The sequence below is a fragment of the Patella vulgata genome, chromosome 8 (genome assembly GCF_932274485.2).
Source record: "Patella vulgata chromosome 8, xgPatVulg1.2, whole genome shotgun sequence".
In the NCBI taxonomy this organism is placed as follows: domain Eukaryota; kingdom Metazoa; phylum Mollusca; class Gastropoda; family Patellidae; genus Patella; species Patella vulgata.
This window is the reverse complement of record NC_065886.2, coordinates 28,884,842-28,945,789: the sequence shown is the minus strand read 5'-3', so window position 1 is coordinate 28,945,789 and position 60,948 is coordinate 28,884,842. Positions and strand designations below refer to the sequence as shown.

General features: G+C 37.1%; 3 protein-coding genes and 1 long non-coding RNA gene across 4 annotated transcripts in view; 3 read left to right on the top strand and 1 right to left on the bottom strand.

Moving 5' to 3' along the window:
- Positions 1 to 5,247: 5,247 nt before the first annotated feature.
- LOC126829588 (uncharacterized) lies at positions 5,248 to 13,144 on the bottom strand. Its single transcript, XM_050559540.2, has 5 exons — positions 13,057 to 13,144; positions 11,824 to 12,249; positions 9,452 to 9,868; positions 8,150 to 8,317; positions 5,248 to 6,201 (listed from the first exon to the last, which is right to left on the bottom strand). Exons 1-5 carry the CDS (start codon positions 13,088 to 13,090, stop codon positions 5,960 to 5,962), a joined length of 1,287 nt encoding a protein of 428 aa, XP_050415497.2. The 5' UTR covers positions 13,091 to 13,144; the 3' UTR covers positions 5,248 to 5,959.
- An 8,881-nt stretch (positions 13,145 to 22,025) lies between these two features.
- Positions 22,026 to 28,525, top strand: LOC126829601 (uncharacterized). The gene is made up of 3 exons (XR_007683468.2): positions 22,026 to 22,129; positions 24,303 to 24,417; positions 28,428 to 28,525. It is a non-coding gene; the product is annotated as an uncharacterized LOC126829601 (long non-coding RNA).
- A 6,419-nt stretch (positions 28,526 to 34,944) lies between these two features.
- Positions 34,945 to 50,138, top strand: LOC126829589 (uncharacterized). Its single transcript, XM_050559542.2, has 6 exons — positions 34,945 to 35,635; positions 45,217 to 45,438; positions 46,038 to 46,253; positions 46,445 to 46,501; positions 48,639 to 48,857; positions 49,374 to 50,138. The coding sequence occupies exons 1-6, from the start codon at positions 35,305 to 35,307 to the stop codon at positions 49,592 to 49,594; spliced, it is 1,266 nt and encodes a 421-aa protein (XP_050415499.1). The 5' UTR covers positions 34,945 to 35,304; the 3' UTR covers positions 49,595 to 50,138.
- Positions 50,139 to 58,714: 8,576 nt separating this feature from the next.
- The window catches only part of LOC126829587 (U3 small nucleolar RNA-associated protein 18 homolog), a 13,361-nt gene continuing 11,127 nt past the window's right edge, over positions 58,715 to 60,948 (top strand). Inside the window, exon 1 of the mRNA XM_056102866.1 lies at positions 58,715 to 59,071. Within this exon, the coding sequence (XP_055958841.1) occupies positions 58,865 to 59,071 (207 nt within the window). The 5' untranslated portion in view covers positions 58,715 to 58,864. The remainder of the gene's footprint in view (positions 59,072 to 60,948) is intronic.

Sequence of the window (60,948 nt, the reverse complement as noted above, 5' to 3'; positions counted from 1 at the left end):
GGGCCATATTGTCTGGCATTTTGGATTTTACTATAATCTAATCATCCCAGTAGATAATGAACGATTTCATTGTATTCCTTGAGCCCCCAAAAACATACGGTTAGACTCCAAAATTATCATCCTAGACTGAATAAGAGTTATAGGGGATTATTTGAAATGGCGGCCGCCTTGGGCGCCATCTTGAATTTCTCAAAACGCTCAAGAGTAACCGAGGTTCACCCGGCAGATTCTGAAAGAGGACACTATAGGCTTCTAAAATCAATTATAAAAAGAACTTTGTATACAATTTCCAGGTTCACTCGACATATTGGGTTTGGCGACTGGACTAGTCGCTCACATAGACTTAAATGTCTTGAAAAATCTTGAAAGATGAATATCTATCGCAAGCTGGTAATCCTACTATTAGTAATACATATATGGAAAACAATTATCCCCGCTGTGGTATCTCTAGGTATCTATGATTTAAAGGAATTGGATAATTTGGGCATAATTATTCCCAATATGACAGAAAAATTATATGGCAGAGTGGCAGTTGTTTCTTGGGTTGTCAAGAAATTGGAGGGTTCACGGAAAGCTTTGGAAGTAATGTTCACAGAATAATATGTAGATCTTTTAGCGCAAGCCAAGAACAAATGCATACTAATCGTGATCCTAACCAGTTCAAATTGCGAGAAGAAATTAATTACACTACTGATGTCTTGACGCTTGTATTGCATTACTAGTACATTTTAAAGAATCGTGGTTTAAAGGAACTGTGGATGGGGCTGGGTAGTCCTTGTGTCTGCTCATCACCTAACAGACTGCAACTCCATTAACAAGTTTGGAACAAAAGCCGCTGGTTTGAAGGCAATTTGTTAGTATATAGGGATAACTTTTCATTCTTGGGTGAACACCACCACCCTTATTTCCGAAACCTTTGTTAACACGACAGAGCTTGCAGCTCCAACACCCACCTAAAAAGACCTTACTAATGCGATAGAGCCTATATAGTTAACGGATTTTATTAAATTTGGTGAGCAGCATTAGAACTGTGAGCGGATGAATCCTATTTTCAAATTTGTTGTGAAGCATTGGGATAGACCAGGATCAAATCTTTCAATTTTCAGCATTCTAGGACTTTATGTTTCAGTGATACATGTGTGCGGAAAACATGTCTGCAATCTTCGTTGACGTGGCCCACGGTGACTGAGAACCAGAACATTGGGGGGTTTTTGTGGCCTAAAAGCTATAAAATAACTAAGAACTGATTTCAAATTAATTATTAACTTATGGCATTCTCCTCATCTAAAGTTAAGTATAAATTATTCAAAACTTATTGTATGCCCCTGTATGGGAGCCAACTATGGGATTTCTCACAAAAGTCATTAGAGAGTTTTTATGTAGCCTGGAGAAAACAGGTTAGGGAAGTATTCAACATTTCCCCAAGAACCCACAATAGTTTATTGAATATTATATGTCAGGATCTGTCAATTGAAACTCAGCTTCATAAACGTTTTATTAAGTTTTGTCATAGTATTATACATAGTAGAAATTTATGTCTTCATATATGTGGACGGACTGCGTTGTTGGGAAGTCAGTCTACTATGTGCAATAATATCAATTACTTATCATATCATAATAATATTACAAAATACAATTTAGAACATAAGTCATTGTTAAATATTGTAGATATAATAGAATGTCACGATAAAAGTTCCTGGAAGGAAAATGATAAGAGAATAGGAAATGCTATACGAGAATACATAGATTTAAGAGACTGTTCACCGTCTGAATATATAAACTTAAATGAAATAATTAATCAACTCTGTATTAATTGAGAACTTGTATATATTTTTATGTATTTATTTATTTTTTTCATATTTATTGTACTTAGTGAACGAATAATAAAAAAAATTAAATTTATGTTTCAGTGATACATGTGTGCGGAAAATATGACTGCCGTGTGAACTCTGCAATCTTGGATGTCGTGGCGGTGTCTGCAGCTGAGAACCAGAATGTGTTTTGTGGCCTATAAAATATCTGAGAAATGTTTTCAAATTAATTATTAACCAAGCATTGTTTTGACACAATTAAAGCTTATGTTGTTTTATTCTGTAATGTTATAATCTTATAAAGTATTGGTGGTATATAGTATTATATAATGAAACCAGGGTCAATGGCCTTGTATCTTCGGGTTGCCAAGATGTTATTTATTTTCAAGGTCGACTTTGCGAAATTTCTGAAGAACAACTTGCAGCATAATCATTATTTAAGGTAGTTTTTATCACCTGGTTCTTCAAAATCTGAAAACAACTCATTTAAAACTATACAGCATTTATTGCGTTAACAAGATTTGACAAGAAATGGTGGATGAACAGACAGTGGTTATATACAGCCACAATTCTATTTGTTGCTTTCAAAATTTATATAAAAAAAAATATGTTTATAGATAGTAGGATTGCGGAACAAAAGTCCATCTTTCATTAAGTCTATTTTTAACCGAAGAGAAATAGTTGCTTAAAGAGCATATCAACTGACCAAACAAAATTTTCGTACTTGTAGTCAGCGGTTACTACATGCACCTTACGGCAAGTTCACATCAACCTGATTAAAATTAAATCAGCCATCTTCACGCAAAGTCCCAAATATAGACCTCCCGTATTTATCTATATACAGCTGGGCATGTAATTCTTTAAGGCCTGGCTGATTCCGGAATCCCCCAATTAAATAAAACAATTGGCTACGAAAAATTTTGTTCTTTAATTTATTTTATTTGTTTTATAATGCCATAACAAAGACAGTCGCTGTAGCCACATTCCCCACACCAATAAAAGATGGTTCTTATACTTCGAATCCAGAGATTGATGCTGTCATAGTGTTTTCTTTTCCAAGTGCCATCAATTTTGTCTTCAAACCTGGAAGAAACAGTAATAATTCTAATGTTATAATTAACATTTATTTGAAAAACTACTTCGTTCCAACGACCTTCCAATATATAGTCATTATAGTCTACTTTAATGTGTCAATGGTATGTTTTATGATGATCCAAACTCTTTATTAAGCTAGAAATAAAACACATTTAAACCGTTCGCTTCGTGCCAGACATCGAATAAGTGCTTCGTATTCACCTGATTTTCGCGGATCCATTTACCGAGTAGCCAACTGTATATAATATTCCCCCGTCTTCATTAGCCCAGGTTAGGAGCAGTACAGTAGGACGTTAAACTCCATTTCATTTCATTTCATATAATATTCCTGGAGCCATAGTACGGCGCGAATGAGACCGTCCTTCTCCAGGATGCTGGATTTGACTTCATTTCTCTAAAAACAGGCGGTTGGTGCTGACGTGCCATAAAACCACATTTCATTCATTCATTCTAAAAACAGGAAAGATATCTCACTATGTTTCTATTACCAGTGCAACTAAATTTGGGCTAATTAATTTTGTTGGTAACCATCTGAATTGAATAACAGATTGTTTGAGAAAAGGTATTTGACTATATTTGTGTATTAATGTGACAAGCGCTCACGGGAATAAGAACGCTCATTAGGTAATTATCTTTTGTACGCGGCCAGATCAAAGATATAGGTTTACACACAGCCTTGTACTATCCTTTATTTAATTATTTCAACGTGATACGAATACGAATTAACACTTACCTGGACTAATTGTATATCAAATACAACATATTTCTCCGCGCCCATCGTTGTGTCAAGGGTATCTGTCCTACCGGCTCGTCCTTCCGTTATATCTTTCTCATTTGATCTGACACCGGTAATGTACTCGGCGTGGAATTCTTTTCATTCTAAATTGATAGTTGGGTGTAATATAGATCGTTAGTGATTCATGTTGGTTGCCGCGTTTGTATGGGGTATGTTCATGAACGAGAATGTCGTTACTTTTGTCGGAAGAGAACCGACGGCACTTGCTGGAATTTCCACAACTCTCACAACACAAAGATAATGTTGCATTTTAAAATTTACTATAAAATATTCCAGCCACAAGTATGTAATCTATAACAATTCAAGTGATTTGTAGGTTGCGTGTAGATGATTATAATGTGGTAATGATTAGGTCAGTCACTATGTTAATTGAACTGTCAATACACACCAGTGATTGTGATAAGATCATAATTTTATTGTATGTGTGACGTCAACAGCCAATCAACCGGAATAAGGCTGTAATTGATAAACTGTAAAGTGTTTTTTATCTGTTCACTCAAATAAGAACCATGTTTTGTTTTGTTTTAAAAGCCGACCTTCATATGTCAGAGATATGACTGCTATGCATACAACAGAAATTGTTAATAAACTGATGTCAGCCCATGTAAACATTGACGTAGGCCTACTCATTAAAGAAGTCTTGACCGCTGAAAATCCAAGTAGATTAAAGATGCTTTATGCAAGAGCGAGAATAGAAAAGAGCTAAATCTGTCTATTGCAGGTCTTTCTTTAGGCCTTAAGTGTTAAATAAACTATTAGACATTTATTAACTTACCAAGACCGTAATCAACTTTCGATACCACCGGATGCATGCTATATTGAGTGGATTCAAATACGTTTTCTGGTGGATGCGGTTACCATAAAACTGGATAATCGAGATTTTGTTTATTATCGTGATAACGGTAGTAATGACGATCGAGGCTAGCCTATAATTTCATCGCTAATATCTAGGCCCAGAATGAAGTAATTTGAATAATGAAATTTTCGGCATATTCTCTTTTCATTATCTAGTTCTGAACTATTATAGCGGGAACTGTCAGTCCTGTGTCTAATCTTACCTAATACCGCTTTAAACGGAGTCGCAGCAGTACAAGCAAAATTATCCTACACCACATAACAGTAGGACGTTAAACCCAACTCTGGGGTTGTCTTTGGGATTAATCTGTATTTTCACATATAACTGAAATGCTCACAAAGTTAAAACCTGGGGTTGTTTTGGGGGTTCCTTTTGGGGTTGTGGTCCTAAAACGAAAGTATGAACATAAAAGTGCTAACTATGCGATATCGTCAAAAAGTGGTATTAGGTGTTCTAGAATGTGTTAACATACTCTATCGAGTGCACAACATCCATTACTAACAGCTGGATAAGATGCTAGTTTGTCCCGCTCAGTGGGTTAATTTAAGGCGGAACAAATGTTAACTTCTCAAAGTTCAGCTCAACTGGGAGATATTTTAAAGTAAAACCAGTTTCATTCAATCATCCACATAGGCATAAACATTTATAATAAAAAATAAAAAAGCTGAGGTTTCATATTTTTACTTGTTTAATGCATCAAATACTTCACGCGTATAAAGTTTTAACTTTGCAATTACAATGTCGGAAGTACTGGGGGCCACATTGCATAGACCACCCCTTCTGAATCAGTTCATTGGTAGCTTGAGCAGAGGTCATTGTACTCCTTAATTTCCCATTTCTACACACACAAAACGAACAATGACAAAAAGGTTCTAATATTTTAAGGTAGTTTAATAAAAAAAAAAATAATTCAATTTTGGTTTTCCCCTGACATAAATACGCCAAAACCAAAGCCGTATATACAGGGCTTTGGCGAAAACCAGTATCCTTAACGTTTAAGCGACCCAGAGGTTTGACGTCATAACGTCATAAATACCATGTCATAATGGTAATCCGTGATTAGAAGAACATTTTTGAATAGGCCTAGACAATATCACCGTTCTATTATAATTTTTCAAGAAGAAACAGTAAGATTTTTAACTGTCAAAATGTCAGACAGGAAGTAAACAAACGAGTGCAAGTCGTCTGTTTATAAGTGAAGTAACGCTAGGAACGTTGCATTCGACAAGCCGGTTTTGTCGATAAAAATCGTCGTGGATACTTAACGCTAACGTTATAGGTCGACCTGGGGCAGCTAAGAGAAAGCCCAGACATTCGTATAGTGTGAAGAAAAATAGTCGTCTATTAATAAAAACCATCAGTCAGATATTTCGGACGCATGTTAAACCATCATCACCAAGACTAATTCAAAATAACATAGGTTCTGAAGTTTTCGTTTTCTACAAAGTCATGTGTATCGAAATGTTGTACGTCATACAACCAACAGGCTGTATTTATCTTAGTGTACGAGAAAATAGAACAGCGGTCCCTCAAGCCACATGCCACACCACACCTTATTTTTGAAATGTTAGTGATGACATTTTTGGCCAAGGTGGTGGAGTAGATGTTTCCTGCATTTCGCCAAATATACCGTTTGATAGATTCTGAAAGGAAATAAAAATGTTACGAACAATGAGTGGTAGGCAACGAAACAGAAGCCGATCTGTTTTTTGTATGTACATGTTATGTCTCATACGCTAGATACATGTAGTTGTAGAAATTGGCAAGTGTTTCAATTACGTCTTGGCATAGTTTAAAAAACGATGTCCTATAGACGCGTTCATCAGGTCATTATGAGCCGAGCGTTCTGAAAAATTAATATAATCCCTATAAACTATTTTAACGACAGCAATTCAACTTAGGGGCAGATTTGAGATGGGTGTGGACGTTCCGGAAAAACGCGTCAATTGTTCCACAAATGCTACCTTAGCTTTTCACTTTTTTGATCGACACCACCTCCTCCAAATATGGCATGGCGACCATCTTGGCATTTCGCTATGCAACAACCCGTATTTGATCTTCTAAACCAATAAGGATCTCAGTGGCTGTCCTGACAAGGAATTCGTCCATGTTCAGGACTGGGATAAAGGTCTACAAAAGTCGTCTACTCGGAATTAACTCATTTGCTTCATTAAAAAGCGGTTGCCATGCAAGGTACGCCCACATTTTGCAAGAGCTGGACAGAAAACAATCTAAAAGAAAGACGTAATCCAGAAAGTTAGGGTCCGATTCGTGCAAGTATTGAAAGGAAATCAGACGTTTGGGATATAAACATAAGCTTCATTAAAATCGGATAAAAAAATTGTGACCTCTAAAACCCTTGTATTACATACCTTTAAACTATTTGGGTATGGGGAGCGGGCAGTTTCGGTCCGATTGTCCCGAAATTCGAACTCAACTGTCATTATGGTGTAACGGTGATATATTTAAACGTTTTCTTAAATCTAATAAACATTGTGACCGTTACAGTGTTCCCGCAAGCTTAAAATGCGAATTTTCGTACAGTCATAATCTATGATCCGATATGCGTGAATATCGACATGAACCGAGATCTAGTGAATATAAGCATATATTTGAAGTTTTATCAAAATTAGATCAAAATTGTGACCTCTAGCGGCCATTTTGTCAGGCAATTTCGGTCCGATATTCATGAAATTCGAAATCAACCATCGGCTGGCAGGCAAAATACACCCACATTTTGCAAGAGATGTACAGAGAACAAGCTAATACAAAATGCGATTTTTCGTACAATCAGGGGTCATAATCCAGGAAGATACGGTCAGATATGCGCGAATATTGAAAGGAACCAAGATCTTTGAGTTATAAACATACATTTCAAGTGTCATCAAAATCAGATGAAAATGGTGACCACAAGCTAAAAACGAGTTTTTTTCGTACAATCAGGGGCCATAATCCATGAAGTTACCCTCCGATACATGCCAATTTCATAGGGAACCGAGATCTGTGGAAGACCTGTAGAGTGTCCACAAAGAAATTGTGGACGGACAGGGGCGACGACAATACGTGCACATGAAAATGTGGACGTATAAAAGTTGTGACCTCCAGAGGGTCCTCAAGCTACATTTAATAACGCGATATTTCATACAGTCAGGGGCCATAATTAACGAAGTTATGGTCCGATGAACGCGAATATCGAAAGGCACCGATAACTTTGGGTTGTAAACTTGCATTTTAAGTTACATCAATATCGGATAAAAATTTGATCTCAAAATTGTCCACAAGTTAAAAACGTGATTTTTCACACAATCAGAGGCCGTAATCTAGGAAGTTACGGTCCGTTATGCGCGAATATCCGACAAAATGTGAACGGATGGACGAACAGGGGCGACGACAATATAAGTTCACATGAAAATGTGGGCGTATAAAAACAATACCCCGGGCAGTTCCGCCAAAAATTTAAAATGCTAAGATATACATGTACATGAACAGGAGCGACGACAATACAAGTTCATATGAAAATGTGGGCGTATAAAAACAATACCCCGGGCAGTTCCGCCAACATTTAAAATGTTAAGATATTCATGTACATACCTTCCAGTTTATCTTCCGATTCCCCATCACAGTGGAAGTCGCCATCAAATGATGTAGGATGAGAAGACGGGCGTTTACAGTGACAGATGCGTCTTCTGGTTTTGAAACGATTGGAAGTAACTTCATTCTTCCAGGCCTGCCAACTGTCGAATTCACAACCGTATACGTCTGGAACGAAAGCACAACACACACACATGATAAAGAATGGGTGAGCAACGTCCTCTGAACACTATCTAGTATCTTTACGGAATCAAATGATACAATGCCATTAAATAGCTTGTGTATAGGAGTCGTTAGCAGGTGGGGGTGACGGAGAAAACCGCTGGGGGGGGGGGGGGGCGAAACCGCGCCATTTGAACACATGATCGAAAGCAAGCGCGTGAGACTACGGGAGGATACCGGTACTACAATACTGTTAGTGGGGTAGTGACACCGGTCCCTCGATTAGAACGTCCTTGTTTCGTATCCTTTCATGAATCGAGAACCTTCGGGAATTGGTCAAGCTATATGCTCTTATCTGTCAGGCCAACAAGGAAATTGGTGTACTGAGATGTTTGATTGGACTGGAAACTGAACATTATCGTTTAGTGAAATGTTAATATCCACTCAACAGTAGTTTTCAAAAGGTCCCAACCGCTGAGTTGATATGAACATTGCAGGATCATGTATATTAGTAACACGGACTTGTGTTACATTTAGCACGACGAAGGCCTGAATCGCGTTTAAATATGCATTTCAGCGCAGAAAGTATTTATAGGTTAGATATTTCCAATAAAAGTAGGACAGTGGCCTACGAGTAACGACAAATATAATCTAAATTGGATCTTTTACGTGCATTCCGTGTATACATTGGAATGCACGTAAAAGATCCCTCGGCAATTGGAATTCGATATAAGAGTAGGCGATAGTGCCGCTGCCCGGGCAAAATTTCCCTCATAGCACACTGTATGGCGTATGTCCGTCTTCATTAGCCCAGGTTAGGGGCAGAACACTAGGACGTTAAACCCCATTTCATTTCATTTGGACACCTGACGAACAAGGCTGTTTAAGATTATTTCACGACTTGGGTAGTTATTTGCGATTAGAATGTTTTGAGAGTGATTTGAACCAAACTTTTGACAAAGTAGTTTAAATATGTCTTTAGACCAAATCACCTAGTTTGTACTTGGCAAGGCATCTTTAAACTGTTTCGTGGGTTTAAACAATGGGATAGTTTGCTTGAGACTAATTCGGATTTTCGATATTGTTCTTACATTGGCCAAAATGAACAATAGAGCCAAGCGAAGCTTGCTAAAAACTGACCTATTTTCCACTTAGCCGATAATGAGCTTTGTATCTGCATCCGTTCGACAATAGCATCATTCTGGATATTGTCCATAGAAATAAAGACATCTTGGTGAAGAACTCGTCCAGTTCCAACTACCAGTCTCTTAGTCTCCCAGCTTATCCATACATCTCCATAACGGGAACATTCTAGAGGATTCAAGTTGGCTTTGACAGTTGACACATTGTTGGATATGACTTTCTGGATAGTTGTGCATTGGTTAGAACAGTCCCCTAAAGCAACTTTATAATATACATTAGCCAAACTGGTGGTGAAGATAATATCAACACGTGCACACGCTTCTATTGAACATAGGGCCGATGAAACACCAGCCACATCCCAATAGATGGTTATATTCTGTAGATTTGACTTGGTAACAAATGTCAAGTAATCAGCTGAAATTATATCCAAAAGTAACATGTTTATCCAAGAATGTTCCTCAAAATCCAGAAAGAAAGAAAACGAGACCTCGAGGTGACATGTGAGTTTATCACTTTATAGTAGCCTCTAATGCCCCCGTCAGACCGGGGTGGCGTCCTTACTGCGCTGCTGCGACCGTACAGCGACTAGAAAATGCACAAGGTCGCCGGCAAACGAAACCACAACGCGAGAAATTGTCCCAAAAAATTTACAAATTTGATAAAAGTCTCGTTCTTTACCCCGTCAGACCGGGGTGGCGCCTTTACTACGCTGCTACGGCGACGGAAAATGGCCCAAGAGCGCGTCAAGATCGCCATAAGCGTGGTAAAAGCGTGGTGGAAACGCCAGATATCACGCTGTGGTCTCGATGGTCGCAAAAGATCGCCGAGTCACGGCGTTTGTTTTGAGCATGTTCAAAACAAACACCAAGGTTCTGCGATCTGCCCTTGAAAGATGTGAAAACGCAATATTTTTTTTCAAGTTTGTAATATTTTGGGACATTTTCGCATGTTGTGTTCACGTTTGCCGGCGACCTTGTGCATTTTCTGGTCGCTGTACGGTCGCTGCAGCGCAGTAAGGACGCCACCCCGGTCTGACTGGGCATTACAACTTTCAAGGTTAGATCGCAAAGCCTTGGCGTTTGTTTTGAACATGCTTAAAACAAGCGCGTTGACTAGGCGATCATTCACGACCATGGAGACCACAGCACGATATCTGGCGTTTCCACCACGCGTTTACCGCGCTTATGGCGATCTTGACGCGCTCTGCAATCATTTTCCGTCGCCGTAGCGTCGCAGTAACGACTCCACCCCGGTTTGACGGGGGTATAAGCTAAGTTAAAAGGTTTTTAAACCCAACGATTTGCAAAATACAACTATGTCCAGTTTTATTGGCAACAAATGCAGGTTATGAATTGTCAAATTTCCTCACTTTATGTTTACGATTACTACTTTGTGTTGCCTTGTGCAGTAAATACGGTACATGTTTGCTTCAAATCTACTTTAAAGGGACAATAACACTCTTGCTGGCTTGACAGCTCCAGAAAATAAAAAATAGCCTTATTCTAAGTACTAGATGTGTTAGTGTCTTACCTGTTGTGTAAATTATCCATTAAATCCTATTTTACTTGTCCAGAGGGTTCAAAAATATTTTTAAATTCAAGTCACATTTGAAAAGCTTTACGTCAGGCTTTTCAAACCATTTAGTTGAATTTTTCCAATTTTTTAAATTAGGTGTGTTAAGATGAAATTTGTATCATCAATTAATTGGAATATTGTAAAATAGTACAATTGTTGACAGAATAAAGATTGGAACATATTATTCAGTTACAACAAGAGTGGTATTGAGCCTTTAAAATGGTACATATTTCATAATTTTAGGTAGCGATCACAAAGTTAATAGTGATGTCTGATTAACTTTATTTCACCCCATTTGTGTCATCCAAACGCTAGCTCAATAACCAGGAGGTCTCGTGTTCGATCCCGGTGTTTGTCAAAAAATTACCAGTGATGTGGATGGGATGGCCCGGAAACTGTGTACAAGTTGGCATGCACGTTAAACCACAAATACAATGCATGATATATTTCCGTCTTTATGGGCCCAGATGGTGTGGGAAAGTAGAACGATAAACCCTAATTCATTTCCTTCTCAGTCATAGTAGCGACCACGCGACAAATTACTGTCAACCAGTTTGATGTATTTTTTATAAGACTTTCACCAAGAGACATATTGGTCACAACATGATGATTTAAGCGTTAATGCCAAATGGTATCACATGTAGAAGGAGTAATCGAACCAGCCCTCAACAGTGGTGAAGCAATAAATCGTACCGAGGAACTTTCTTTCCTAACAATAGCATTATCTTTTTATCGGAGAATGTGCCATCATAAATATCTTATATCGCTTTTTTTTTAGAAATGATTATACTTACGTATTTCCCATATACCCCTACTGCCAAACCAAGTGCTGATAAAGATGCGTTTGGTCCTTAATATTTTACTTGAATTGACATATCTATAAATTGCGTTTTCTCCAATGTTTAAACCAGTTCCATATGACAAAGAGGTCAAATTCCACAAAATCCAGAAGCATTTTTGCAGACCAATAGCCAGTGTACTGTGCCAGACAAAGGAACGGTCATAGCAAAGACAATCTTTACACATACGGATACAAGAATACGTATTTTCATTTCCCCCAAAAAGAATTTCATAGACATTAAAATCTGTATAATCGTCCATTAACAAGATGACATCTTTCTGGGCATTGGCTTTAAATTTAAAATTGTCTCTGTCTGAAACCTGCCAATGTACTTGGTATAATTTTTCTGCTGGTGTATCTATTACGACTCCAACAACACCTTTAACAGATAGAAAGAAATGGGAATTATCGTCCTGGATATTTAAGTAATATGGTACGTCATTAGTTCAACAAATCGCGTGAGAATAGGGATCTTTTACCTGTAGGAGAAAACCGGAGGTCACGACGAGGTTAGGTAGGCGACGCCTTATGTAACAAGGCAGTCGCTATCTTCATTTCCCGTGAACCATAATTGGTTGGCCAGCTTTTAATCACATTAGACGTCTACCCGGAGCAGCAGAATTAGAAAGACGCTGTTTTGGGTTAACCAATAATGGGGTCGATGGCTTCACCAAAATGACGTCATGCCGCCTCCACGTCATTAAAGCTATGCGCCGCGTTTGGTGCATGCGCCGGACGTCGTCCACCCCTGGTCTTGGGTCCCTCTTCATTTAAATCCGTAAAGTAAACTGGCCTACTTTCTATGTATTTCTTATGTCTGTAAGATGGTTGAATATGTGTGTGGAGTGATCAGTGAGGTAATTAAACTCCTGATACTTTCTAGGTTAACCTTTCAATATGCATGCTATCGTGAGTATAAAATACAATACGTCACAAATTACTAGAATCTATCAAGGGATGCCGATTGGCAAAAGTTAGGTACTATATGATCTCTATTCTGAATTTTTCGGACAGCATTTAATTTTTCATGACTTTATAATATTCTAAATTTCACACTGTCGCGTTATAATTGTCTTTGTTACATGTTTTCCGCAAGCAGTGAATATATCTTCCGCGACTATAAAAGTTTACTATAGATTTTTACTTGTCTAAATTATTCAAAACAAAACAAACTAGGCTATCTCACCTGATGTAAAGATTACCAATAATATAACATACATTATTTGTATCCAGTGTCCTGTGAAGTTTTAGAATGTTTGAAATATCTATTATAGAGAATCAAACTATATGTTACATGCCGTGGCTCTGCTACAGTTCCGCCAATCAGACGACGGATTAGAAAATAATAAATTTAAAGGAAGAATCCCAGGCCATATATATTTTCGTAAATTAATTGCGGGCTTTATTCACCTTCCTTCATATACTGAGATTGATTATTTAACATTTGATTAAAGAAACATAACCAAAATAAATACGCTATAGATATTCTTGGATTTAAACGAGGCCCATCAGGTTTATCCGCTACCAACAAAACATGGCGGCGTCTCGTTAGGCTCGAGTAGCGTTGTCCGATGAAATTTCAATTCATCATATCTTTGTAAATACGGGATGGAAGTGAACCACTTTTGGACTGATATTCATATTGGAGATAAATGTTCATAACAGTAAAGTTTTCAAGGGATTCATATGGAGCTAAATGGCGTTTCGAGCCTTTAAACTAAAATATTTTAATAATTCGACCATTTGCAACGAGCTACAATGAAATGAACGTATACTATCCAAGTGCAACTATCTAAATCTCTCGGTGAGTTAAGCTGGTTTATCGCGGAGAAGACACTTTAAACATGTATATCCTTGTCACAAACCTTCATTGCAGATGTTTAGGTGTCTGGATAGCTATGCACTTGTCAACGTCCCAGTGATAAGTATACCCGATTATCAAGTCACATTTAAAGAATGAAATTCCTTAAATCCCTTAAATGTGTAGCCCTATTTACAAATTATTGTGATCATTTCCTAATATTTTGATCTGTAATTCTCACTTTGTGGGATTTACTGTCTGATTATTTAAAGGGGGACCGCAGATATAAGTGAATAGCATGTGATAACCTGCGTGGATGGCTCTTAGACGGCTCCATGCCGTTATCGTAGGCCCTGTGATCTGGTGAACATTGGGACGCGCTCTTTGACTTGCAATCCTCATGCGCCAAATCTATAACCCTGACACGGGTTGGATTTAATCGCATATAAAACAAACCTATCATTACTTTACGTGGACAACAACAATTTAATGGCGGCAAGAAACATAGATCGATTAAATTTCAATTTGATTAATATTTATTTTGCAGTGCCCAGATGAAATGGGACTTCTTCTACAAACTGTACATTATGTAAAGGATAAAATGCTAGGTGCATTGTGGTATTATATTATAAATTTATTCATAATTAATTGAGATGTATTCACTCATAGTAACCAAAGAAAAACCTCTTGGCGTGATTTACAAAGGGTAAACCAACTTTTGTCATCGGAGACAGTTAAAAATATGACTGTTCCATTAAAGATGGGTTCCCAGAAAAGTATTTATCGGGTGGTTATTTCCAATAAACGTATGGTAATTTTGGTATATACGGAAAGTAGAGATATTCAATCTTACTAGAAAAATACTGGATTCCCCGAAAAACACTCATGGAGCGTATACAGGACAAAAATGTAAGGGTTCCCCTAATCAACAGCCCGACGATTAAGAATTTCTGCACGCGTAATGTCAAAGGTCACACGCGAACATTGAGCGCTTGATGTGCAAGTTGATAAACTTTATGAAGAGTTAGACGTACAATACCTTCTGAGATAAAAATGACAGAAAAAGACGCGGGTAGTGGATAATCCGAGAATTTAATTAGGATTCGATATTTGTAATAAATAGTAAGCGATTAAAGACAACATCGCCTTATGTATGCAATGAATTCTCCTCTGATTTACAAGACGTGGCGTAAACATGACCTGGTTTGATCGAATTTTAATAGCAGGGCATTCCTTCGCAATTACAATGTTTGAGAAGGATTTGAAGCATAATTATGACAAATTAATTAGTTTGAATATGTTTTTAGTCCATATATACCATTAAATCACCCAGTTTGTTCGCGGGAACCCATCTTTAATAGTAACGTGTGGACGTACTATTCGCAAAACAAATATGAAGGGTTCCTGGGCTAGCTGTAACCGAGAGAGAGAGAGTGAGAGAGATGGGGTTTAACGTCCACTCGACATAAACTAGGACATTTCGGGACTAACATATGGTTTAATTTTATTTCAATTATTCGCTTTCGCGTAGGGGTCTTTAGCAGTGGAAGAAAACGGAGAACCCGGAGAAAACCCACGAGGTTGGACGGGCGACCCTACTCCTTGTCACGTACAACCGGGGATTGGAAACCACGCAAGTTGACTCAATGACAGGCCTTATGATACAGCGCGCACGTGCTAACCATTCGGCCACCCCCCCCCCCCCCCGCAGCTGTAACCGTGCACTGCGCTGTAGTCCCGGGCCTGTAATAATACAGACTTTACTCAAAATTAATAATTTGTTTATTGATGTCCAGGAAACAATGCGATGGTGGTCGTGTTCTGAGTATCGATATTCTGACAGTTTATGTCATGAATGAGAACGTCAAACAATTAACAATAAGGGCGACACTCCGGTGTCAACTAGACTTCCCCTTCTTTAAATGCCAACTTGGGTCGAGACGAATCACTGCATTCTTCATGTCTGACCTTAACTTGTCTGTGTTTCTCATGTATGCACTCTTATCACCATACTTTCGTATCACTCCATTCCAGTCAAGTCATCCAAGGCGTAATTTTATCTTATAATGTTTTAGGAGTAAAGTACACTTTATCCTTCCACTAAATAAATATTTCAAACATTATGGACAAAAAGTATAAATTAATGGATTTTCACCCGTTAATTATTTCTAGCAATATGGCCTTTGCGCACTTTTTAAGTACACTATATCCTTCCACTAAATAAATATTTCAAACATTATGGACAAAAAATATAAATCAATGGAGTTTCACCCGTTAATTATTTCTAGCAATATGGCACTTGTTTACTTTTTTAAAGTAAGGTTTTTATGTTTTCATTTGTGCAATAAATACCAAGTACATCTTTTCTGATAATATGACTCCACACTTAACTTTATTCTGGAAAGTTGAATTTATTTTTTTTTTAAGCAATATTGTATTCAGAAATTGAAAACGATTGAGGAACAGTAATGACCTAAATGACCTCTCTTCAAAATACAAGAATGAATATGGATACTATATGAAGGAATTATATGAATAAACAACAAAATAATACAATGAATACTTTGATTAAAATCAACAACATTTGTATATACACATTGGCTACGCAGTTGCTCCTGTCAGATATTTGATTATAATGTTTATTGAAGTATGACTGTTGCAAACACCGTATAATAGATTATGTGTATTGAAAAAAATGGGTGCTAAAAAACCTATAGATATTTTGCGTGCATCAGAATGTAAGGAGCAATGTAAAATAAAATGAACTGTATCTTCGAAGAAATGAACACAATCCGAATGCCCATTTAGGTCGCTGCAAGAATGACGAAGACGACTATGTGATATTTAATTTTTGTGTTTGTCAAATTTGAAATAATGAGGTATAGTTTTATCCTTATCAGTTATTAAAATTTTGGTTTTAAATTTTCTTATAGAGGTCGATTTTTTAATACTTAGATCACGGCTATTCCACTCTTTTTTTTCGTAGAAGGGATAAAGGATTTTGAAAATAACGCTGTTCGACAAAAGTAATCAGTTAAAATTATTGCTGTAACGAAGATAATATATAAGGAGTTTGGAAACAAAACGAATCAAATTTTAACTGGGTATAGTTTTATCCTTATCGGCTATTACGAAGATTATAAGGAGTTTGGGAGAACCGAATTAAATTTTAACGGTATGGGCGGGGGGGGGGGGGTAATTGATTAATAATGGAAATTTTATGAGTATATCATTGACCTTTATCGCATATGTTATATTGCTGTCCTTCACCAGGGCAGAATTTAATATGCCACGTGTTGACGGGTAAATATAATTATAAATTTATAATAATCAAGCACCAGATAAGCTTAACATTCCTAGAGCTGACAACAGTGTAGCTGTAGCAATTGAATTTCAGAAGATAGTGACCGAATATGATTGAGAGATGCTGTGATACCCAGAGTTTATGAATTTACCTTCGTATTTGAAGCAAATAGCAGTAACAGGCTGAAAGAAAACGCTAACTTACAGAAATAAGGAGATGAGAGAGAAATGGGGTTTAACGTCCACTCGGCACAAACAAGGTAATTTCGGGACTAACATACAGTTCAATTTTCAAAGTCGAAACCACGGCACTCCAGTCAATGACAGACCTTATGACCTAACGCACACGCTTTAAATCATTCGCCCCCTCCCCCAACAAATAAAGGAGCAATGATCTGTTAACTACTAATAGTTTAAGTGACAAATTTCTACCCCCAAAAAACCCTGATAAACTTGTATCCGTTTCATATTCTCCACAATCAAGAAAAGTTTAACTTTGAATTACTATTCTCCCCAGGCTTACCGATATGTCCGTGAATCTATGTTACATGCCTTCCAAGAACTATTGCCAAATGGTATTAGTCTGTTGATAGTCAACATGGGTTTACTTCTTCGACATTAAAATAAAAAATACACTAAGTATTGGAAACATACATATGATATGTTATTTTTTGGTGGCTGAAATCGCATTAAGACAACACGTGGAATGGGATAGTCAAAAATATCATGTTTATATTGATATGGATACAGGGTTAGATGACGACAGTTGACCAATAGCTAAAGAATCATTAATGTGCATGGCTTTCGGTCGTTGTTTCGATCCATGGTGTGAAGGTATGTGGCTAGGGGCGTCTTCTCAATCTCCTGTGTTTACTACGGGTATTCTGGTTTCCTCCCACAGGAACGACACCTGCGCGTGCACTAAGCATAATTTAAAAACACGAGACAAATTGTCTGCTATATCACCAACGGTGGAAGCGGAAGTTAAACACTGATATAAGAAAAAGAAGCAATTAGTTATTTGATGGCGCTGCTTGGGATCTTGCTATTATCAAACATCTTGGATGCTATCTGGAGCATTTAAAACCAAGTTTCTTCATCCTTCGACTCAAAATAATGCCTGGTTTCCTATATCCGTGTCACATGTTAAAATTAGTTCGAAATACCTTTAGCCGATGCGGGTTCCTTGGTTTGATGGAGCTATCCAGATCGTTATGCTTGAACTATATTGAAGCTCTCCATAAATTACAAGAGAATGGAGGATTAAAGATTGGTAATAAGTTACGATCAGCGCATATACGGGGGCTGTGTGAAAAGTTCTAAGCCTGAAACGGATAGAGTAATTGGGTAGAAACAAACTTTTGTCACCAACAAGAATGATCATTGAATCGCAGACGTAAGAACTGCAACTGTAGTGTTATTATTGTCATCGTACAAGACCATCTTGTGAACCTACGGCAACCGCAGTCATTCAGGAAAACATAAGCCGCTTGCATGACATGGTGATGGCTGATCGATGATTGACCACTCGACATTTTCCAGTGTTGTGGGCATCTCTCATGAGAAGGTTGAGCACATTATCGCTAACGAGTTGGGAATGACAAAAGCTTCTGCAAGATGGCGGGTGGCAAAGCTCTTGAGTGCGGCTCAGAAACGCGACAGATTCCTGACGTCCCTTGACAGTCTGGGCCGCTATGAAGCAGATCCTTATGTTTTGGCCAGATTTGTACCCATGGATGCGAACTCTTTCCAAAAGTGATAAAAAAAAAGGCCTGTCGTCATTTTCCTAATAATGATGACGTCATGTCGGCTTTCAACGACTTTTGTAGGGTGGCTGAAGAAAAGTCCTTCCTGACCGACATCCAGGCCTTGTAACATCGTTAGAAAAAGCGTGTATAACTCGGAAGAGGCTATGTAGAAAAACAAATGTAAAGCATCGACTTTGTACAGGTCATTCACAGATAGACTTAGAACTTTTCAGCCAGCCCTCGTAGAATGGTAGGAATGGAAATGAATGCTAAGTTTGCAGCTCAACTATTGAGTAATTCAGTCGCATGTTCATTAGAATTTTGTCTTAAAGAGACCATTTGTGCGTTCCGAGGTTCCGAGAAGCTGCAATTAAATTGTTTTTTGTCGATATTCTAAATCCTAGAACTCCCAAAGCATATGGTTGGATGTGTTCATTTCAAGAAACAAAACTGTACAGAAGCTGGGTCATATGTAATGTCATAAAAAAATTAAAGATACATTTTGGGAGATTAGATAAAGAACCGGCACTATAATAGTTAATTTCAGTCAAATTGATTCACTCTGAACCGAGATTTCAGCGATTGAATTTTCGGCCTAAAGTCGGTAGGATAAAAAAAATCATATTCTCGATTATGAATGAAAGTTGAGCAGCAAAAGGGGTCCTAATCCAGTAAATATCGCAGGCTAGCGTTGACATCGAGAGTTAATTATGGTCTAGATAAGTTAATTAATGTCTAATTAATAATTTGGATGAAATTTCAGGCCTAAAACAAGAGACCTGTAATAGGCCAATTTAGCTCTTGCATAATGCATGTTTAAGTACTTGTAATTGCATTGCTATTTTGCAGAGAAATTAATGGAAAAACATGATTTATAGGTTTTATAATATATATAGATAACTTGTTAAGTCAAGATACAGTTCCATGTCAACAGGTTCGTTTAAAATATTTGCTTTCATTTGACATCAGTCAAGATAACTTCTCTTGAAGCATAAGGGTGGTGTCCAGACGATCCCTGTATTTCAGCATTTTGCTGTTCAGCAGTTAGTCCTCATTTTCCCCAAAACACTGTAAACGCTATGGAGGCTACAATTTTAACGGAATATTTTCAAACTTGGCATCATGACCCCTATTTCAACTTGAATATTAACCCTATTGATTTTCAAATTTGGTGTGAGGCATTTGGATTGGACAGCATTCGAGGGACGTCCATGTTTTGCGTGGCTACCTATTACAATCACATCCTCACCGGGGGGGGGGGGGTATGACCGCATGGTTAGCACGTGCGCGCTTTATCATAAGGTCTGTCATAGAGTCAACTGGTGAGGTTTCGATTCCCCGGTTGTACGTGACAAGGAGTAGGGTCGCCTGCCCTACCTCATGGGTTTTCTCCGGGTCCTCTGGTTTCTTCCCACAGCTAAATAACCATACGCGCAAGTGAATTATTGAAATGACCTAGTTTGTGTCGAGTGGACGTTAAACCCCACTTCTCTCTCTCTCTCTCACTCCCTCACCTGCCATAACATTTGCTTAGCAGTAGGCCTAGTAGTTAAGATTTTAATACAGTATTATTGCTCGTTTGAATACGAGTGTGTTTGCATAAACAGGGGAACGTGTACAATTCAATGCCTTGGTTTATAAATACACGCAGGGGGTCACACTAAGTAGGATGTAAACGTCATACTACCCTACATTACCCTACTCAAATTCCGAAGGAGGGGCTGTTATTCTTGCATGGGTTTGGTAGTCTAGTGGTCTACACGTTCTACTGTTCTGCTCTGACTAGGCTTGTGAAGACGGGCATTCGCCCCACAGTGTGCTATGAGTGACATTTTGCCCGGACAGCGGCACTTCATCCTACTCTTATTTCATATTCCAACTATCAAGGGTTCTTTTTTACACGCACACCAATGTGTACACGGGACCTCGTTTTTGCGTCCCATTCGAACGACTAGACAATTGTCCTTGTCAGGCCCTTCGTCCTGCACCACTGACAAGGGGAACACCCGATGAATTTTCTTGGTTAGCGAGCCAGCGTCTCGTGTCTGTAAGTAAAATAATGTAAAAATCTTAGGGATTTTCCCCGTTTCAAGATGGTGGCACTTCTGGGCTGTTTTTTTTTAAAACTTTGATCCTTAATTTCTCCAAGGGGATATAAGTTAGACAATTTCTAATGGCTCAGACTATAAATTGTTTGCCCATTGACTTCAATGTTAAATGGCTGTAACATCACAGGCTGTAGCTTTTTGTTCAACATTCCGTTGGTTCCAATTTTTATAGGCACAATTGGGACTACATTTGGCAATCTCCTCATGATTTTGTAGGGGGTTAACCGTTTTGATTTTTTGCTACGGGGATTTGGTGTTGACTGGGGTGAAAATCTCTTTTCCGATTGAATGATTGCTCTGCAGAAAGACACTTTACACCCCCTAGCCCTCCGCTGTAATATCATCAGTATTACCTAAAACTGCTATGGAATTGCAAATTTGATCACCTTTCTCCAATTCTTGACCAAAAAGTCAACGAAAAAATGCAGGGAGCGGGGAGAAAAAAAAAATTATGGGAAAAATTGTCTATTTATAACTCTCACTACATTCGTAGTCTTAGTCCTAATGACATCGTTCAAGTCGCATCAGTCAGATCGACTTACATTCTAAGTCTACTATTAAAGAAGTTGTCAAATTAGTAAAATAGGTTACTATTAAGCATTGTTAGTTTTATCGTTCGTACAATCCGGGGATTTCACATTTGTATAACGTTTTGAAAATGTTTTTAATCCACAGCCACCACCCATTCTTGGGGGAGGGAGGGGGGGGGGTAGGTCAAAGTTTGTGAAAAATTCCATGGTTAGATTCTGAGATATAAGATATGTTGGGAAATAACGAAAAATATACTAGAGACGGGGAAAGATCAAACGCTTTCAGGTGAATCTTAATAATAATTTATATAGGAGCGTTGGTAATACCGTACTCGTGCAACAATATCATAGAAATACGGGCAAGTGTGTCGGTATATTAAGCTTTTTAAAGCCATTGAGTAAGACATTACGTAATATATTGATACAGCCCTCGCCCTTGTGCAGTATCACGGTATTGCCCAATGCGTCGCTAACTAGCTTCAAAACACACATACACACATATTGCATAGTCATCATGATGATATCGCGTAACCCTATTGAATATCAATCATTATAGAAAAATCCAATTTGTTTGTTCAATCGAATTACATGTATGTTATTAGGTTGCGAAATATTTACAGGTATATTAAACAGGTAGTTGAAAGATAGGGGTCAGAAACAAATATTTACAGGTATATGAAACAGGCTCTTGCAAGATCCAGATCAAAGGGAATATTTACATAGATTAAGGGCAATATGCGTTACTTGCTAGTGTTAGCACTTTTGATGGGTAAGTTTACTCTGTGTTCAATCTCTTTATAATGGAAATTATATGAAGGATTTTCTAAAGTTAAATAGAAAGGTTTCTGGTAGGCCAGGTTTCGAAGAGAAGTATATTTAAATGAATTTAATTTCCATGGCGATGATTTACAAACTTGACAAGCTATCTGCGAAGTTTTGTGTTTTGGTAGGCCAGGTTCCAAGCGAAGTATATTTAAATGAATTTAATTTCCATGGCGATGATTTACAAGCTTGGCAAGCTATCTGCGAAGTTTTTTGTTTTGGTTTTTTCTTTCATCAGTTGTTTTGTTGTTTGGGTGTTTTTGTTGATTTTTTCTCTGTGTGTGTAGCGGGGCTGGGGGTTGTCTCACCATAATTTAGATTCTCGAAAACCCATTAATTCCACTTACATTATTCTTCATAAACCGGTCACTTTGGAATTTGGAAATCATCCCTTTTGAAAAATTTCCGCATTTGGTTGTGCTAGATACCAATGAAAATATTAAACTTGCTTCGCGTAATGTAGTTATTAAATAAAAAAGATATTTTATTTAAGAAAATATCAATTTATTTCTCTAATTGGTTTCTACCAATTACAAAAGTATCTCATAAACAAATTTTTAAGTGTGATTTATCGGTACAAGGTTGCAGTTGCGCAATGTTCATTGTGTAATGTTTTCTAAAACTGTTGAGTCACTTCGCTAGAACATGTTAGTACCGAAATGACCTGGCTTTTGTCGAGAGGATGGTAAACCCCATTTTCCTCTAATGTAAGAGTACCACAATATGTTATCAGAATTAATGATTATTTATTTTATATTATATTAGATGTCTACTTGAGCTGCCCATATACCCCAAATGTCATCTCGAGCTGTCCATAAACCTCTAATGGCACCCTGAACTGTTCATATACCCCAAATGGCAGCCTTGTGATAGCCTTGGGGAAGCAGCCAACCCCGGATGGTGTAGAACAATGGGACGTTTCATTTCGTTTTTGAAAATGTTAGATTCTGATTCTACATGTCCTGGTTTTAATATGTGCACAAAAGTGGAAAGTTGAAGGGGGGGGGGGTAGAGCGAGAAAAATAAAATTGAACATCCACTAGACATAAACTAGGTCATTTCGGGACTAACATACGGTTCAAGATTATTTCAATAATTCGCTTGCACGTAGGGGTCTTTAGACGTGGGGGGGGGGGGTGACCTGAGAACCCGAAGTAAACAGATGAGGATGGACACGGGATCATAATCCTTGGCACGTACAATCCGGGAATCGAAACCTCGCCACTTGACTCAATGACACGAGGGCTGGCTAAAAAAGTTCTAAGCATATCGGAGAAAGACATGTAGAAAGTCGATGGTTTCAACTTATAGTCCCATTCGAAGTGTACATACTTTTGCCTGGCGACTCTGGATACTTCCATTGGTTAGATTGGATTCTGGTTGAAAGTATTGAAACTAGATCTCATCGACGGGTCACAGGTCCGTTTCTGGTCCGCCACAGTCAAAAGCTTTAGCACATAACTTGCAGAGACTCTTTGTCATTCTAAACTCGTTAGCAATAATGTGCTGATGTCGACAACATTGGCAATATGTCGATCGATCAATCGTCTATCCGCCATTATGCACCCGGGTAAGGGTTTCTACCTTCCAGGTCATCAACAGGGCCCTCTCTGCCACGCTTAAATTCCACAGCCCACTTACTGCGGAAAAGGAAGGGACCTCATCGCCTAATGCGGAGACCATAACATTAATGTTCAGATTTGTTTCGCTTTCTGAAATCAAGTATGCCTTATGATGAGACGACTGAGACACAGGACCGCATGTATCAGGTCAGTGCAGAAGATGGGAAAATAGACGTAAACACATGCACACCTATGATGATTGTCATTCATAACTGTTCAAGGGCTTATGAGAAAATAGCCCCTAAAAGGTGCCATGAATTGACCCATAGCATTAACTGAGCTAATTCATTGGACGTTGATTTAAAAAATCTGATTAAGTAACACATGTCCGCCAGACATTACCGACCTTGTTTGGAAATTATCGAGAATAAGGAGGCGAAAGTGTAAAATGCTCACGAACGGACGGAGCACCGAGTATAAAATAAGCCACCTGGATACTCCGCCCGATTGATATAATGTACATATATATCATGAACCGACTTTAATTCCAATTTTCAGTTATCAACAAAGAGTCCATCACCGATGCAGAATGCACCGAAGATACTGTAACCGTGACCTGTTCTCCCCTGAAAGATATCAGTAGTTCCGGGCTCACGCTTGCCGAAGCATGCAGGTAAATATTCATATTTCATTGTCTATCTTTAAGCCTCTAATGTTTTACTTGTCAACACAAGACTTCTAAATGATAGCGGGTGTCTTGCAAGAAGCAGGGTATGTTTTTTAATAAAGTGTCCGAAATGTTGGCATCGTAGAGAAAAAATAATATGGTGTGACATCGACTTTAAGTAAACTTCGTTTGTCCTGTCTGATCTTTAGATGATCGTAGCGTATCATGGCTAAAATCGCGGTACATTGCTCAACCTTGCTGCACTACGCACAGACAATCTATTGGTTGCTATATATGCAATATTTGAATCTATCGGTTGCTATGTGCACTATTTGAATACAAGCTATCAGTTGCTAAATGTGGACTATTTGAAGACAATATATCGGTTGCTATAATAGTCCGGCAGCATAATGGGAATTTTCGGAAAGAGTTCTGTCGTTTAGTTTCGGCGATTTCATATCTCCCAAACACTCGTGTTAGGCAAGATAGGAATACAGCCCGTATTTTTCTTTTAATTTTTCAAGGTTCCTAAAATCATTATTGAATTGTCTAAGACAAGTTAGAAAATCATAAAATTGTTTTGAATTACCGAAAGCTTTTTAACACTTTATTTACACAGTACAGAGGCAATATTTGTTAGAAATCTGGACAGTCAGATTTATCACATTCAGAGCGAAATATTCACTTAAATATAAATCATTTCCTTTGCGGTCTTCATCTGTTTACTGGTCTGGCCGATATAAGTGCGTCTAAATTGAAGAAATTTGAGGAAATGTATTTTAAAACGTATTAGGCCAAAAGGTTTAAAAACGCTTCTTCATTTTTGCCAAACGAACCTGCAGTGTTCTATTGGTTTAGACCATCTGTAAAGCATTTAAACACGGTGGGGTCGAAAGATCAGGTTGTTATTTACCTTTTAAGTTGCATCTCAAGTCAAACCGATTTACCCAAAACATATTTTTAGATATTAAAATTCCGTTATTTAAAGATACATTATGGGAGATAAGATAAAGAGTTGGCAGTTCTCACTATGATAGTTAAAATTAGATAATGTAAAGGCAGTTTGCTGAAAATTTCAGTCAAATTGATCCACTATGAACCGAGAATTAAGCGATTGAAATTTCGGCCTAGTCTCGATCATCATTACTAAAGTATGTACGATAAAAAAAACATAGTCTCGATCATCCATTTCATGATTAAATTATGAATGGAAGTTGATCAGCAAATGGGATCATAATCCAGTAAATATCACACGCTAGCGATGCCATCGAGTGTTGATTATGGTTTGGATAAGTTAATTAATGTCTAATTAATAATTTAGATAACATTTCAGGCCCAAAATAACCTGCAATTGGCAGATTTAGTTCTTGCATAATGTATGTTTAATATTGAGTGCCAGGCTTTGGGCTTGACAGGTAAATTAATTACTGAAATGAAACGGGGTTTAACGTCCTACTGTTTTGCTCCGAACTGGGCTAATGAAGACGGGCATACGCCATACAGTGTGCTATGAGGGAAATTTTGCCCGGACAGCGGCACTACGGCCTACTCTTAATCGAATTCCAACTGTCAAGGGATCTTTTACGTGCACGCCATTGTGTATACGGGACCTCGGTTTTTCGTCTCATCCGAATGACTAGACAGCTGTCCTTATCAGGCCCTCCGTCCTGCATCACTGGATGAACTTTCTCGGCCAATGAAGGGATCGAACATCTTACCCACTGTGACCCATATTAATTACTCCTCCACTGTGGTCCAAATTAGAAAACGTCATTAATGCTCTTGACATGAAAACTATTTATCACAAATTACATGATTTTTTCGAAAAACCGAATATTCAAAAATTTGTTGGAGGTAAATCACACCCATTCGAAAAGGATTCGGTCCTTGCTAACCTGACGAAATTTAATTCTGATTTAAATCTTAATTCAACCCTCATCCATGTTCACAACCAATTACCGGAAACCGTGTTCAGTCATCTCGATAGATTAATGAGGATTGCGCCCCCTTCTAATATTTTTAGCAACGAAGCATCCATTTTATATAAAACTACATCTGGCGAATGGCTCAAAGCTCTTTTACCCGATAAACGTAATTGTGTCTTAATGGATGCTCAAACGATAACTAAAAATCGACTTTCTAAATTAAGGCAAAGACGGGCAGAAATCGAAATAAAAGGCAAGCGGTTTTTTTTTGGGGGGGGGGGGGGGTGGCGAAAAGAATGAATTAATAGAAAAGGGTTAACGTGAGATTAGGAAAAAAGAGCGCCTAACAACAGAAATTGGAAAAGTAAAGAGGGTATGGAAAATGGGCTTTTACAACTTTCAGATAGGGAAATGAAAGAGGCACTGGAAGCACAACTCAGGTTTCTTAGGTATGTTTTAAATCGGCAAATTTCTATTAAGTCTATATTTTATTTTTCTATCGCAGGTAAGTAACACTCGATTCCAGTTTTAAAAGAACATTTACAAAAATTAATTGACCTGGCTGATCCTACCTAACCGGAAGAAACTTTCAATGCCCCTTTTTTGCGGTTATAAAATACAATTTCTTCACTGTTCGTTTCAAAAACCATTTTATTTTGTCACTCCAAACGTATCAACAGACCGTCGTCCCGACACTTCTGAGAGTATTTTAGCAATTCATTATTTAATAACTGTTTTCTTTAAACCAATCGGTTAATTTTCGGATAGCAATTTTTTTTTAAAATCCTACTGAAGATCTGCTTTAATTGCCATTAACATATTCTACGTAAAACTAAACTTTTTATTTTGTACCAAGGAGACCAGTTGAGAATATGTTTATTACGTTCTAAATTATTTTTGTCCCAAGGAGACCAATTGAGAATATATATGTTTATTACGTTCTAAATTACATATCTGTGTTTGGTAAACAATGATTATGTATTATTTATTATCAATCGATTTGTGAAATATCTAACAGATCGTGTTTTCGGGTAAGATTTGAGATATGCTTTATTTGATAAAGTGAATACATCTTAATTACCTTAATTTTTAACTTATTTATCTTTGGGAAAAACTATATTTCTGTCGTAGTTGACATGGTAATATTGACTGTTTTTTAAAAATATATTCGGGGTGCGTTGGTCAGGATGAGATGTGTTTTTGTTATTGTTATCGATCGCTTTCAGCCCCTATATAAAGTTATATAAAGTTATACATATTAAAATAATCAGCATAATCATTGTGTAAATGCTGTCATACAAGAAGGAACGTGATCCTGAATTTAAATTTATTCTTAATTATGTATCTTCTAGTTTGTATTCATTTATTCAAACTTGATCAGCTATTGCATATTTTCAGATTGATTGAAATAGTCTGTCATTACTTACTTAATACTCTATTTGTTCCATGAAACCTTTCGTGGATAAACATATTTCGAATATTATTTCTTAAATGGGACATCAAATTTAAATTTACAAAGGCATGTTCTCACATAAAATACCAATATAAATAGACCTACATGTAAATAGACCTACATGTATTTATCTATGGGTATGCAGAAAATATAAATACGTTGGTCTAATATATCAACAAAACCTGAAATAAATTTAAATACATATATTTAAACCGAATTGGACTGTACACATTAAGCACACGAGAATGGCCGATCCAAAGTGAACTACGTTGAGCATGCTCGGAGACCTGAGATTCAATCGAATCATGGAGCAGATTTCGTCAGACAGCATATCCAGATTTAAACGAATAGTCCGGAATGGTGTTTTCCTTTTGCGTTCGTCACTTCCGTTTGTTGAAACCTTGATTACGCATCTATCGTAGCAATGATCTCTGTGTTAAAATTATATATGGAAGTGTTAAACCAGTTCTATCACATATGTGATAATGACTGACACCAATATTGTCCTTAAAATATGATGTTATTGGGAACTTTTAGTGCCAAGGCTGGGTATTAAATCTTTGTGTTCTACTCCACTAACCCCTGGGTTTATGGATCAAAGACAATAATGATAGTGATAGTATTCTTAATATAAACAGAATAATGGATACGTTCAAGACATGCCTACGAAATAATGGATGTGACGAAAAATTTATCAAAGTTGGGGAGCAGGCATTTGAAGAAAAAGTCGGTGCATCGTGTGGCAAGTATATACCAAGTCTTTACCACAATAATTCGATGTCGTAAAATACATCGTGTCAAATACTTTCTTGTACACTTCCATTCATTCCCACTAATACGGTAGCAACCTATATAATTCAGCTACGCTGGCTATTTCAAGACTGTGCTCTTCTAATATTTTGGTGTTAAATGTATACCAAAATTTCTGAGACATAAGAATTCAACTAGCTTCGAGCATACTACCAATAATGTTAGCAGATTTGAGGTCAATAAAACAGTTGTCAAAAAATATCTATAAATAATTATAGAGCAGAATTAGTCATTGAAAAACAATGAAATAACATTATAATGTATGACGTCAGTGAGAAAGTTGAATTTCTACGTCTAATTCTAACGTTCTCTTATTACAGATGGATGTACCTTGGGAGTGGTTGTCTGGCCGATGTTCATCTCAACTTTACTGATGTTTGTCAAACATTTCTTCTAAAATATCTCAACCCCACTCCAGACCAACCCTACTCAACCCAAACTAAAAAATTCAAAGCCCACCCTTTATATCTTACCTAAGCTAGTATCTGCTTTTAAAAAATGTCACATTCAAAACCAACCTTGTTATTTGTTAAAACCACCCTTTCTAAGAATTATATTCCCATCCCTTCTACCTTTCTCAAAATGTTATGTTATTTTGTTTGTTTTTTGGTTTTTATTTTTTTAATTGTGAATAATTGAATTTCTTGTGTTTATTGATAAGCTACACAGTTCATCCATATCAGATTAAACTCCGTCTGTTTTATCATGTTGTGGTTATTTATTTTTTTTTACATCACTTAAGATTTTCTTATTAGTTTTTTTTTTATATTAAGGACCATCCTTTATCCTATTCCATGGCTGTTTTATTATTTAAATAGGCTTTTAAAGAAGCATGTTTTATTTTGTATCACGTTGTCTCTATTTTGTATTAACGTGTCTCTATTTTTAACATATCGGGGATGTGTTCTTTACTTCTTTTTAATATTTTTATTCAACAAAAAAAAAATATTCAACAAGGACTGCGTATAGTTGTTCGGATGGGACGAAAAACCGAGACCCCGTGTAAATATTGGCGGGCATGTAAAAGAACCACTGAAAGTTGGAATTCGAAATAAGATACGCCATAGTGACGCTGTCCAGGCAAAATTTCTCTCATAGCACACTGCATGGCGAATACCCGGCATTAGCCGAGTGGGTGCTGAAAAGTAGGAAGCTAATCCCCAATTTCTTCATTAATATCCGTATAGTTCCCATAATGTCTGAGAACGATATGGTTTTATCTTGAACACAGACATGTACGCTCACCGCCTTTAAAGTAATATCCATCCAGAGGTGGCTAACTTACTGTCCTCGATGTACTCCTACCATGTTTGTCTACCACCGTATTTGCCCGCCGTCCTGTATCACTGACAAGGGGAAACAACACTGGAGCGTTCTAGGCCAACATGGGGATCAAACCTCGGACCTTACTCACTGAGCCCTACAGAAAAGGGTAAACCTCTCCGGACCACGATCAAACCCTGGACATCCCGATAAGTGAGAGCCAGTGCCTACTGAGTCACCGCTGCTTCCTTTCACTAATGACAGTTGCATTAAAAGCGGGAATAGTAGCTGTACATGTTCAATGACCAATTAGCTCTGGAACACTTTGTTGGTATAACTAAGTTTTTATATCTTGATAACATCCATAATACAAAGGTTATATGTGGGAAAGTACACACACAGCTATGACATTAAATATATACTAAATATAAGTTCCCTATACCTTAACATGTGTTTTGTGGCGTTGTGCTATTCTTTTTAGATCTACATGGTGATCCCCCTCGGTCTCTAAGCCGAGGCGACTAAAGGTATGTCCGTCTAGGAACACTGCATGTTGTCTCTATCCCAGCCTCTAAGCCGAGGAGGCTGTGGGTATGCCTTCGTCTAAGAACCCCGCATGATGTCTGTAACCCGGCCTGTATACGTCCCTCGAGGAACGCCATGATGTCTGATTCCTGACCTCTAAGCCGAGGAGGTTATAGGAATGCCAATGACGTCTATCCCTATGAACTCTAAATGATGTCTGTAACCCGTCGGCTACATGTTCCTCTAGGAACGCAAATGATGCCTAAAGTAAATTTGATGGTGCTGTTTAATTTATATCAAACGTTTAGATACGTCGGCTATAGGGTGGGGCTATTACCATTTTAGGGTAAGTATTTCATGTGAGCACCCGTTTTTATCAGCATTGTTTATTTAATTGGACTAATCTGTGCACGTGATGATTGGGCACTGCCAGAAATTGGTGGTGGCAGAAATTCTCGGTGGGTTAGTGTAAGAAAGTCGAATCTTGCAAAATAACTACTTAGCCCAGTTCTCATTGTCATCATTTGTTTTAACCACTCCAATGTATTAAATAGAGCACCTTTCTTGTAAAATAGCTTCCTAGCCCAATTTTTGTGCTCACCCATTTGTTTAACCACTTCAACCATCTGGTAGGAATTGCCCATTTCAAGAAAAAAAACTGTACAGAAGCCAAGTTATATGTAATGTCATAAAACAGTCATGTAATTGTATTACTATTTTACAGTGTAATTAATGGAAAAACATGATTTATAGGATTTATAATATGTATCGATAATTTGTTAAGTTTTAAGTCAGGACACAGTTGCATGTCAACAGGTTGGTTTAAAATATTTGCTTTTATTTGAAATCAGTCAAGAGGACTTATCTTGAAGCATTAGGGTGATGCCAGGACGAACCCTGTCGATTTTCAGCATTTTGCGATCATCGGTTCCGCCGTAATTTCTGATTTTCCTTGTGCGTCTTACCTTCAATAACAATATCCATAAAATAGAAATTTCCATATCGATACAAAATAGGACACAGCCAACCAAAAAATAAATTTCAGCTAAAATTACATTAGCATTTCACTAAATTCACAAACAAACGATCCTTATTGCGGAACTTTCAACTTATAATGTATCCATTTTCATGCAGGTTGGTTTCAATAACAGAATTGTCCTGTGATATAACAGATTAAATAACCCAACCAGGGCTTATTTTAACGTGCCTACAGGCATGAACGTGCCACTGGATAAAATATTCCGTGCTTTGAAAATTTGAAATCCGTGCTTGAAAAAATGCTATGTAGCCTTGTGAATCTGGCAAGATTGTATGGGAAAACGTAGTTGACATTATAATCATCGACCACTTTCGATTTCTGTTTCAAAAGTTTTGTATTGTTGACGTATTCCCACCACCACCTAAAGCACGAAAATTACATGGCAGAATCTGGCCAGGTGCGGGTAACAGAGAAGGTTCGTTTGCCTTTGGACGTTTCTTTGGACTGATACTGACACACGGTTATAAGTATAAATATGTTAATTCTGTTATACTTTGGTTATAAATGTGTTATCGTAAGTCAAATTCTGGAAATTTTCCCGGAACCCCAAAACACCGGAAACCATGTGCAGCAATATTGCCGATGCGACCATGTTATGTCATTGACAAATTATTGGTTTCAAATTCATAGACAAGGAATGCAGAAATATGATGGCTAAAACAATATTGTTATTTTTTACAAATTATTGATTCCAAGTTCATAACCAAAAATATAGAAAGTATGCTGGTTGTTTTGATACGTTAAGGGGGTTATGGTTTAGTAAACATGGTGGTAACTTACATTTGTCAAGGATAAGTTCGTATTGTTTGAAATACACGTGAGTGGAAAATTACTAATTACCCTACGCCATTTGGAACCTATATGAGAAAGATCAACGCTAGAATAATTTTAGACATCATGTAGATTTTTGAGGGTCCGGATACCCTGTGGATTCGTTGGGAGAGGCCGCTAGGATTTAAGAGACACCATCTGGATTCAGGATGCCCCGGTAGGCGAGCCATACGATGCAGCTGGTTCGTCAGTAAACTTGATCTGTGAGTTAGGGGTTGAGAAAAAGACATATAAATTTTAAGTATTGTACTGTAGACGTGTTTAACTGCTGTGACATAAAATGTAGAAACGGTCTGTTGCACTGCTGTACCTGTTAAAAAAACCGTCTTAGTTGCAAATAAAAATAAAGGCACAACATGAGTCCTAAGAGGAGAATTAGAATAAAATATGAGCCAGAGAATAAACGCAGAAAGTAATAAGGGGGATACAGGAATTTTTAAAGGGTGTGGGGTGAGAGCGAGGTTGTGGCCGAGCGAGTCATTTTTTTACCGTTTTCTTACGGGTTTTCCGAGCATAGATTCATGGAAAGTGAACTAAATGTGTTACACGTTACATTTAAACAGTTTGTGACATTCTAATTCCGACATTCCTTTCAAAGAGAAGAAAGAACCACAAACGAACCCAGACAAATGATGGCCTCGATTACGTGAAGATCTGGCCGGTTGTAGTAGGAGGTCGAGTCAGGGGTCATGACGTCAGACATTTCATTAACCAATCAGCGTTAATGTTTCTAGTGAGATACCCACAATTTCGTGCACCGCACGCTAAGAAATCGCCGTAACAGACCGTTTCACTGGCTAATCCCTCACATCAACTAGTCTCGGTCACCTAGAACCTCCTATCTTCAACGTACGACGGGTCAGGGACAGTTGCCAATCTTTGACGGAAAGTTCCATTGCCCATGCGTAACCGGGCGTTTGTTTGTTTGTTTTTATGTGGTTGAGTATCGTTGGCAAAGTCAATGAAGAGTTGCGCCCCTTTCCACAATAAATCACATCGTTCATGCATTATTGTACTCTTCAAAAAAAAGTAGGGGATATTGAAATGCAAATACCTATGCAGGTTGCGGTATGATAAATAGCCATGGACATTTGACATGCTATGCACGTGGGAGGGGTTCATTGTCAAATTTGACACTTCAAGGAAGGGTTGATGAAAACTGCCGCGTGCTGGTTTATCTATGTTTGCTTTCATATCGGTTCTTGCATACGATTTACTGTTTAGCGTATCTTTGCTTTAATGTGTTACGTTTAATTTGATCGGGAGATGTGTTCGTCGACGTCAACGTCAACCAACAACACTGCAAGAATTGGCAGTGGCACTGCAAGAGGAGTGGGTCAGATTGTCCCAAATCGTGATTCGACGGTTGATTAGGAGCATTTCAAGACGAATTGCTAAATGTCTGAGGATTGGTGGAGCAATTACTCATTATTAAGACAAAAATCAAAAACGTCCATTTTCACTTTTGACGTTGTATCTCTTTGCGAGTAAAATGGGACCGTCAGATAAGCCGCCCATATTAACTGTTTATGATCATGTGTAGGCAATTGGCCTGCTATTAACATACACTGGTTACCTCTAATAAAAACAGCAGTGCATTTCCACAGTTTTGTATTGTTTCTGAATATCCCCTACTTTTTTTGAAGTCGAATGAAATGAAGTGAAATGAAATGAAATGAGGTTTAACTGTCTTCTATTCTGCTCCGAACTGGGCTAATGAAGACGTTTTTTTAAGAGTATATAAACAAAAGTATATTAACAAATCGTGACTACGAATTGGGGTTAATTTAAGAAAAAACATAGATATGGCCCATGAAGGGTGAAATTTTACCAAAAAGAGTTGAATATTGAAATGACAATGCAATCAAATGGATTTTTTGAGAAATGGCATTCTTAAATTAATTTCATGGGTGTCGACATCTTTTAGGACTAGTTGCCTTCCTTAGACTTTGTTTATGATGGTTTAAAAGACCGGATAATCTAGCCAATGACCTATTATTCTCAAATGTTGATAGTGCATCCAGGCTAATATTCGTAAAATATTTTTCTGGGTGATAGAGACTACCCAATCCACGGCTAAGTTCAAATGTAGGCTGCCCCACCATAAATAAATATCTCCAAATATCTCGACAATTACACCACAATACTTATATATATACTAAGCTTTAAATCAGTTTCGCACAATTATAGTCACTAAATAAACGCTCATGTTGTACTTAATAAGATATGACCATTTAACCATCTATAAATAATACACTGAAAAATGGTTCGGAGTGTCGTCCATGACATCCAAACACCTTTGAGCAAAAAATAGGTTACGTGCCCTTGTTTTGAAATTAGTCTCACTTAACCAGTCTACCGACCATTCTCCGTCTGATTGATAGGCCGGGATAATCAAGACTATTTTTTTTACGAAACATGACAGAAAGCTAGAACAAGAAATTGAATTTACAAATAACGCCCGGTGGGCGACACAACAATTGTTTTAAGAACCTTGTAAAAGTAAAATGAAACTACTGCTAGTATCATTTTCCTGCCCAACCCGCGTTATTCAGAGATATTATTTGTACTAAATCAAAAGATGACACTCCTAACGGTCCAGTTAATAATAAAGCAATTTAAAAAATAAAATGAGCGTAATTTCTAAAGCTGCAGTAATAACCGAAAAGCTAAATATTACTGCTATTCAGAATCGTCAACAATAGATTTTTTACGTCTGTAATAGTTATTACAAGTGTTGAGAATTTCACGTGCTGTGGCTATTTATAGACACAAAGAGAGCCCGAGACTCGTCTGAAATCAATTAGAGTTACGTCACTGAAGCGTGCACATTCAACGTGTCGAGTACAACTTTTAGAAGGGAAAAGATTCGGCCACGGGGCACCCTACATTTGTCAAATGTTTATATGTGGCAATGTGTAGAATCCATGCACATGTGTTGTTCCCTTTAATGTTATACACAAATCAATTGGAAGACCTGTGATAGCTCGACACGGTTATGGGCTCGATACATTTACATGTAGTTAACTGAAGAATATCAAACAGGAATGAAGGTATTTAACATGTTCAAGAAGAATTGCTGGTATTTACTCTACGTTTTCGTGATTTCTACCTTGACTGAGGAACTAATCAGCGACGCAAACAGTGCTTGGCTAAAATTTAATTTAATTAACGCTGATAAATTCGTGTCATTATCTACACAATTATTTTATACTGATATGCAAGGAGTTTGTGGGAAAAATTGTAAAGACAGAACTTGGTGTGTTTCATTCACATTCAACAAAAACAGACGAGAATGTCATCTTTACAACACAAATTTAAACGAAACAGCGAACTGGATAAATGATACTGGTACCAAGGTTTTTTCTGTGAAAACTGGTAGGTAAAAGGTTTGATTCTTCTGTTGGCCGAGAGGTTCATCCATCTTTCCACTCCTGTGTAGACTTGTTAGGGCGGGGACTCTAGCAAGGTGGCGGACTTGTCAGAAGTGCAAGCCGGGGATTCTAGGAAGATGGCGAACTGGCCAGGGGTGCAGGGCGGGGGTTCTAGCAAGAAAGGACGCCAAGATGCTTAAGATTCTCTGGCAGTTGGAAAATGAAAATATAATAGGCCGTAGCACCGTCGTGAGGGCACACTTTCCAACTTAGCAATCTGAGTCAAGCTGCCACGAACTAAACAATAGACAAGTATTACCAGGTACGAATACTGATGTGGGATGCGAAAAAACTTAGTTTTTTCATTTTTCAATCCTCGCCTTCTTTTGTAATGATTGGCAACTGCTAGACTGATTGGTGTCGTCCATATGTTTGTCTCAAAATGAGCAGAACAATAGGACGTTAAACCTCATTTCATTTCATTTATGTCTCAAAATGACCAGGGAACCACAGTTGTCTAGTGAGTAAGACGTTGGTTAGCTAACCTGAAGGTCCCGATTATGATCACCGCGTTGGCCGAGAAAGTTCCTCCTTATCAGTCGTGCTGGACCGAGGCAGGGCTAGAAATTCACGCGAATCTCCGAATCTGATTCGCGCAAGGATTCTCGCAAGAGCTTACCGTGCGAATCTACAAGGCTTCGCGTAAAATTTTTCTAAAAAAAAAAAAAAAAATAATCTCGGAGAATTGTCGAGTCAGACTATTGAATGTCGGTCAGTATCGGCTGTATTTTGTCGGCTTTAACGACTGACATATAATCTAGCCGATTGGTAAACCAATGAATCCATCACTGTGGTATCGTTGGCTGAATTAAAACGCGGTAATTATTACTTGTTAATAAAAAAAAAAAGTCAATCAACTTGGATGCTATTCATTTACCCTAGGAATCTCGTTTTTTCTCATTCAAGCGCATACCGTCTTGAAAATGCATTATGTAATGCAAAAATACTAAATTATAATATAAAACATAAGTACTATGTCAAAAAAGTGTCCATTGATTTAGTCAAATATTTTTTTTCCGGATCACGGACCGCCATGACACATTCGACGCTGAAAGTGAAAGATAATCAGCCTACTGGAACCCTCAATACAGTTGGCATTATTTATATTACTGCTTTATTGAAATTTAATTCAATCTGAAAATCAATGATGCCTTTGGAAAATCAAAGCATCTGTATAAACATTTCGTCAATGAATACAAGCAGGGTTAATTCTAATGGTATTGGTCGGGTGGAAAAGTGAACGAGAAGTCACGTGACGTAAACAAAGCTCTCTATCGGCATTTGCTAACTTTGTGGAATGAAAACTCAGGAATTTATAACAGTATTTGTTGCTATTTATTTATCATAAAGCAATAAAATATCGTAAATTACATAATTAGGGAGACTTTTTTTCAATATTTATGTTAAATATCATCCAGAAAAATCGCGGTATGTTCGGTTTTTCAATATTGTTCTGAAGATGGTATTTTTGACGGTTTTTATTTCTGCTACGGTTTTATATCGAAAAACCGATATATCGCTCTATGGTGCCATATCAACTTATTTTGACTAAGGCATTTTCTGGATATTACTTTTGACACTATTTATGATTGTTCTATGTGTATCTTTGTTCTTGTATTTTGATGTTTTAGATTAACACAATAAACACAATCTTGTTTTTTAGACAGTATTATTAATTATGATTCGGAGGATTCGCGCAGATGCTATATATGAGAATCCTCTTAGATTCTCGCAAAAAATGACGAATTTCTAGCCCTGCGAGGGCCTGGCAAGGAACAACGTATAGTCATTCGGATGGGAAGAAAAACCGGGGTCCCGTGTACACATTGGCCGGCACGTAAAAGATCCCTTGGCAGTTGGAATGAATTTTGCGCCAAACATATGGTGAATTTATCGAGACAAACTAAAACAACATCACAGAAATGTATTTACGTATGTAAATAAAAACAAATATCACAGAGATTATAAATAAAAAAAAATATATCAAACCCTTTTCATACGTAATACATGATAAAATATATACAATTAAAATTTTGAACAAACGTTTATCGTTTTTAAAAATGCTAGCACTTTATTATACAGTTCCAGTTGAGAAAATAACTGTGGTATTGACTGACAACGGTAATGTTTTTATCTTATGTACTCTACCAAAATGTGCTTAAATGTCAAAGGGACATGACAGTGTTCACATTCGGGTTGAGGCTCTCGCTTCAAGATGCAATACGTGGGTTTAAAAAGTATGCCCAATGCGAGAGCGACACAAAACAGCTTCATCCCCCTGTTGTTTTTTAGGAGTTGGCCCAATCTCCAAGAAGAAGCTTGACATGACGAAGTTTATTTGTGCCTGTTATTTCACAAGACCGCTGTCAGCGGTCATATATAAATGTATTTATCGATGATTTAAAATCATGACATGGTAATACAAAATGAGATCTGGGAAGATCTCTTGGTCGTTCCATTTTATATCCACAAGACTAAGGAGCCAGCAAAGGCCAATGTTCAAGATGTTGATTATTTATTGATTGTTAACAGGACAAAGAATCAGAACAGATTATATGTTTTAATTTTGATTATGATTAAATGAAATCCAAAGCCAAAGTATGACCTGGAGCTCAGCTGTAAATACAGAAGCTGAAGGTGGAAGAGCAACAGATATGGTCTCAGATGGTGTCACTGTAGGCGAAGCTACCCGATCACCATCTTTCGAACCATCTGTGTACATCACAGAATAATCACCATATTTAGATCGTAGCTCTCGAAAGAGAGATTGGAACACCATGGAGCTTATGTTCTGTAACGTTAGGCTTCAGCTTATATAAATGTTCATGAAATGGTCTAAATGCAATTTTCTTGGCACACTGCGGTGTCAGTTTATCACGTCTGACGAACAATGAGGGCTCCTGTGCCTCGACGTATAAACTGTGCATGTGCATTGAAGACGTACAGAATGCTCCTAAACTGATTCTAGGGTCTTCGTTGTGTATGGTGAGATAAGACTCGCGGGCCGACCCATACACAATACACTCATAATTGAGTTTAGATATTATTAAATGAGCAAGACCTTATGGTCTGCTCCCTAATCAGTGTTTGATAAGATTCTCAATATGTTGAGGGCTAAGAACTTCGTTTATTGTACAAGTGGAATGGGACTACCATCCAGTGTAAGCTCCGGGTCAGGATATAAAACTCTTCTGTGACAAAACTGCACACCGTCTTGGATTTCGGAAGTCGAAATCCATTATCAGTTGCCCATCGTGGAATGGAATTTAAGTGGTGTTTCTGGATGAATGCGTTCCTGGTGAACGTTTCAAATCTAATGAGATGATCAAGAGTGCTCCTTTGGGGTGTTGATTAGTACTGGGGTCGTGAATCTCTACAATAACATACCTCATATTGCCCTGATTCCCGAACCTGTTATTGGTCTGGACAGGATCATCTTGAACCTTCCTGATACGGACGAATAATAATTTTGAACCGGCCTTCGAAGTTGACGGTCGGTCTTTAGTGTATTTTCGTGGTTTCCCACCCTTTGCAGGGGAAGTTGGTGGCTTCCATCATTTGAAGGGAAGGAGGAGAAGTTTCGGGCACAATCTCCTCTGTTGCCTCTGGCTCAACAGGCGAATAGTCTGAGTGTCGAGAGCAATTGATTTAGGTTTCATTAGAATGAGAGGTTTAGACGATTGTGTCAGTCCAGAAGCTGCCAAACGATGGTGTGGCAAACTCAACCAATTTCCGTGCCTCAGGGTAAGAAATCTTCTTATCGGTTGTTAACTGCTGCACTTGTTTCTCATTTTTCCATAAAGGGCAATCTCCAGAGTACGGAAAATGAGACCCTTTACAATTGGCACAGTGATGTTCACGTTGACAAGTTTCACTTTCGTGACCATCTTGGCCATATCGTGCACAAATTGGTTTACCCTTACATAGATTTTACTAAGTCCAAAGCGTTGACATTGGAAGCAACACAATGGGTTTGGCATATAAGGGGAAACTGGAATCGAGAGAAACCCTGCTTTAACAATTCTGGTTTGTTGAATGTCAGGATATAGGTATTGGTTTGGATGATGTTTCCATTACGCTTGATCGAAATATATTTATCCATGGTTTCACCTTGTGAGGAGGGAATCTCTTCCTGAGACGTAGAAAAATTTAGACTGTTATGTGGTGTCACCTTTACAGGAATGCCCGCTAAAGTCGTAGATTTTAATTAACACAATTATGTTGCTTTTTAGCACATTCAACCATTCCTCATTTTGTTAACGCTTTTGGGTCCACCTGATAAACCGGTGGGACCCTTGGCAATTAAGAATGGTGATTGTTTACTTAATGAAGTTTCATTGGTACTCTCAAGAACTAGAAACCTATAACAAATTCGGCGAGTTTTAACTGAAATATCAAATATTACATCCGTCGGTCCGCGCTGTGGCGGACGAAGTTGTTTAGTTCCATTTATCAATTTCTAAAATTCATCACTGGCTGCTCTCCAATCACCAAGTAATATACTCAGACAAAGTAAAGAGATAATCTTAGGCTTTAACCAATTGACCATAGCCGTCGCTTCAAAGACGATACTGCAAGGCAAAAAGGTTAAACTGCATTAAACAAATCAAACATCAAACAGTAAGGGAAAACAATTCATCTGGGCCACTCTGATCTCTCGTCTAGGTGAACCAGGGGCGAAATTAATGTGTTACAGAAAAGGGGTTCACAGGCTACCCCCCCCCCCACACACACACACACCAGGATTACACTCACCACCGACACGTTTCCACATTACATGGGTCCCTTTAGTCGCATTTTACGACACGCAGGACATACGAAGTAATTCTGATAACCCCATACATCCCAGGGAGGCTTTGCTGTTGGAATTCGATATAAGAGTAGGTCGTAGCGCCGCTGTCAGAGCAAAATTTTCCTCTAACACACTGTATGGTGTATGACCGTCTTCATTAGCCCAGCCGAAGTAGAAGTAGAACAATAAACTCCATTTCATTTTCTAAAAATGACCGACGTATTGTTTGATAAGATACTAAACCCGATTCCATTCTACAATGCATGCCGTATGCCCATCATTAGCCCAGTAGGTAATAGGTAAGACCGTACACGCCAGTTCATTTCGATTTGATATTTCGAGAACGGCCATGGAAACAATTTTTGCACCCACCTATGCAAATATATTCCCCCAATATGTTCGCTAAAACCGATATTCTATTAACGTTTCCTGAATGACAATTGTTTGGAGTATTTCGTAATATTACCCTTCAATGAAAGTAGCAGCGAGTGTAAGCGAAACCGAAACAACTGTTTTTAAGGCAAATGGTTTTAAAAACACCAGTATACTTGACATCAAAGTATTTTTTATTTTTTTTTAGAGAAATGGACGCCCACTAACTCTTTTTTTAAATTGCAATTATTATAAATACGTGTTCAACAACCAACCTGAATTATATTGTAGTAAACAGAAAATTGAAGCCGCTAGTATATCGGATTTATGGAAATTACGTATACAAATCATAATCCATAGTTAGTTTGGTCCTACTTTTGTAATCGCTGACCAAAGCCCTGAAAATCATGGAGTGTTCTATTTACTTTATTACTTATGGGAGAGGCTGTCGCTACCCCCGGAACTGATGTTGAAATGTCTGAAACTTGTGTTAATTCATACAAACTTGTGTATAACCACCAACAAACACTTGTTTTGTATTTTACCATTCATATCCAGTATAGCAACTTTTTTCCATGCAACCCCCTCCGTTTGTTCTGTTTAAACTGTAATGTTGGATAAATAACATAAAAATAATTGTTTGTTAATTAATATTTATTCAATAAATGAAATGAAAAATTAAATTAATGCCAAAGCAATACTAAACAAACATCTCGAGGGTTAATAAACAAAGTTAATTCCAATACTGATAAAATTGTGTTATACAATTTAATTTTTTTTACAATTAACCTTAAAAAGAACTGAGAATATAATAGATATGTACACAATATCCCTATATCCCATGCCCCCAAAACATACATTTTAACTATAGCAAAATTTAATAACAACCAAACCAAACACTAAATACATTAATTATGCACTAAATTGAAATAATCATAGATAGATAAAATAAATATAGCATATAAATCAATTAAAATGGATAATTTTAAAAATTTGTAAAGAAAATATTGATGAATAAAACCATTGCATATAAATGAGGAATCAACAATCGAAATGTTCACTAATTGTTTGAAAATAAAGGTTGATTTCATCATACAATAATACATTTTTATAATTATCGGCTGTTACTATTAATTATTGATAATTCCTCTTTAATATTTCAATTTTTAATACCAATTTTTTAATGTTAAGGATTGCACTGCAGTCTATATAATGAAACAATATTTAGAGATAGTTTGGTATTTGACATTAAAAACCAGAAAAAAAGCGATAAAAAGTAATGATGACAAATAACGTTTGGGTTTCCACAATAAGATCTATAAAAGAATTTGATGGCTTTATATTCAGAATTTGTTTTCTTTCTTTGGTATTGATTTACTAAATACATGTACTTCTCCAAGAATGTTCAAGTCTCTGAAAAATATAAAAGTGATGATTATAAATACACTTATAAACAAATTGGGTTTCGATTTGGTTTTTACTGGGCATACCAGTCATTGGTACAGAGTTATTTAGATGGCAGAATAATAAAATAAAAATAACTTATTGAGTCGTTGTTGGCGGGGGGGGGGTAAATTTTGAGACTCATATGTATGGCTACATGTCAATGCAAGGGGAAGTAGTCAGGCAGTATTATTGCTTACTCCTCTTTCAAACTCAAATTCCATGCATCACCAAGTTGCACAATGAACCAAATGGCCAGTTTGGTGGCATTATATCTAGAACCACACCAAGCAATTACCCAAATATCTAGGGTCATTTGAAGTTTACCTCTGTTTCTGATGATTACACACCTGCCTCTCTGAGGGCAAAATAACCTAACAGCAAGTGTATAAATGTGTTTTGTACAGTCTGTACACAGAAACATATCTGAGAACCATATTAAACATATTAAGTTTAATATAGGTATTTAAAAAGTCTTAACTTTTGTTATTATTTCTGCTCAAGGCTCCCGATGCCTTATAGTTTGCAGTGATACAAGGCAATTACCAATGTTCCATGTTATTGGCCCAAAGAAATAAAATAATAAAAGTCAAGTTTTTTATTATTATGCAATTAGATAAATATGATTTGAATAAATGCAGCATATCATGAATATAACTGATTTCAAGTCTGAATTATTATTTCCCTAAGACAACTAGGCATTTATAAATTGAAGTAGCTACTTTTCATAAAGAAAATACATGAATGATTTCCCTAATTCCCCTGGATTTTATTGTAGGTCTTTGTACATGATGATGGGTTAGTTGTATTTTACGTCCGCTTCCACCGAGGTGATATCGCAGACACAGATTTTCTTTTAAAGCAATTAGACTGCACTATCGTTGGATTGTGTTGCTAAATCTACTGCAATTTGAAAAATGGTACGCAATCAGTTTTAGTATATGTAGGTCAAATCTGTTTTCAAAATGGCGCCCATAACACAAAACAACCATTGCAATTCAGGATTGACTATAGTGTCGAAGATGTATCCTATGAATGATTTTTTGAATATCTAATCACACAGAAACACAATTATGCACATGCGGTTATGATTTAATATTGAATTAGCTCACCTCAAATACCTCGAAATATATATACTGTTTGTTCAGTTTGTCCGCCCGACTACACGTCCTTCGACCAATTAAAATATGCGTATAGTTTGGTTTAACCGAAACGAAAAATTTGCGTTATAAATACATTGTATTAGAAAATAAAAAATAATAAACCTGATATTCTTTTTTTCTGGACATACTTTTTCACAACAAATATCACTTTTTGAGGTGGTTCTAACATCGGATTATGTTATTAATCGATAATAATCCAGGAAGGAATAACACTGCTTAAGAATACTGCAATAAATATTTCTTCCCTTTTTAGAGTAATTCATTTTAATTGGTCATTTACAGGTAAGTAATAAATGTCAAATTTCGGTTAAAGAACCAATTAAATTAAATAAAAAGATTAACTCGGCTATTTCCACGCCCATTTAAACATTTTATACAACGTAGATATAACACCATTGTTGTAATTTCACATACCACGACCATTCTCTTTGATGTGTCAAGTTTATTGGGGCAATATCAATCAAACTCTTCCAAATGCAGACATTGTAATAACCTGTCTGTCTATTGTCTGAGACAACATGTGAAAATAAACAAAGAGTAGAATCAGAATGATCTTTTATTATGTTTAATCAAATAAATAGTTAATAATTAGACAATGATTGACTAAAACTTCGATCTCTTTATATCCGTATACTGTTATAAAATACGTTGTTTTAAAAGAGATATTAAATGTATCTTACTATACATACATATCGATTTCTACTTAATGTTTGTAATAATTTATATAAGGTTTTAGATTATTAGAGATATTAAAACAAAAAAGAAATCAAGTGAATACTTCGACATTCAAAAAAATTCAGGAAGAGTGGTTTTACATGTAGGCTAAGCCAGATCCCCAAGCCAGTTTCCCAATCGCATTCAGATTTTCTCAATAAATAAAAATAGTAATATGAAAAGTAACATAATAAATGTTATCTTAAAATTCGGCGTAATAAATAATATAGAAAGAAAACACACAAGATTTTATAAATGCACACAAGGTTTGTGTTAAGACACTAAAAAGAACACAAACTTGTGTTGACTACATTTAACACAAGTCCTTGTGTTGAGATCCAACACAAAAGTTTTTTTCAGTGATATCTAATTGGTGAGTATTTATATCACAGTTTAAAATAAAGTGTTCTTCGTCCTCAAATTCTCCTCTATCACAGTAAATATACGTTCAGATACATTTTCGGGTTTTTTTTATACCTACCAGTCTCTATTCTCAATTGTAATGATCCACATCTTAGCATGGACAGTGTTTTCCTATGTGAATTATTTTTAATTTTACACACATAATTTTCAGTGCCTATTTCGGTTTTATACAATCTATATGACCTTAATTTATTTCCATTTACTTTATTCTTATCATTCCATTTTACATAGGCAGGACGGAGGGCCTGACAAGGACAGCTGCCTAGTCCTTCGGATGAGACGAAAAACCGAGGTCCCGTGTATACATTGGGATGCACGTAAAAGATCCCTTGGCAGTTGGAATTCGATATAAGAGTAGGCGATAGTGCCGCTGCCCGGCAAAATTTCCATCATAGCACACTGTATGGCGTATGCCCGTCTTCATTAGCCCAGTATAGGAGCAGAACAGTAGGACGTTAAACCCCATTTCATTTCATTTTACATCGAAGTTGAAATTAACTAACTCTCTTGGACCACAATTCCTAGACTTAACATTCGGATTGTCGAGTGAGAATGAAATAATATTTGTACTCGAAACTTGACAAAAAAAACCGCATGAATTTAATTTTATTTTCACAGAAGGAATCAACGTGGCCCACCAGAAACCAACGTTTAGCAGTAGTCTTGTAAATGGTCGTTCTAGTGACCAGGCAGTAGACGGGGATATCACGCCACAAAATTATGATCTGACTACATTTTGTTATCAAACCGCCTCCACCGACTTCAATCCATGGTTTATGGTAGATCTAGGATATGTTTATATGATCAAGATAGTTGTGGTATATAATGCTGATGACTATCGTAAGTATGACTAGATACAAACAGCTTTCTCCACACCCTGTTTCACTCGTTATAAAAAAAACACATAGACAATCAGTTTACGTCAATATACGTCTGATATATTTAGGGGAGCTGCGGTGGATAAGTGGATAAGACGCTGGCTTGCTAGTATGGACGTGGCTCCCGCGTGTTGACCGAGAATGTTCATCGAGATTTTCCGGCGTGGTTTCGCCTTGTCAGGGGTGCAGGACGGAGTGCCTGACAATGACAGCTGTCTAGTCGTTCGGATGGTTCGAAAACCCGAGGTCCCATATACACATTGGAGTGCGCGTAAAAGATCCCTTGGCAATTGGAATTCGATATAAGAGTAGGCCGTTGCGCCGCTGCCCGGGTAAAATTTCCCTCATAGCACACTGTAAATCTGATTGAATCCAAGCCGTGTGATTATCGTTGATATCTTAATTTTTTAATTACATGTCAAATAATCAAATCGCGTACATTTTAGCTTGGGTTGGGTCATGAAGAATTAGATATTGTACTCCAATGCAAATGGAATTTCAGCGGCTTTTAAGACATTTAAAAGACAATTGCCAACATTTATAATGCAAACCTCATTACAGCTGAAAGACTTCACGATGTCAACTATGAATTATTCTCAACCGATCCATCCAACGATCCCTCAGCTGTTCCAAATTGTTGTGCGTCTGTTCCGAATTTCAACACAGGCAAGAATATCATCAGGTGTAACAAAGGGGTGTCAGGAAGATTTTTGAAAATTTCCATTCAGAATTCGAGATTTTTGACACTTTGTGAAGTAGAAGTTCTAGGAAAAATGTGTAAGTTATTCTACATTGATTTTAGAAAATGAATCACCACACACCACCATGAAGCTTTTGGTTAGCATTAATAGATTAAGTAAATGCGTATTACGTACATGTTCGTCGGTGCCTCTACCCTAAACGATATTAACCATTGTCGTTATTGGTAGTAATGCTTTCTTGATTTTGTTTATTTTCATATTTTACAGTGAACGACACGTCTTATTGTGGTGGACAGCAGTTATATTCATGTAAATTATTTCCTGGTAAGATATACAATTTTAATAAATAAATCTCTTATAATCAATAGAATCTACAACCATGTTAATATTTCACCTTATTGTATAGTGACTAATTGTGTGCCAGGTTGATTTCGGCTCACCTCCAGCGTTCTCTGTCATCGTAATGTTCAGGTTAGATGAATTGGAAGAAATGTTTTAAAATACGCAACAAATGAAGAAATAAGAATTAAGGAATATAAATTAAGAACTAAGAATTCAGAACACTGAATAAAGAACTGTTGGGTCTTCCATTTACATAATCAACTGTCGATTTGTCTTTTCCATTAATAATTGTATTATTTGCCTGTTCATGTTTAGTCTAGTTTCAATTTTAAGTTATATTTTAAGTTTATGTTTGATTTTGTTTTGTCCCCCAGCCCACCCCCACCAACAAGTGCTATCCTTTATGAAATCCAGACGTGATTATTGACATAGGTATTAACACGCACTGTAGTTGAATTGCTTAGAAAATCTATTTTAATATGTTAGTTTCCTGTGAACAGTGCTGGGGTTTTTTAAGTCTCAAGAAGATGCAACATTGGAGCAATTTAAAAATTGAAATCAATATTAGATCGAATATAGAACTTACAAAGCCATTTCAACAATATTGATATTCACGTATTGTAGCGTTGGTACATGATTTACTTTTTATAAGTTGACTGACTTTTTCATTATATATTTCAATACACTTAAAGATGCCTTCGCACTCACAGACTGTGGGATTTAATGATAATAAACACATTCAAACCACCTATCTATCACAGGTTTGCTTCAAGTAGTGTCGTCTTTCCAACCTCGTGGGGGGGGGGGGGGCGAATGGTTAGCACGTGCGTGCTGTATCATACGGCCTGTCATTGAGTCAACTGACGTGGTTTCGAATCCCCGGTTGTACGTGACAAGGAGTAGGGTCGCCTGTCCAACCTCGTGGGTTTTCTCCGGGTCCTCCGGTTTCCTCCCACTGCTAAAGACCCCAACGCACAAGCGAATTATTGAAATAAAATTAAACCATGTTAGTCCCGAAATGACCTAGTTTGTGTCGAGTGGACGTTAAACCCCATTTCTCTCTCTCTCTCTCTCCAAACTCGTGGATTTTCTCCGAGACATTTAGCAATGGAAGGAAACTAATGGCGGTGGGGGGGGGAACCGGTGAAGTTGGACATACGACCCCACCCCTTGCCATGTACAAGCGGGGAATTAAAACCACGCCACTTGACTTTCTTGTCAAAACATCTAACTCTATATTTACGCCACGCAATCAATATTCCTCTGTTCAGTCATTGTTTAGATATAATAATCTATAAAATAGAATAACTGTCAATATAATCGATTTGCTGGGGACGTTAGTTCAAGATGTTATTTTTAAATCCTAATTTGTCTCATACTCTTGTAAAAAGTGCGACAAATAGAAAAAATCAAGATAATACTGTCATATTATTTACAAGTTTAAGGTAATATTCTATAGCATACCAGTATACAAAAGGATTTTCTAATTAGTGCGTAGGGGGTTGGATGGCCAAATGGTTAGCGCGTTCACGCTATATCATAAGATCTGTCATTAACAACTGGCGCGTTTCGATTCCGCGGTTGTACGTGACAAGAGTAGGGTCGCCTGTCCAACCTCGTCGGTTTTCTCCGGGTGCTCTTGTTTCCTCCCACTGCTAAAGACCCATACGCGCAATCGAATTATTAAAATAAAATTGAACCATGTTAGTCCTGAAATGACCTAGTTTGTGTCGTGTGGGCATTAAATTCCATCTCTCTCTCCCCCCTCTCTCTCTCTCTCTCTCTCTGAAACCTTCAGCTCAAACTATATATGTTAAGAAAGAGTTACGCAAGTGTATTCCCTAAAACTAAAACATTAAGTGCGTTAGCTTTTACTTAAACTATGATCTTTGAGTTTTATTCTCTAGCGTATACTCTAAAAGTTAAATTTGCCTGGATGGTGATTCTGTTCAATCCATTTAAATCCATCATAGAATGTGACGGTTTCCATATAAATGCTTTATAAATAATCATATGATACTCACTGTGTCGGTGCAGAACGGTTGGACATTAAACCTCATTACATTTAGAAAATACATGCTGTCCACTATGTCTCATAATGCCTTTTTCCTATTTAAAGGGGGACCAAATATTGCTCTGGGCAAACCAACGTCGGAAAGTTCACTTCGGGAAGCTGCTCATCGTTCGTCTAGAGCTAACGACGGTCTCAAACCGTTAACCTACAAAACCTGTACACATTCGGCAGCTGGCGACTTTAACCCTTGGTGGCAGATAGATTTACAGGATCTTTATAATATAACCAGTGTAACCATAGCTAATAGAGTTGATGATAAACAAGGTAAGTTATTAAATACTACAATATAACTGAAGCTGGGTTGATGATCAACAAAGTACAAACTACAATATAACGATAGCTGAGTTGATGGTAAACAAGGTAAATTATACAAACTATACAATATAGCTGTAGCTTATAAATATACTACCACAAAACTATCACTATAACGTGTACTTCATTATAAACAGGGTTTTTAAAAACATTTCAATACAACAGTTGCCAACAGAGTTACTTATTCCCACAAAATAGGATACACGGTGTCCTTGTAAGTGCGACGTCTAGGTCAAAGTTTAAATCAAGGGTATAGTGTTTGCAGACAAAACAAGTAAATAGTACCTAACGTATTCAATTGTATGGGTTTTATCATTTCACGATGATCGAGAAATATTAGAGTAAATTCTACAACTATGCAAGGTGGGGGTGGGGGGGATTCGCCGATAGCCAATATGTAAAAATGGTAAAATTACCGTCGAGGGTGGTTTTAGCAATGAAAGTTAACCGTTGTACGATTTCTTTCAGTGATTGGAAATCGTTTATCAGACGTGAGTATCAGGGTTTATGAAACTACACCATCCATGGATTCTCCAAATAATTTATGTAAGTTTATACCAGGAGAATTTGGTTGTATAATCAGAACCATAGAGTGTGACAAGTCAACTATTGGCCGGTGGATTCGAATTTCAAAACCCACAGAATATTTAACCCTTTGTGAAGTTGAGGTCACCGGACATTTAATATGAACCACTAATATGAACGACGAACAGTTTATTACGGTTACATACACAAAACTTGTAATAAAATTTTTTATGGTAACAGCCTTGCCTAAAGCGTTCTCTTTTAGGCTACGTGTTTCGTTTTTTTTTAAAATACATTTTCTTTTTTTAAATTATGATTAAAACAGGATCTATTGCAGATGTACCTGGAGTTAAGGCCGGTTGTCGAACTATTTAATGTATTAAGTGTAGTTTTCAGTTGTTGTTTAAATAATCCATATTTGACTAATTCTTTTCGTCATTGGACATATTCATTTAATCATTTAATTAATACGAGATATCAGACGATATAAACTACAGACCAGAACTAGACCGGGCTTGGCAGACTCATGAGAATTCTTAGAAAGAGACGAGTAACGTTTCCAGCAGTTAGACTCTCTGGCTAGAGTGAGTTGAGTGGATTGAAAGAAACCGAACGACTTTTTATTTTTGAGTTACATCTAGACTTAATGCTAGTACTTATATTTGTAATATCATAGCTGTTGTAAACTTTGTATCCTGCTTCATTTAAACCTGTATTTTAGAAGAACAGTGTGGTAAATAAACAATAACAAACTTCTATAAGATATCCTGCACAAATAATGTTCAGTTCAATTACATATATTAATTGTAATTGATAATGGTACGACACATATTTTATATCTACTATAATGGTAACTGGGGTTTATTGCGATCACATAAGCAAAAGTGTCGTTCTGCTGTCAATCTGTGTAAACTTTTAGTAAATTGACAGTAAATGGACTGCTAATTAAGATATCTCTTATACATAACATTTATGTCTAAATGTAAAATTTTTTACTCGGGATAACATAGATGTTGCTAATACATCGCCCCAAAATCCAAATGATAGCGACTGTTTCGTAGCCATGGATGTTTGTGACATGTATGGCTATAGAATATTGTCTGGACAAATATCCTGAATGCAAACATGGGAGAATTTAAAAATACTTCATCCTCAAAGTTACATTAAGCGTAACAAATTACAAAAGAAATCTTAGCATAGCAATGGGTAGCTGCAATATTTGTAGCCGTGATAATTCTTTGTCACGGTTACAATTGATACACTGTTCGGGGCTTTGAGCAAGTAAATTTTCAACACATATCATCACAGTTTGCATGGAAATAAGTAATTATGTTACAAATAGTGAAGAGTGGAACACTGAAATCTCAATCTTATCATACCGAACAGTTTTTCAATCGCAAAGATACCTAATTCTGAAACGCCGCCTAACCAAAGCAAAATTAGATGTTATTCATCTGTCTCATGGATCGGGGTTTCTGTATGTAAATGCCTCGATCTTCATGTTATTGTTGCGGCCATTTAATGCCAAACAGAAAATATAATTAGCATAATTTAAATTTGACCTGTAGAATCAACGCCAATATGAATCGTGACACATAAAAACCTCTACGTGTAATGGGAGCAACAGATACACATCTGAGGGGTAGTAGAGATAACTATAAACTTATAAATCATATTTCAAATTTTCCCGTTTTATAAAACATATAATTATGTTGCAAAGGCTCAGACAGTAGAGATAACTACATGTGTCTGAATTATACAAAACAAATTAAACAACAGCAATGATATTTTTAATTCAAAAAAAAAGAAAGGAACCTAGTAAACCCCGTACAATACGCCTACATATGGAACAATAAAAGTCATAATCAATAGGCTTTCAAAAGAACAAGTTCGTGCAAGGTGTAACAATAGTATGGCCTCAATGTAATGCTACCGGTAACAAAATACAGAGACTGGTAATTACTGTCATTTCCTTTTCGTTTATCAAGAACCACCATTTCTTTTTCAAACTGAAATTTTCGCCTTCAATATATACAGCTGTCCAAATTAGGAAATAATCTCAGCGAATTTGCATGTTTCTCTATATACATACTGTATAAGGAAATTTGTACTTTGGTAGGTCAGTCACAAATTAGGTATGCATACAATGCATACTTCTAGCTTAATTTAACTTACCGAATAATTAAATAAATCGCTCATTCCAGAAATCAGGGATATAAAAGAGACAGGTAAGCGAGAGTCTAAGTGGGGTTGGGATATTATTATAACCATCGGTGTAAGGGGGCGTGAAACACTAATAGAAGAAAGGGGTCTAATCAGACACCATTCGTCGTTCCTAGAGGGACAATACGCACTGTAACCCAGGTATGATTTAATCTTGTGCATCTAGCACTAATTTCTTTCATATTCATTTGATATGAAATCTTTGTTTAAAAATTCATAAAAACCATTTAAAATCACTCAAAATCATCTAATTTGTACTTGTGTCCAGATAAAAGCTGACTGGTTTATTTTGATAATAAGTGTCCAATTTACAAGTATTTTTAAAATTAAAATTAAAATTTCCTGACCACTGTTTAAAAATTAATCATTATGTACATCAATAATCGATTGGGTTGTTTATTTTTTAACAGTGATCGAGAAATTAAATACTTGTAAATTGGACACTCATTATCAAAATTAAATGGTCAGCTTTAAACTTTACACCAGTACAAATTGGATGATTTTTGGTGATTTCAAATGATTTTTACGAATTTTTAAAGAAAGATTTGATATTAAACGAATGTGAAAGAAATTAGTGCTAAATACACCAGATTAAATAATACCAGGGTTACAGAGGTACATAGCGTTTTCGGGGATTAGCCGCTGTGGCTACAGCGGGGTTGAAGGAGACCGATAGATGTTTCATTCTTATGCTTATCTGTTATAAACTTTGCAGTTGAGATGTATCCTGTAGTGATATTGACGTCACATTGAGTCCATGGAGGAGATGTCTAATTTAAAATCCATTTCGAAATATAACGTGAAGCGAATAATTAACGGTCGTGACGAAGGACATTGCTACCCATTCTTATTGGTGCCGTTTAGCAGACAGTGTAACACAGGGTGTGTTACAAAGGTGTATAAGCAGTGTTAGTCCTGATACATACGTCCCTCATCCCCGCCTTTTATTTTTTCATCCCTTAATTTCTAACGGTGCTTCTTTGTAAACCAAGGACGCTTTAACTTTCGTCGGAAACAGTTACTAAATGGCCATAAACGTTCTATGGTCTTAGGAGGGTCAAGGGACCTGAGAAGGACCAAGGGACATTCTATGGCCTGAAAAGGACCAGTGGATGACAATAAACATTCTATGACCTGATAAGGAACAAGGGGTTTAAATTGTGTAATTCACTTTTTTATGACGAGGGTTAAAGATACACGATGCCACGGATGCTCAATGAGTAAGGCACTGGTGCTCCGGTTCGATCCCGGTATCTAACGAACAACCGAGGTCCCGTGTAGCCTACACGTTTGCGTGCACACAAAAGAACTCTTGGCAGTTGGAATTTGAAATGAGAGCAATTCATGTCCGCCAGATTTGTTCAACTCTTTTAATTGGGTTACCCTTGCACAGGTGTTACATTTTAAAAACACTAGCTGTAATGTAATGTTTACACGGCTTAACACTATTTATAGTTGTTAATTACACTCAGTGAACCCAGTATTCATGTAATAAAACTACGATACCAGCATATTCCTGAAGCAATGGCCCGAGAAATCCCACTCTGACGATTGCTGGATTAGCTTCTGATACTTGCACTTTTGAGGAAGTGTGTCTATTCTTTCCGTTCAATCAAATCTATCCAAAAGCACAGCAACATGACAGCCCTCCGTTTAATCAGGGGTCTTCCCTAAAACTTTGGACATTATATTGTTTACATTATATCCACAGAGTAAAAATCGTGTTGACAGGTGATAGCCTTGTTTGTCACACAATTAGTTTTTCTGCAATATTCTGCTATGCACTGGTTAATTGGGCATAATAAAATAGTGAGTCATGACGTAACGTTATCTAAACATATTTGGTCTAATTTGGTATTGTTACGTAGTAAGCTATTGGTTGTTAATCGGACTATTGACCAGTCATAATTTAGAACAAGAATTTGCTTTGTTTACAGCAGTGAGTATAAGTGGGATTAGCTCTAATCAAACGAAACACTGCGAGGAGTATGCGATACCAAATGCTTTCTAGACACAAATCTCATAAAAAAATTACCGGTAAAATTTATAAAACTCGGTGTGACATATATTTCGATAGAGTTTTATATAAGAAGATATGTAGCTCATCTATAGCATTATCTGATATTAAATTGGTGGCCTAATAAAAGAAAATACTGATTTCGAGTCCAGACTGACAGAACTTACCATCATTTGAGATAGACCTATCGAGTATGTTCAACTAAGTTATTTGCTTTTAAAATTATTATTTTATCAAATAAAAAAGGATTGCTTATCTTTTTTGACTTAACACAATAACAATAACTTTTCCTTTCTATTGATTCTCCAGTTCAGTCCCAACATGAAGACCTTACCGATTGTAGTAGAAGGTCGCGTCAAAGGTCACACGGGTGGCTTTTGGTTCCAATGGCAAAAGACCTTTGATTAACCAATCAGCGTTGATGTTTCTAGTGGGTTACCCACCGTTCCGTGCTCCTCACCCCAAAAATTCGCCGTAACAGACCGTTTCATTGGCTAATCCCTCACATCATCCAGAACTCGGGTTTTATAAATACTCTTCTAGATCCTAGTGTAGTAAAGACAAGTAAAGCGAAATTTTGAACTATAGAAATATAAAAAAAAACGAAACGAAATAGGATCTGTGCTTTAATCAGATTGAACTGTCACCTTCTCAAGTCTGAAACGTCGACACAATATTTTTGTTGGGTCCGTAATGTCACGAGTCTGAAATGTTATGTAATGCGTCTAGCATAATATTTTACGACTAAACAGCAAAATATATTTTAGCTGCTCTAGAAAATGCTATTTATGTATTTTCATACACTCTATGCTGTCCTAAAGGTATGTTTTTATTTTACAATATTTTATATTATTTAATTCAAATATTACCGCTGTATTGAAGGAAACAACCACCATTAATTGTCCTTATCTCGGAACAAATTATAGTGTCAGCATGTTTCTCCACTCGTTCCTTTCAGTTTGCACCCGTGTTGGCTGCGACTTTTAAGGCGGAAGGGAAAAATGAGTAAAGAGGCTTTACTTTATTTCATCACTAATGTTAGTACGACCTGCTATAAATGTCAGTGAATTGAAATTTTGGTGGTCCAAGGCATACAAATTAAGTACTATGATAACTAGGATGACAACCTTCGCTTGATCATATATTGATCATTATCTTTAAAAAAAACTGAAGAACTATTCATAACAATGTTGATATATAGTTACTTCACTTTTCAAAATAGCAACAATAGACAATCAAACAATGAAATATTCCCACAGGTTTGGTTTCTATTAGTATTTTATATGATATTTATCAAAGAAATCAGTATCATCTTGCATTTAAAAAAAACGAACACAGTATCTTTTATATTGTAAAAATGTCTTTCTTTCAAACAAAATATATAAATTGTTAATTTTTGCGATTGAAAGGACACGTAAAGTTGAATGAAATTTTTAAGTTAACAGTCCAATGACTGCCAAATTATCATCCATATACATGTACATTAATCGTTTATCGCTAAAATTAAATCATGCCGAAGGCAGTGAAACGTTTTCAGATTTTATCGCTAAATGCTAAATGTTGTGATACGTATTGAGATTTTATAATGACTGAATATAAAGGATGTTATGCTGGTTAAAGATGCATTATTTAAGAGCTAATTTTGCATATTGCAAAACGTTCCTTTGACCTCAAATGTTATATAAATATTTACATACCAGGCCCATAATCAACTCTCCAGAATTTCGGGCGGTTTTGATTTCAACAGATTTAAATTAAAAATGACAATCGAGACTACACTATTCTGTAAACGACGATAACTCCTCTCAGAATGAAGTAATTTGACTGAAATGCAAATACCTATGCAGGTTGCGATATGATAAATAGTCATGGACATTTGACATGCTTTGAGAGTATGTTCACAGATGAAGAACTTATCGCCCTAAGTAACAGAACCACTGAGCTGCATGTGCGACACGCAATACCGCCAGACACGTGGGAGGGGTTTATTGCCAAATCTGACACTTCAAGGAAGAGTTGATGAAAACTGCTGCGTGCTGGTTTATCTACCCCTGTTTGCTTTCCTATCGGTTCTTGCCTAAGATTTACTGTTTAGCGCATCTTTGCTTTAGTGTGTTACATTTAATTTGATCGGGGGGCGTGTTCGTCGACGTCAACCGACAACACTGCAAGAATTGGCCGTGGCACTGCAAGAGGGGTGGGTCAGATTACCCCAAATCGTGATTGGACGGTTGATTAGGAGCATGCCACGACGAATTGCTGAATGTCTGAGGATTGGTGGAGCAATTACTCATTATCAAGACAAAAATCAAAAACGTCCATTTTCCCTTTTGACAGTGTATATCTTTGCGAGTGAAATGGGGCCGTCAGATAAGCCGCCCATATGAACTGTTTATGTTCATGTGTAGGCAATTGGCCTGTTATTAACATACACTGGTTACCTCTAATAAGAACAGCAGTGCATTTCAGCAGTTTTGTATTGTTTCTGAATATCCCCTACTTTTTTTTTGAAGAGTATACATCAATAGATATATTTAAATTTTAATAATTCAGAGACGATAAAGCGAAAGCGAATGTAAATGATACTCAATAAAATCAAGTATATAATATAGATTAAAAAAAAGGAGAGAGAGAGGGGGGGATGTGGTTTAACGTCCACTCGACACAAACTAGATCATTTCGGGACTAACATATCCTTCAATTTTATTTCCATAATTCGCTTGCGCGTAGGGGTCTTTAATAGTAGGAGGGAACCGGGGGACCCAGAGAAAACCCACGAGGTTGGACAGGCGACCCCACTCCTTGTCACGTACAACTGGGGATTCAAAACCACGCCAGTTGATTTAAAAACAGATCTTTTGATACGGCGCGCACGCGCTAACCATTGGACCATCCAACCTCGCCTTCAAATAGAGGAACAAGCAATTCGATGCAATTCGTCTTCCAATAGCAGAGGCGGATCCCTTTTTTTACTGCTGAAAGTGCCTTTTCTCAGACCCAAAATATGTCCGTTCCCAAACCGTTGCAGGGATCCCAAATGACTCAAACCATCGACTCAAACACACCAGTCTGGTCTAATTAATGCTTTCACTTTCAAACGAATTCTTGTTGTTTAGCTGACGGTCCCCTATAGAATGACTATAGACAGACATCAATGATAGCATCTTGTGGAATCGGAGACGTATACTACTATACACTCATGCCCATCACCGACGCGCATTAGTGCAACTAGATGTAGTTTCATGTGTGGACAGTACAAGTTACAAGGCTTAAATAGTGAAGTGGCTAGGGAATAGATTGGTCTTTTTTCCCATCATTTTCGAGTCGCGTGTTCAACTGGCTTTTTTGCTCGATTTTAAGACTTTTTTTCCACGATTTCCGAACGTTTACTTAGACGAAAATATCAGCCAAATAGCTCTTGGAATTGCTACAGATGCAGGAAATGACGGATAATTTTCTTGCCCCCCCCCCCCCATATCTCAGCGGCGTGCCGCGTCTCCGCGGTCAGTGCCCTCATTTTGCGGCGTCCCCCCCCCCCTTTTCAAAATTCCTAGATCCGCCCCTGAATAGCTTTCCATTGTATATAAAATAGAAATGCGTGACGTTAGGTTACGGCAAATGCCGAAGTAGTCAGCTAATATTCTCGGTTGACGTGATTCACCGTGTAACAAATACTAGTTATTTACTTTTATTATTCTTTGGGTAAGGAGAGGGGGGGGGGCGATTGGTTAACGCGTGTACTTTAGATCATAAGTTCTGTCATTGAGTCAATTGGCGTGGTTTCGATTCCATACTTTTACGTGACAAGGAATAGGTTCGCCATCTAACCTCGTTGCATTTCTCCTGCTCCACTGGTTTCCTCCCAAAGCTAACGACATTATGTGCGATCGAATTATAGTTCTCTCTCTCCCTCGACTGTTTTTTAGTTTTACATGGCCCACTGACAATAATTGGCTTTGACTGTTTATTCCATAGAAAAGGTCCAGTACAGGAAAGAGCACATTTTCCAAGTTGTAAGTGAATAGTTGGAGATTTTAGAAGATGTATTGTCTGAGAACTGAGATTTCTACTGGTAGTGCAAGTCTTTACAATATTTTTTTTTAAGATAAGATGTGGATTAATTATATTCATTTTATTTTATTTACTTGGAGCATGGTGGCGGCCGCGTTGTTGTCGGTTGTGCTGATGGTAGTGGTTGTAGTTGCTGTAGTTGTAGTGCAAGAGAAGGATATGGGTGTCAATGTTATATAAATTATATTGTTGATTTTCGTCTTGGTGGCGAGCAATATTTTCCATTCCTCATGTTTATTACATTAAAACATATATTTCTTTGAGATAAAGGTAAATGAAATGGGGTTTAACGTCCGACTGGGCTAATGAAGACAGGCATACACTAAATTGTGTCCTATAAATGAGGGAAATTCTTTTCGGGACCAGCGCTAATCCAACTGCCAAGGATTTTTTTTACGTCTCATCCAAATGCGTATACGTTGTCCAAGACCCCCTGTCCTGTACCAGTGGCAAGGGGAAACACGCCGGTGGATTTCGGTGGATTTTCAATATGATGTACAAGGAAAGGTCATCTTCAAGTTGGTACTAAAAAACCTTCTGAAGGAATTTGTGGTGGGTCTGTCAGTATTTTGACTAGATTAATACTCAAATAGACTATTGCGAGAGTAGATTCACGCATATTACCGTAATAGAAGTATTCCATGTAAGCAATTGCGGGACATTTTGGCTGGTTTTCGGGACTTAGAAACATTTTCGGGACTGTCCCGCGAAATGCGGGACCGTTGGACTGGTCACCATTGGTCTCAACGAAATTTTGGGAATAGTTAATGGAGAAATCAATAGTGATCTGCTACCTGATATCAGCCAGCTTATTTCCCTTGACAAGGGGAGCGAACTCGTGGAACAAATTTACGACATTGAAAACAAAAACAGTTCCTGTTATTGCTATCCCTAATCAAAATGGAATTATGCCTTGACTATATGCACCAGAAGCACGGTTATTTAACAAATAAATTCCAACCTAGCAATTTTTAATTTTTGGTTTACGACTTTCTACCGTACTAGATCTACCTCTTTATGACAATTGAAAGTAAACTAAAAACATGTGCACGTGTTGACAGATAAAATCAAGTTTTATTATTGTTTATTCTTTATAAATATTGATATAGTCACATTGTTTAAAATGTTGAGAAGGGCACTGAAGAAACAAACCGAACTTGTAGCTAACAAATCTAGTAACAAACCGACCAAGAAGAATTCAAGTCGAGCTTTAGGTGGAAAAAGCAAACGTAATTTGAAAGCTGAAAATGAACGAGCTCTCGAAGTACTAGTTTTAGGTGGAGCAGATGATGTTGTCGACCGTTTTGGCTCCAAAAAAGAACATAAACAGGTGATTTTTTTTCTCTGCTTATGTATGCTTGAAGGGAGCTGCAGTGGCTCGGTGGGTAGGATATTGGTTCGCTAACCTGGATGTTCTGTGTTGATTTCAGTGTGCAAGAAAGAAAGTTCACAGTTGCCATTGGGATTTTCCAGCGTGGTTCCCCCTTTTCACCTAACACAAATTGGCAACCTATTCGGCTAGCGAGCTATTTGACCGATCCAGCTGGCAACCTATTCAGAATTAAGACAACAGTCGCCCAAACTCATCTATTTTTACCAACCAATAAAATCCAACGTTACGTCTATCAAATGAAAGTAGAATAATATATTATTTTTTATCCATTCCTTTAGCTCAGAATAGAGGTGTAATTTCGCATTATCGTACAAAATTCTAGACATCCAACTAAATATATTCCGAAAGGTAATTAAATAGGCTTCCAAATATTATCAGTAAAAGTTGGCACAGTCATATTAAAGGGGTGCACTCTCTTCCTAAACATGACCAATTTTTTAAAAAATTTTAAAGGGAAAAACTGTTAATAACCCGTGTCAAAATTCGGACCATCGTACAAAATTCTGATGATCCAACTAAATATATTCTAAAAGGTAATTGAATAAGCTTTCTAAATGTCATTAGTAAAAGTTGGCACAATCATATTAAAGGGGTGTGCTCTCATCCTAAACGTCGCCAATTTTCTATATGTAAAAATAGACCGGTATTTTTTTCGAAGTCCAAATTCGGACCATCGTACAAAATTCTGAGCAACCAGCTATATATATTCTGAAAGGTAATTGAATAAGCTTTCTACATGTTATTAGTAAAAGTTGGCACAATCATCTTAAAGGGGTGCGCTCTCATCCTAAACGTCGCCAATTTTTTAATATTTTAAAGTGAAAGAACGGTAATATTCCGAGTCAAAATTCGGACCATCGTACAAAATTCTGAGCATCCAGCTATATAAATTTGGAAAGGTAATTGAATCAGCTTTCCAAATATTATTAGTAAAAGTTGGCACAATCATATTAAAGGGGCGCGCTCTCAACCTGAACATAGCCAATTTTTCAATATTTTAAAGTGAAAGAATGATAATATTCCGAGTCAAAATTCGGACCATCGTACAAAATTCTGAGCAACCAGCTATATATATTCTGAAAGCTTTCCAATATATTATTAGTAAAAGTTGGCACAATCATAGCCAATTTTTAAATATTTTAAAGTGAAAGAACGGTAATATTCCGAGTCGAAATTCGGACCATCGTACAAAATTCTGAGCAACCAGCTATATATATTCTGAAAGGTAATTGAATAAGCTTTCCAAATATTATTAGTAAAAGTTGGCACAATCATATTAAAGTGGCGCGCTCTCAACCTGAACATAGCCAATTTTTCAATATTCTATATGTAAAGATAGACCGGTATTTTTTTCGAAGTCCAAATTCGAACCTTCGTACAAAATTCTGAGCAACCAGCTATATATATTCTGAAAGGTAATTGAATAAGATTTCCAAATATTATTAGTAAAAGTTGGCACAATCATATTAAAGGGGCGCGCTCTCAACCTGAACATAGCCAATTTTTCAATATTTTAAATTGAAAGAACGGTAATATTCCGAGTCAAAATTCGGACCATCGTACAAAGTTCTGAGCAACCAGCTATATATATTCTGAAAGGTAATTGAATAAGCTTTCCAAATATTATTAGTAAAAGTTGGCACAATCATATTTAATAAGCCCTGGTCTTAAGTATTTCTTTTTTGGAAGTGTCTATTTTGCCGGCTCCGGCAAAACTTCCGTTTACGCTATTTTTCCTCACTTCCGTTCGACATGCGCTGTTGTGCGATTCTTGATATATTCCACCATTTTGACTACCCCGTCTTTCAAGTTCG

What these genes read in the sequence shown, in the direction of transcription:
- LOC126829588 (XM_050559540.2), bottom strand. Translation starts at nt 13,090, where the DNA reads ATGTATGTTATATTATTGGTAATCTTTACATCAG. An exon ending in TAGGGGTATATGGGAAATAC is followed by an intron (nt 9,869 to 11,823) that starts GTAAGTATAATC and finishes ATATAATTTCAG; the next exon opens with CTGATTACTTGACATTTGTT. An exon ending in ATCGGCTAAGTGGAAAATAG is followed by an intron (nt 8,318 to 9,451) that starts GTCAGTTTTTAG and finishes CTTTCGTTCCAG; the next exon opens with ACGTATACGGTTGTGAATTC.
- LOC126829589 (XM_050559542.2), top strand. Translation starts at nt 35,305, where the DNA reads ATGAAGGTATTTAACATGTTCAAGAAGAATTGCTGGTATTTACTCTAC. An exon ending in GGTTTTTTCTGTGAAAACTG is followed by an intron (nt 35,636 to 45,216) that starts GTAGGTAAAAGG and finishes TTATTTTCACAG; the next exon opens with AAGGAATCAACGTGGCCCAC. An exon ending in AGAAGTTCTAGGAAAAATGT is followed by an intron (nt 46,254 to 46,444) that starts GTAAGTTATTCT and finishes CATATTTTACAG; the next exon opens with TGAACGACACGTCTTATTGT.